General features: G+C 38.1%; 3 protein-coding genes across 6 annotated transcripts in view; 2 read left to right on the top strand and 1 right to left on the bottom strand.

The window, feature by feature from the left end:
• LOC132160708 (toll-like receptor 13) overlaps positions 1 to 155 on the top strand; it is a 5,312-nt gene extending 5,157 nt beyond the window's left edge. Inside the window, exon 2 of the mRNA XM_059570365.1 lies at positions 1 to 155. This exon is cut by the window's left edge and continues 3,136 nt beyond it. The gene's annotated coding sequence lies outside the window, so the exon portion shown is untranslated.
• LOC132160709 (alpha-1-syntrophin-like) overlaps positions 1 to 4,179 on the bottom strand; it is a 31,379-nt gene extending 27,200 nt beyond the window's left edge. Inside the window, exon 1 of the mRNA XM_059570366.1 lies at positions 3,821 to 4,179. Coding sequence (XP_059426349.1) covers positions 3,821 to 4,088 — 268 coding nt within the window. The 5' untranslated portion in view covers positions 4,089 to 4,179. The remainder of the gene's footprint in view (positions 1 to 3,820) is intronic.
• A 13,164-nt stretch (positions 4,180 to 17,343) lies between these two features.
• On the top strand, positions 17,344 to 58,848 carry LOC132160710 (protein CBFA2T2-like). Of its 4 annotated transcripts, none has more exons than XM_059570367.1 (12): positions 17,344 to 17,450; positions 45,125 to 45,268; positions 46,620 to 46,861; positions 46,938 to 47,027; positions 48,828 to 49,009; positions 51,636 to 51,874; positions 51,951 to 52,036; positions 54,580 to 54,787; positions 55,804 to 55,872; positions 56,052 to 56,242; positions 57,477 to 57,725; positions 57,759 to 58,848. In XM_059570367.1, the coding sequence occupies exons 1-11, from the start codon at positions 17,423 to 17,425 to the stop codon at positions 57,714 to 57,716; spliced, it is 1,719 nt and encodes a 572-aa protein (XP_059426350.1). In that variant the 5' UTR covers positions 17,344 to 17,422; the 3' UTR covers positions 57,717 to 57,725; positions 57,759 to 58,848. The 4 variants fall into 4 exon arrangements, with proteins under 4 accessions (XP_059426350.1, XP_059426351.1, XP_059426353.1 ...); XM_059570368.1 differs by having other exon boundaries at positions 51,639 to 51,874; XM_059570370.1 differs by lacking the exon at positions 17,344 to 17,450 and adding an exon at positions 31,241 to 31,262.
• Positions 58,849 to 63,080: the final 4,232 nt, after the last annotated feature.

The raw sequence follows: 63,080 nt of genomic DNA on the forward strand, positions 1-63,080 counted from the left end.
ATTGCGATATGGCTTAATCAATGCAATAATGAAATTGCGAAGATTTATTTGAATACATGTTTGCACTGCTGGTTTCAGAATGAAGATTGTGCTAACAATACAATGTTTCAGTGTCTCAGAGCGGCTTGGTTAATTTATTGTGAATCAAGGCACTCAGAAACACTGTATGCGTCTAAATGAACACTGTGTCGTGCTTCACTCTGAAAATGGCAGTGCATATATTAATTTGTTGGCAAACTGAGAAAATAAATAACAGCTGATGAATTAACATTTGAAAATTAAGAAATTCAGAACTTTACAGCTGTAGGCCTACTATAAATAAAATATATTTTATTATTTTTATTAATTACTTATTAATTTATTTTATTATATATATAATATTTTACACTAGAAAAGTATTTTTGAATTATATATATAATTTTTTTAATTAATAATAATCACAATAAAATCATTTTATTATTTTATAGTGAAGACAGAGGGGAAAAGTGGTTACTGAAAGAGATTTGTGTTGGTTTGAGTATAGACAATTTTTTAAGTTTCGTTAAAATCTAAGAGGATGGGTCACATAAAAAGTATATTTAGAGTAAAAAGTGGCTTTTTAAATTCATTTTTATTCTCTGCAACAAAAGCAACCCAAATTCAGACGTAAATATTAAAATTTTAATTTTACAACTACACTATAAGATAAAAATTTTACTTGATATTTTTTTATGATTATTTTTATTTTCTATGCGGATGCACTTGCAAAAACAATAACATTGCATTTTCTTTCTTTTCTTTTTTTTTTTTTTTTGAAATACCATTTAAAAAAAAAATTTATAAAATAAAAATGCAATAAAAGACCTGCTATGTTTGCTGTTTTTCTTTTTTGGTAAGCCTGCAGAAATCAGGCCAAAAATTGTACATAATAACAAAAGAAATCCAAACTGTATTTTAAATTATAAAATCAGTTTTTTTTCCATATAAAAATATCAAGTTTTTTTAAAATATCATCCTGTCCAAACACAAAGGATACTAATCACATAAAGCATCAAAAACTTGCTTAAAATGAAACTAGTTGAAAAGTAATGAGTGTTCATTGCTAAATACACAGCAACTGCATTAAAAAAACAGCTCTATATCTTGGCTACCACAGTTCTTTTTGATGTGATTTACGGGCAACGCTGTAATACTAATCAAAATTTCATCGCCTTCATCCTTGAGCTGGGGTGTGCTTTAAATATTACAGACCAACGCACATATATCTTCTTTAGTGAATGATAGTTCGGTCTGTGGCGTTCTCTTGGAGGAGACGAGCATCTGAATGAAATTTCCAATGAGAATGAGACAGCTGGTGTCGCTGGTCTCAAAGTCTCTTAGGCTTTAAACACACATCTAGAAAACCAAGGGCATGTGAAATGACCACCTTGAGTATAAACCATAAAACACTTATAGGTTTTATATCGCTCTAAAGAGACTGTGTGGAGTGGAATATCACCAGCAGCTTCTTCTTCACCATCATCATCCTCAGCATGTATCAGAAGTGGATTTGTTTAATCACCCTCTATTCTAGTGACCTTTTGACCTTTGAAGACACATAGGATACACATGCGGCTGGTATCCTGCCAGATACTGTTGGCAACCTCTGGGCTCTCTCCGCTTGAGATCCAGAAAGTTATCAATCATTTCCCTCTGCGGTCGCTGCCAGGACGTCCTACACAAACACACTAATGCTAAAATGCAATGACCTTCTGCTGATTGCATCATTCTTCTGCAAATACACTGAATCAAAGGTCTGAGTCCACTCGAGGAAATGCTTTTATTTTAGCACAAACATTTTAATTATAAATGACATAATTTTAGTGTCATGTTGAACCAGAATATGTGTAGGCTTTTGGCTCTCAGTGTGCTGAACATCTCTCATTTGAGAAAAGAACGTTATAGCGATTTTTCTGATAAAAATTGTGATTCAAAATCATTTCATTTAAAGAGCTCCAGGTTAGCTGTGCTTTATTGTAGGATTTCACAATCGAGACACTCGTTATATATTATATTTACAACTATTAAACCAAATGAGATATTACATTGTAATAATACTAGTGTAAAATATAAAATGGGATATTTAAGAAAATAACCGCATTTTTACAGTATAACAGTAAAATTACAATACTATGCTGTTATTTTCTTAAATATTCCATTTTATATTTTACTCTAGTATTATTACAATGTAACATTTCATTTGGTTTAATATTTATGTCTTAAATTCTTCATTTTTAATCATTAAACCATTGTTATTTTTGCATGAATGAGATACTATTATGTTTTAATTAATATTTTATTAATATATTTATATTATAAATGTATATTAATATTTATTAATTGTATTCATATATTTTTTTTTTTTTTCATTCAGTTTTTTGGTGATTTCTAGTCTTATATACTTAGTGTATCAAGTAAATATAAATGAAAGTGTTGCATTAGCAACTAGCTATAAAAAATTTTAAGCTTTGATATATTTTATTTTACTTAAGCTAACATAAATTTTATTCAAATTAATGTTTAATTTTTGTGTAGTTAACTTTAATAACCCTGCATTAAACCGTAAAGCTTTTATTTTGGAGGAAAGTTGCAAGGAGCCCTTAAAAAACTTTTTTTTTACTCCTCAAATCTCTAGAAATGGAAAATCTGATCATTTAGGCCAAAGTGCCCCTTGTGGTAATGCCGGGTATACAATGCATACTTAACCATATATCCATAATAAAATTCAACAAGCCACTTCATTTCTGGCTAGCAACAAATGAACGCAATACAAACGCAAGCAAAGTGTTCTTAGTAGAAAAGAGGAGTTGCTAAGTTTTCGTGTGTTTTCAAGGTGTTTCCAAAATCGTTCAGGCCCAAAGACTCGCACCACAGTAAATATAGACGTACAAGTGCACTCCGGACTCAAGGCAAGGTCGTCCCTCTCCGGCTCCCTAAAATAAACAGCACCATATTCTCTTCTCTGCTCTCGTTCCACAGCTTTCATCTGAAGCCAGTGACAGGCTGAGCATGATGGGTAATTCTTCGGTCAGCTGTCGACATTAGGGTGCAAACACCGTCCTCCCCCGAGAACACACACATACTGCGTGAATCACGAACCGTGAAACTCCAACCAAACCAACGACTCACTACATCCATGCCAGTGATGATTAATATAACATCACAACTGATGTGGTCAAATGTAATGATGTTTCTACAAGGCCTTCACTGATATGTCTATGAATTAGAAACTCATGAGACTGTATCTTACTGTAGTGCTATACCATAACCATACAAAACTTTATCATGTTTTTTGGCTTATTGATCACCTTTTGTTTAACCACAGCTTTTCCAAAAATACCACGGTTAAACTATAGTTAGTGTAGCCAAACCAGGGTTAATTTGTGGTTACCATGGTTTAACTATAGTAAACTATAGTTTTTTAATATATATTATTAGTAAAATGGTAAATTTTCATAATAGTTCAGTTAAGTGGCAGATGATAGTTCCATGGTACTGAAATGAATAATACTTTAATGGTACACCAATGGTATGAGATTGCAAAAAATATCAGTATAGATAGATAGATAGATAGATAGATAGATAGATAGATAGATAGATAGATAGATAGATAGATAGATAGATAGATAGATAGATAGATAGATAGTGATTTCTTCAAGAATTGTTCATTAGTTATTCTCCACCTTCATAACTGAAGCGGCGGATCAAAGCGTTACTCAGTTTCAAAGTAACTGTTTCTCGAGGAATAAGTTTAAGTGATCCAAGAACACTTTAATGACCGAATATAAACGAGTTCTCGTACCTTTAATACTTATTCCGAGTCCTCCAACATCTTGTTTGGTGACTCTGACGGTTCGTTTGACGTTCGTGATGGTGTCCGGTACCGGCGAGGCGCTGAGGTTCGCCGGATCGCCGTTAAGAGCCCCACCGGGCGCGGGCTCATCGACGGTGTCTCCGGGGCTCACGGTGAACGAGTCCTCGCTGAGAGTGGCGAGCACGCGGATCCAGTGGTGCACGGTAACGCGGAGCTCCAGCAGTCCGCTCTTCACGGGCTTCACTGCGGCCGCCATGATCAACACATTCCTGGGATACCAGCCGAGGAGCGGAGTCCCAACTCAACTTACCCCCTCCTCCTCACCAATCAGACCCCTCTACTCTCTCTCTCTCTCTCTCTCTCTCTCTCTCTCTCTCTCTCTCTCTCTCTCTATGCCTCTCTCAACCACTCTCTCTCTCTCTGTCTCTCTCCCTCTCTCTCTCTCTCTATGCCTCTCTCAACCACTCTCTCTCTCTCTGTCTCTCTCCCTCTCTCTCTCTCTCTATACCTCTCTCTACCACTCTCTCTCTCTCTCTCTCTCTCTCTCTCTCTGTACCTCTCTCTCTCTCTCTCTCTCTCTCTATACCTCTCTCTACCACTCTCTCTCTCTCTCTCTCTCCCTCTCTCTCTCTCTCTGTCTCTTTCTGTCTCTCTCTCTCTCTCTCTCTCTACCACTCTCTCTCTCTGTCTCTCTCTCTATACCTCTCTCTCTCTATACCTCTCTCTACCACACTCTCTCTCTCTCTCCCTCTCTCTCTGTCTTCTCCCTCTCTCTCTCTCTATACCTCTCTCTACCACTCTCTCTCTCTCTGTCTCTCTCTCTCTCTCTCCCTCTCTCTCTCTCTGTCTCTCTCTCTCTCTCTCTCTCTCTCTCTCTCTCTCTCTCTCTCTCTCTCTATACCTCTCTCTACCACTCTCTCTCTCTCTCTCTCTCTCTCTCTCTCTGTACCTCTCTCTACCACTCTCTCTCTCTGTCTCTTTCTGTCTCTCTCTCTATACCTCTCTCTCTCTATACCTCTCTCTACCACACTCTCTCTCCCTCTCTCTCTGGCTTCTCCCTCTCTCTCTCTCTATACCTCTCTCTACCACTCTCTCTCTCTCTCTCTCTGTACCTCTCTCTACCACTCTCTCTCTCTCTGTCTCTCTCTCTCTGTACCTCTCCCTACCACTCTCTCTCTCTCTGTCTCTCTCTCTCTCTCTATACCTCTCTCTACCACACTCTCTCTCTCTCCCTCTCTCTCTGTCTTCTCCCTCTCTCTCTCTCTATACCTCTCTCTACCACTCTCTCTCTCTCTGTCTCTCTCTCTCTCTCTCTCTGTACCTCTCTCTACCACTCTCTCTCTGTCTCTCTCTCTATACCTCTCTCTCTCTATACCTCTCTCTACCACACACTCTCTCTCTCTCTCTGACTTCTCTCTCTCTCTATATATACCTCTCTCTACCACTCTCTCTCTCTCTCTCTATACCTCTCTCTACCACTCTCTCTCTCTCTCCCTCTCTCTCTCTCCCTCTCTCTCTCTCTCTCTCTCTCTCTCTCAGTTCAGCTTTAGTTCTCAGATTCAAAGTAGCCTACTTCTATTGTTATGCTTGTTGCAATACTGCCAAGGCATATATATATATATATATATATAATAATTATTATTATAAATAATAATAATGAACATTCAGCAAGACAGAAATGTAATCTTTGTATAATGTTGGTTACATTCTGTTACAAAAATTATTTTCTTTTTTTTTTACTAGGCGTTCCTTGCATCTTAAATACATGGAATACATCTTAATCAACAGTAATCATAATCATCATCATCATCATCATCATAAACTTCTGTTGTCATGAATGGCAGGTTTCTCAGTGTTACTCTATAAAAAGATCAAAGTACTTTATTAATAATGAAAAAGACTTGATCAAGTCATGAGGGTCTAGAGAGGGTCTGCATGACATCACATGACACCAACATGACTTCATGCATGTATGCACTGACTGTTATTCAAAGAGAAATCATAATAAAAGATTATTCCACAACTATGGCAACATTTCTTTCCTTCCTTTGCTTTTAATGAACTAAGAATAATACAATAATTTTTACATTTTCCAAACGTGATACTTTTCATTTTAAAATCCATAAAAATATTAAAATTACTTTTAATTATTGAAATTACATTGTACATTTACAATGTAATTTTTAAGTGTAAGTATTTGATGCCATAAATTTTTGACATAATATTTATTTATAGTAGATTTCTATCATTTTGTAAAGGTATTATTTTTATCTCCAGAGCTCAAGCGGACAGCTGAAGCTGATGTAATAAAAGAATCTCATGCTTGCTCTGACAGCACAGTGTGAAGCCATTCAACCTAATTACCAAATAGACTCTAATTAGTCTCTTTATATGTGGAAAGGTTTGGATGTTCCCGAGCAAACGCAGATACAGACATCATGCATCAGACACCATTTAATAAAAAAATTAAATAAATAAAAAAGATTAATTTATCAGATCATTCACTCCTGCGCTGCAGTGTTTTGAATGTGATAATGTCTACTTCAAATTCCCAGAATTTATCATCATGCATTGACAACACTTACTGATATTTGTGCTGCTGACTCCATCCAATAAATGATGTCACTTCCAGAATGATGATGTCATGAGGGAGCTGGCTTTTGTTAATTCAAAATGATTTTACAAAAGTATATATATAAGTATATATAAATGCATCATTCATTCATTCATTAAAAAGACCAACGCAATAGAAAGTAATGAGGGCACAGGAAAAACCTGAATTATAATTCCTATAATTCCATGAATCCAATTTTGTTGTTGTTGGTTTGTTCATCTATCTTTTTTAAAAGACTGTTTCCATCTGATACCATGTTTTCCGTAAGAGTGGATGAGATGTAATGAAGAAACTCAGTGTTTGTTTACTCCCCTCAATAGCTTTGACTTTGTCTCCCTCTAGTGGTGGAATTACTCTTTAACTACTCTGATACAAGAGAACACATAATAATCATAATCAGTCATGTTTATTGAACATTCTAAACATAGTTTCCTCTTTTAACCTCATGCCTAATACTAGCGAGAAAAAAAATAATGGTAGATATTTGACATGTTACTGTAGACAAAATAAAAGAGTTAAATATTCAACAATGAACTGATTTCTGTTGTCCTCTTTTTAAAGCAGCAGAATTTTGTTTGCATTTTAAAAACATTATTTTCCCGTTTAACTCTGTAAAGCTGCTTTGACAATCTGTATGCTGTTCAAAGTGACTGGACAAAGTTCACCAATTTATTCTTTAAATATCTAAAGTTTTGTTTTCTTCTTGAATCTTTAAAAATAATAATAATAATGGAAACAGTAACAGATGGGAAATATTATTTATACTGTTTTTATCACTCTGTGATTGTCGCAGAGTATTACTGTATTAGAAGAGATTTTACAGTGATTCTTTCTGCAGTTACATAATTGCACCAGTAGATGGCAACAAGTGTCAGTATAATAAGTGAATATTGACTCATTTATTCAATCGATTCGTTCCACAACACTGAAACATAAATTAACAAAACAATTAGCGATGGGCTTTTACAGTGACTCTTTCTACAGTTACATCAGATGGCGACAAGTATAATACCTGAATTTTGAATCATTCATTTAATCGATTCATCGACAACACTGAATCATTGAGGAACGAGACGAGTCTTTATGAGCGAGTCAGTTTCGTTTAAAAACGCTTATTCATTTAGAAGTAAAATGCATGCAGACGCACAATGGCTCTGTTTTCGTAAATTGCCTTATCATCTTAGACCAGGGTTAGGGTTTGCCTCATTTTTATTTAGAAGTATATATCTCTTTTATATATTCTCTTTTTTTGTGTTTCTTCTTTCATTTACAAAATCAGAGGACGAGAAACAAACACTTCCGTCAGATTCACTTACATCAGATTAAAAACAACGGATCTGCCTGTTGTTCTTTCCAAAGTCACCAAAGCCATTAATAAACAATAGGCCTATGTATAAGTCATCTGACTTCATTAAAATATAGTGAGTTTAAAGGCAAATTTTCTGCATTGGTTCCAGTTGGTTAAACAATTTTCCAGTTAATTTTAGTGCTCTTTATTATTTTTTTTATTTTTTTTGTGATATATTATATTATATTATATTATATTATATTATATTATATTATATTATATTATATTATATTATATTATATTATATTATATTATCTAAACAAAGAGACCCACATGAAAGTGTTGTTCTGGTATTTTGATATATGCTGTACTATAGTATGCCATAATTATTATTTGCCATATTTACTTGATTTTCTAATATATTTTTTAGACATTCAGTTTGTTTTTGTTGGCGTATACATCTTTTCCCTAAACTGCTACAGTATGTGTGTGTGTGTGTGTGTGTGTGTGTGTGTGTGTGTGCGTGCGTTTGGGCGTGTTTTATGAATATTTGCATATTTTGGTTTGGGTGTTTTTTTACCATTATACCATCTGCTCTCCTAATCCTTATGTCTGTCTGGGGTCTCAAACCTGCGTATGTCTGTCTCTGTACCTTGGCTTTGTCTTTGTCTGTGTTTGTGTGTGTGTGTGTGTGTGTGTGTGTGTGTAGATGTGTTTTTATGATGCTGTGTCTATATGTATGTTTGTATATACACACAGTACAGGCACAGCTTCGGCATTTTTCTGCAGTTCAATGCTTAAATCAGTTGTTTGTTCATGTTAGTTCAATACTTTTAATTTTGTGCTAAAATGTATTAGTAAATTTAATTGACTAGTAAAAATCCTGTAAAAGCAAATATAATAAAAAAAAAATATTAAATACAAATATTAGATACAAAATTATAAATATTAGATGAAAACTTAATGTAAACAAAATTTAGCAATGTTCCCTTGGGAACTAACTGTAATAATTTTAAATGAAAGCATTAATTAAAAAAAAAAAAAATAGAAAAAAAATGAAAAAAATTTAAAAATTGAAATAAATATAATCCAAAATTAATGCTGAAATGAAAATTTATTTCATTAAATAACAATAAACTTAAATAACAATAAAAACTATTAAAAATTAAAAAGCACGTAATAGCAAATATATACTAGTATATAAATAATGCTTGTGTTTGTTTACCCACAACTTTATTTTCTATTTTCATAGAGTACAAGCAGCCCACCACAAACAGCCTGTGTGTGTTTCCCTGACAAAAGAAAAAATCATTTTTTTTTTTTTTGAATTTATGTGTATGTGCTGTATGTCTGCATTTGATAAACCATTGCTGGTGTCCATCTGCTCACATATAATCTTAGTGTCCTTAAGTGGTGTGTCAGTGTGTGTGTGTGTGTGTGTGTGTGTGTGTGTGTGTGTGTGTGGAGATGTCTTTACCCTGGAGGGTTAACCAGGCGTCTGCCTGCTGACCTTTCTGACCTGGGCCTTTTGCGTGGACCTCAGGAGAACAGCAGGTACACAATCACATGCACAGGAGCAGAACAGCAGGAGAACAAGAGCTGAGGGGCAGACGTGTGTGTGTGTGTGTGTGTGTGTCACTCGGTCATTCTCAAGCTGTTGCATTGTGAAAGACCTGCTAATGCACTTAATAGACCAGTGACAAAGACACACATGCTCAGAGACACAAGCCCAGCTGTCAAACACACACACACGCACACACACGCTGGCACCAGTCACATCCACAGGGTGACTTCTGCCATTTGGACCAACGTATTTCTGTCTTTGTTGACGTAACACACGCTGTTTCATTTGCTCGTTACAAATTATCATCACAAAGGCCTGCTGTGTGACACATACTGTATGATGTATTCATAGGCTGCACACTTATTACTTCATCTGTCTGCAGCAACGTTTCCGTTTGAGTCTTCTCTTAACTGACATCACTTACCTGCTAGTGTTTTAGTGATTTTTGGTGGTCAGTTCTTCTTGATTTTAACACAGGTTTAAAGAATCACATTAACACGATCCACAAACAAACTCAGTACTGACTGTCTTCGAGATCAGCATCTTTTATTCTAGCATTTCAAATCATACAAATAAAATCATTAAATCATTAAATAAAATAAAAAATAAAATATATTAACAAACATACAATAACAAACAAACAATTAAAAAATATTTATTTTATATAAAAATATATTAAATAAAAAACACAAATAAAAAATAATAAAATAATGCAATTAAGTTAATAAAAAAGTAAATATGTTATACATACTATGTATGTATATATAACTATATAATATACCATTGAATTTGTTTTTGTTGTTTGCTGTGTTTATAAAAAATAAACTCTTTATTCTTTCAACTTGAGTCAAACATAGAATAGTTTTTCCTTTTAGCTTTAAAACAACTGTAATACTAAAATATTTTATGCTTAATACTAATAATACTTAAAATTTTGTTAACAAATAGAAATTCTGCAAAATATCTAAATAACAAAAAAAGCTAAAGAAAAGTTAGATAATACATTTCAGTTTGGCAAGATGTTCAGGAAAAGCCCAACTAATAAAATCCATACAGCCTAATGTAAAAATAACACGTTAACTGATCTAGGTAAGAATAAATTACAGAAATTATCTCCTCCGTGTCAGAACCGCGCTGACTTATTCCTCATAGCAGGTCTTCTTTCAAAAACGATGAAAATCAGATGAATCTTGGTTAATTATTATTATTATTATTATTTTGTATCTAGGAGAGGCTGTTTATGCGCATGTGGCTGCATATATGAGCTCAGATACGTGAAAGACTGTACCTCACTTTAGATTCATATTACATAATCAGACAATATTAATTTTCAATTTAAATGAGTTCATTTAAATGTAAACACTTCATGTTCCCCTTCGAGGGAACATCGAACTGCGTCGAACGACACTTTGGGGGAAGCCCCTCAGCGTAGCGCCTCTGAAGTATGAATGAAACTGAGCCAATCTTGATTGATGTTGCGTCATGACGTAATGTGTGACGGCATATGCGGAAGCTATAAAAAGGACGCCGGCACACAACAGAGACAGCTTTCTGTTCTTCAGCAAGCGCTCTCTGTCTTGTTTGTCTTATTTGGTGTTGTATTATCTAACAGTCACAAGCATTATTATGGCGAGCACAAGCAGTTTCACGAGGCGTGTGCATCCCTGCCCACGTTATATCATGGGTGGGGACACACACCGTATGTGTGTGCATTGTTTGGGAGTGCAGCATGCGCGGGCAGCTCTCGAGGGGGCTGCTTGCGAGGATTGTGAGAGATTGCCAATCCGTGTGCTGCGCTCCCGTCTGGCCGTTTTCAGTGGGGATGGCCAGGCTCGCGAGCCCCGTGGTGCGGGACCCGCGTCCGCTGAGGTGGCGCGGCAAGGCTCTTCATGGGGCTCACAGATGGGTCTGGCGGGGGATCTCGAGACTGCCGAGGCACGCTCTCGCGATTCATCCGCCAGTTCTGATGCTCTCTCGCCTTGCGCGGAAGCCCGCCCCGCGGCTTCTTCCACACGAGTGGAGAGCCCGGTGCTTGAGCTGTCAGCTTCCGAGGAAGTAGACATGCTCAGCATCGAAGGCGGGGATTTTGGGGATGACTCGCCGCCCCGGGTCCCCGCATATGAGGAGCTGGTGGAGGTTGTCTCTCACGCAGTGGCCTGTCTTAATATCAGTTGGCCACATGAGAGGCAGGAAACGCTTATTAAAAGCAAGTTGGACGAGCGTTACCTGCAGCACAGAGAGCAACCTCGTCATCGGGGTTTACCGTTCTTTCCAGATTTAAACAACAAGTTGTGTAAATCGTGGAACAAACCACATTCATCTCGCGTGTCCAACCCCCCTGTGTTAAACTATAGTAATATCTTGGGGGGGCGAGAGTTATTGCGGAAATTATTGCAGAGTTGAGGAAGGCTGCAGATTTGTCTCTCCGAGTCACCAAGGAAATGGCCCGTGCTATCGGCCGCTCCATGGCGGCAATGGTGGTCTCGGAGAGACACTTATGGTTAAATCTGTCAGGCATCAAGGAGAAGGACAGGGCTTTCCTCCTTGATGCCCAGATTTTGCCTTCTGGCCTGTTCGGGCGACTCAATTAATGTCGTCGTCGACAGGTTTCAGGAGGCAAAGAAACAGTCTGCAGCCTTCAAACAATACCTCCCTCGCCGCTCGAGGCCTAAGAAGCCTGCCCCAAGCGGGCAGCCGCAGCCATCCGCCAGCTCCTCCACCTACAGACAGGCGCAAAAAGAGAAGCCTCAGCCTAAGCCGGGCGACCTGAGGGCCGTCCTGCAGGCAAAGAAGGCTTCAACGGAGAGGTCCTAGCCAGCCTAGACCCTCTGCGGGCAGCCCCACCCGTGGGGGAGCGATCAAGGTCGCCTCATCCGTGGAGCCCGCAGGAAATCAATGTCGACTTCTCGCCGTTAAGTGCGCTTCGGGACGCATCGGTCTCCAGCGAACGCGCCCTGCACTGACTGCCCCACAGGCTTGCGGCCAGGCAGCATTCGCATCCGCACATCGAGAATCGTTTTCGGTCGAACCCTGCCGGAGATCCGCTTCAGGGGGCCAAGAACGAATCCCCCCGAGTTCCTCCTCCAGACAGGGAGTACAGTTTCTACAGCCGCTACTTCTTAGTTCCCAAGAAGGATGGGGGGATGTGTCCGATAAAAGATCTCAGGCACTTGAATCGGTCTCTGAGGAGATTCAGGTTCAAGATGCTCACTATTCCCATCATCGTGAACCAAATTCAATCCGAAGGATTGGTTTGTCACGATAGATCTGAAGGACGCATACTTCCACATTTCCATCCTTCCATCTCACAGGAAGTTCCTGAGGTTCGCCTTCCGGGGCGAGGCGTACCAATATCGGGTTGTTCCGTTTGGCCTAGCTCTCTCCCCTCGCACATTTACAAAATGCATGTATGCAGCTCTATCACCGCTGAGGCTTCAGGGTCTCAGGGTTCTCAATTATATCGACGACTGGCTGATTCTAGCCCAGTCACAAGAGCTGGCAGTTCGGCATCGAGATGTTGTACTTGCCAACATCCAGAGCCTGGGATTGAGACTCAACACGAAAAAGAGCATGTTGGCACCAGCCCAGAGAACCACGTTCCTGGGAGTGGTGTGGGATTCTATGCAGACTGGCACATCAGATCCTCTTGTGGTCCCAAGGGAAATTGTTGTCTCTCAGAGCAACATACATCCCAGGGAATCAGAATCAGGGAGCAGACATACTGTCGAGGCAGGGGCTGAGGCCCGGGGAGACTCCATCCCGAGGTGGTGGAGTCAATATGTCAGAGGTTCGGCCCAGTGGAAGTGGATCTATACGCATCTCGAGAGATGACTCACTGTCCACTGTGGTTCTCCCTCACACATCCAGCCCCACTGGGGTTGGATGCCATGGTACAGACGTGGCCGAGGCTGCGTCTGTATGCCTTTCCCCCGATCGATCTGCTCCCGGGAGTTCTAGAGAGGGTTCGTCGCAACGGCATCAGTCTATTATTGGTAGCCTCATTGTGGCCGGCCCGAGTATGGTTCTCAGACATATTATTACTTCTGGACGGCCCTCCATGGGAGCTTCCCATCAGGAGGGACCTGCTGACACAGGCAGAGGGCTCAATACTTCACCCTCGGCCCGAACTATGGAAACTGTGGATCTGGCCCCTAAGGGGGCCCTGAGGGGGCCTCCTGTCTGCAGGAGTAGTGGAGGCCATACTCAGCTCTAGAGCTCCCTCCACGAGGAAATTGTACGGCCTAAAATGGAATGTTTTCACCTTTTTGTGCAGAGAGCGTGAGGTGGACCCAGTTAACTGCCCAGTGGCTTCAGTGCTGGAGTTCCTCCAAGATCGCTTCTCAGCTGGTCTTACCCCGTCCACTCTCAAGGTGTATGTGGCTGCCATTTCGGCTTTCCACGCTCCTCTGAGTGATGGGCCTCTGGGGAGACAGCCGTTGGTCGTACGTTTCCTCCGTGGGGCTTGGAGGATGAGACCTGTGGCTCGTACCAGGGTTCCCACTTGGGACCTGGCGGTGGTTCTCGGAGGGTTGGTTGAGGCCCCCTTCGAACCGCTGGAGTCGGCTGAGGCCAAGAACCTTTCCCTTAAGGTGGCTTTCGTGTTGGCTATTACTTCTCTGAGGAGGGTAGGAGATCTCCAGGCACTCTCTATATCTGATGGGTGCCTGGAGTTTGCTCCAGGCGACATCAAAGCCATCCTACTTCCTAGGCCAGGCTATTTGCCCAAGGTGCCGTCTAATGTGGCACGGCCTATGGTTCTGCAGGCTTTTCATCCTCCACCTCACGTGACGGCAGATGAGGAGAGACTTCACCAGCTCTGCCCTGTCAGAGCTCTCAAAATATATATCCAGAGGTCCTCCTCATGGCGGAAGTCAGACCAGTTGTTAGTTTGTTTCGGGTCACCCGAAAAGGGGCTCCCTGCTTACAAACAGACCCTTAACAACTGGATTGTCCAAGCTATATCTATGGCCTACCAGGTGCGCAATTTGCCTTCACCTCGTGCAGTGAGGGCTCATTCTACCAGAGGCATGGCGTCCTCTAGAGCCCTCCTCTCAGGGGCCCCCATCCAGGAGGTCTGCGATGCAGCAGGATGGGCCACCCTTCACACTTTTATTAGATTTTACAGCCTGGACATTCCATCGACACCTGGCACCCTTGTGTCCTTGTCCTAAGTGTGCCTGTGCGCAGCTTCACACTAGGACAGGCAGGGCTCGTTGTGGCATAGTGGGTACTCGTTCCCCCAAAGTGTCGTTCGACGCAGTTCGATGTTCCCTCGAAGGGGAACGTCTCGGGTTACGACTGTAACCGTTGTTCCCCGAGAAGGGGAACGAGAACTGCGTCCCTTCGCCACACCTCCCCCTGCCTGGGAGTGCTTGCTTCATCACAGAAGCTGTCTCTGTTGTGTGCCGGCGTCCTTTTTATAGCTTCCGCATATGCCGTCACACATTACTTCATGACGCAACACCAATCAAGATTGGCTCAGTTTCATTCATACTTCAGAGGTGCTACGCTGAGGGGCTTCCCCCAAAGTGCCGTTCGACGCAGTTCTCATTCCCCTTCTCGGGAAACAAGGGTTACAGTCGTAACCCGGGACGTTTTCTATAGACATATTTCTCTGTGTCAGCTTTTCGCTGAGTTTTGATTGATATTTGTGATGCATAGAAAGACAGACGGCAGAAAGTGCACCGTGTTTGTTTTGTTTATTTTACAAAAGCACAATGTTTGGTTGTTATTGTCAGTGTAGACAAATAAAAGCAGGACCTTTTTAGATTCGACTGATTTTAGTCTTATCTGTACCTGAGTATTTAAGGTTTCTCTGTGAATCAGGATAAACTGAACGTGAACGCACTGGCGTGCTGAAGGTTAAAGATGCTACATTAATTAATTACATTGTGGGAAGTCGTGGCCTAATGGTTAGAGAGTCGGACTCCCAATCGAAAGGTTGTGAGTTCGAGTCCCGGGCCGGCAGGAATTGTGGGTGGGGGGAGTGCATGTACAGTTCTCTCTCCACCCTCAATACCACGACTTAGGTTCCCTTGAGCAAGGCATCGAACCCCCAACTGCTCCCCGGGCGCCGCAGCATAAATGGCTGCCCACTGCTCCGGGTGTGTGCTCACAGTGTGTGTGTGTGTTCACTGCTCTGTGTGTGTGCATTTCGGATGGGTTAAATGCAGAGCACAAATTCTGAGTATGGGTCACCATACTTGGCTGAATGTCACTTCACTTTCATAATTTTTTTCTTTAGACTGTAAATTTAGATTTCAAATTCAATATTGATTTTAGAACTATTGAAATTATTTACAGTATGTAACGCAACTACTTCATAAGTAGGTGTAATTAAATTACCTAAAAATTAACAGTAGTCCCTATACTTTAATTTTTCAGTGGATAAGTAATTTAATTACAGTAACGCGTTACTTAGTATATGTACATACATGCAAGGCATCATTTATAATTTTCTTTTAGTTTAACATGAAATACTAAAACTATATAGACATCTATAAAAAATTAAGCAAATAAAATAAAAAATAAAAACAGCTAAATTCTTAAAACTTTGACTGAAGTTAAAATAAAATGCTCAAAAAAGATCAAATATTCATCAAAACTACTTGATGAACTAAATTTAAGTGTATTTGTCCATATTTATGTTCTATACATGACTCTTGCTTTTATATTCTGCATCTATTGCGATGACACTAAGTGTGACTCTAAGGTACGAGGAAGAGCATCTTTTCCACATGCATCAGTAAGGAGGATGTGCAGGACGGAAGGTGTGTGTTTTTGGTCAGTTGTCATTTGTTGTTGTTGATCAGCAGCTGTTCCACAGGCTTTGAAGCAGGTGGCGACTCGTGAGGGGACTGAGAAAGAATGAGCGGCATGTGTTCATGTGGGAGGCAGCAGGAGGAGGGAGAGACTCTCATGATCCCAGCAACATATGAGGACACAACATCAACACAGACCATCAAGACTTTACTCAGATTAATTCTTTGTCAACGTTTTCCAAATCCAACGATTCCGTCCAATAGATTCTCAGCCACTTCAGGAACCCTGTGATTTTTTACACTCTATAGCAACCAAAACAAACAACAAAAACATTAATATAAGAGGTTGTTTCTTTAAAAAGAAAAAAAAATCTATTAATTCACACATACATGGATATACATTTAAAAAAAAATACTACATTTTAAACATCTGCACTCAGATTACTCATTTATATCGTGAGATGCTAATTATGTAATTTACATCAGGTTTTTTTTATAAAATTAAAAATAAAATCAAAACTATTAAAATAGTTTTCATTAAATAAAGCTGAAATAAAATAAAATAAAATATAAATATTTAGAATGTGTATAATAAAAAAATGACAGAATTCATTTAGATGACAAATGAAAATATAAAAAACCTAATTCAAAATGTTAAGAAATACATATAAATATATGAAACAAACTATAATAATATATACATAATATTAAAATATTAATTGAAAGTCTGTATGGAATATTGATATTTTTATACATTCATTTGTGAAGTGAACTCCAACTGAAGGTACTTTGTAAATGCCATGATCCTGAAATTCATACTATGGTTCGTGATGAATTAACCAAAAGTAGCTACAAAGTATTATCATCCCAGCTGAAAAAAAACAACAACAGAAAATTATAATGTTTCTACTACGAATACCATTACAAATATTATACACCATCAACTTTTAACCATTAAAAATAATGTTTCTTTAGTGTGTTTTGGGACATATTCCTTTAGGATTTATTGGTTTTAACAAGCCACCATTAAAACCATTACAAGTCCCATTATAACCAGTAAACCATAGCAAATTTTGTAATTGTATTTCTTTTTTTTTCAGCAGGGGTGGTACAATTATTTATTTTTTTAAATATCCTTTGGGACATTATACTATTAGGACATGTGTGGTGTATGACACTGCAGCATGATAAACATCTGGTATCATGACTGTACCATGATATATCAGCACGGTGCTTTTGATTTATTTTTCAGAAGAGTCTCTGTAGCTCCGCCTCCAGTAATGAAAATATCGGAGATGCTGTCAGAGAGTTCAGACCCCCATCATTAGTGAAGAAGCACAAACACACAGCGTGGAGGATCACGATGGTCGGAATCCCGAGCGCGTTTCAATGTAAGTGCACTAATGTGATAGCCTGGTTAAAACCAGACCCTTTTCAGTTGAAACTGAGTTATTCTGTAGAGAGAATTGAAATTCGCCGGAAGTAGTCTGGGTTTTCCCGGGCTACTAATGTGACGTCATTGTGCTTGTTTGCAGTTTTTATTTTACAGTAACACATATCGCGGCATGCCACACTGAAAAGATCAACAGTGCAGCGAAAATAACGCGTTTTGTGGTAAATACCGCTGTTACTGTTTTTACTGTAAGGTATGATGTACGCGTTCTTGCTTTGCAAGTGTATTGAATCGACTGTAGGTTGTTAAGAGTCCGTCTGCGCATGCGGAACAGCGTCTTCTATAGACAATCTGTCTTCTGTTACTCTGAGAGCCATGTGTTTCCTGCTTCCTTATGACAATTCAACAAAATACATTTAAAATGACAATGTATTTAACATAACGCATTAATATGGAACCTTCCTCATACAATTTATGAAGTAATTTGTGAGGTGTTAACTATGGTAACTACCATCACCATGCATGGTCAATTGTTGTTTACTGTATCTTTAAAGAGCCCTGTGCATTTGCCAACTGCTCTAAGATATGAAATGCACTGATTTGATTTAATCTTAATATTTCAAAGTAAAAGGGGGTGCTAAAATCTGTTTTTGTGGTGGCTGTGTTTTAAAAGGACATTTTTATAATCCTAATTCAAGTAATGGAGGATTTTGAGAAGGTTAACCCGGCCTGGTTTAAATGTCTGAAAATGCTTAACAGTCGAGTTAGACTTATGTCATCTAAATAAGTTAATTTGTAACCTATTACATTTCCAAAATAAACTTACCAACACTACTTGGCACCATTACAAGAGTACAGATCAAGCAAAGGACCATGGTATCACCATACTATCATTCAAAGTGCTTTGAAGTATCACCATGGATTATTGATAACATAACCAAAGGTCTTTTTTGTAAGGGTGAAATTACTTTATTTATTTTTTTTGGACCATGTTACTCCTATGTTTTGTTGTTTGTTTGGACATTATAATGATGATCATGTGATTCTTTGAAGTGCACTGAGGCATCGTGTAAAAAAGTGCCAGTGGTTGGTTCCCATAAAGTATCAAAGTATATTTTCATGCTAATACCATGGTAGTACAGGCAAGCTGTCTGTATAGCATGGTAAACCGGCTCTAATCTGTTCTGAGGGTCGGAGACAGACCCTCTCTCGCGTCTCACTAGAGGATTTGGTGTTAATCCCTTTAGAAAAGTTTCACACCATCTGGACTTTAGTGCTGCTCGGTGGACTGATCTACAGGAGGCCTGTGTGTGTGTGTGTGTGTGTGTGTTTACAATGAATCGTCCCGGTGCCAAAGCAGCGCTGTCGGGGTCCCTCGTGCTCAAGAGTAATGCAGGGAATTGTTTGGTCCCTTGGGGTTTGTTTCCTTGGCCTGAATAACTTAAGCGTTGATCTAGTAGCTGATGATGCTGAAGATCATGTGATGATTGTTTTGACCACATGATGGCGAGATGAGCTGTAGATCAATGAGGTTTTGGGTTTTGACTAGTCATGACAGTGACATTTTTTTTTTTGGACATATACAATGATAAGTACTCTTGTGCACCATGGCAGATAACGTTTATTGCCAAGGTAGGCTTATATCTCAAAGTGCCACTGTATTATTACTGTAGATCACTGTTATTTTTGTAGTTTGTGTAGCCTACTATTATAGTATTATAGTGTTTTGAATAAGCGTTTTTATATTTTATTTTAATTTTACTTTAAGTATTAGCAATTTTATTATGAGCTTTTGTCATTTATTTATTTTTTATATAGAAAATAAATTCTATTTAGCTTTAATAGATTTTTTATTTAGTTTTAGTCAATTTTATTTTAAATTTTCTCGGTCAATTGCCAATGCAATATTTCTAACTTTGGTTTAAGCCGTTACGTGTTTTTTTTTTTTTTTTTTTTTACTAATATTTACATTTAAAATGATTCATGCTTTATTTCAGTCAACAAAAAAAATATATTTTTTAAATTGTTTTTGTCTTCGTTTACACAAACAACATTGGTAGGTATTGCCATGGTACATTTATGGTACATTTACATTTAAATAGTAAAACCATGTTTCTGAAACTAATGTTGCATGCTATTTAATTGGTTTTTCAATGTATTTTCCAATGTGCCATGGTAGTATTATGGTATCTGTCTGGGGAAAAAAACATGCTGATGCTAAATTGTACAAAAAAAACTCTTAATTATGAACTACCATGGAACTTTTATGTGTTGTTTAAAAAACACAGTATTATCATGATAACAACACATTTAGCATTTTCTCCAGCATCCTGGAGTCTTAAACGCTCATGTACATCCCTCTTTAGTGAGCCAGTGTTTGGTTCATATTCAGTTGGAAATATGAAGCTTTAGGACTTTGGTGTAATTTTCCTCTTCAGCTTAAACCAGGGCTCTTGAAAGACTGGAAGATCGTGTGTGTGTGTGTGTTGGGGGTGGTTAGATTCCGGTCCTCTGACTTGAAGAAAGGAAACACAGGACAAAAGGGCCCTTCAGGTTTGAATTAGTGCTTTAATTGCTCTTGGCTCTTGCTGCTGGGGTCTCCAGCGCTGGCTTCAAGATGCTCGGGTCGCGTGGGAGAGTTTGTGCACGTCAGAAAGAGAGAGTATAAGAAGAGCGGGGAATGAAGTACGGGTCTCCACTTCGGTTTTAGCAGCTGTTAGTGTTTAAAGAGGCAATCTTGGCCTGAATCGGCTCCATGGCTCTCCTCTCAAACTGCTGAGAGCTGCGTCCAATTAGCAATTAACCAAACCCTTTAAATCCCAACCGTAATAAAACAGACTCTCGATGCACTCTAGATAGGTTCTGTGGTTTGCAAATGCTAGTTTATCAGACCTTCCATGCACGAACCTGTATTTTATTCATCGGTTTGGTGCTGACAGTGTTAAAACCAGTGTCAAAAATGCTCAAATATGGCTCTTGGTGAGTGGATGTCATTGACCCCATTCTAGTGTGTATGAGCTTGTGTGTGTTGGATGGATTATCTCGGAAGGGAAACACAAGGCAGTAATTGACATCAGCTCCAGCAGATGTTTTCTGTCGCCCACCGCTGCGCAGAAAGGCTGTGCAAGATTGAATCCAGATGTTGAGGCTCCACAGCGAATAGTTCTCTCACCACCAACGAACGACTGTTGCCCGGAACATCAGTTTTTGCTGGAGATATGGATTACTGCGCCTGGAGTCGGGCCTCTGACCCCGTTTAGAAGAATCCAGATTTCTTTATATGCTTCCATCACCAATATTAACCTGATGTGCTGACAACTGTCTTTGTCTTGATTTACTTCAGTTCGCCTAAAGATGGAAAGACTCATTATTTACTCGACCACATGTTGCTCATTTTGCACAGAACTTGCCCTCTTGCTCTCGAATCTCTTTTAAACTTGGGTTATTATTTAGAAAATAAGCTCTGTGGCCAACAAAAGTAGATTTTTAGTCAGTCTTTGTTGATTTTCACATTTTGTTTGTCAAAACGTACTCGGTTACTAACGTAACCTCGGTTCCCTGAGATGAGGGAACGAGTACTGCGTAAGCTAGCTTACGCTATGGGAAAAGGTCCCCTTTTCTCGAGAATATGAAGCCAAAAATTATCCTTAATTTTTAAATAATGTAAAACGCAGTGCTGCAGCACAGCAGACCCAAGCGAAGCGGCTCGCGCGCTTATTGGCTGTGCTGCGGCAACTGCAGCAACCTATGGTGAGGCGGCGGAGAGTAACGAACCAATGGGGGCGCTTCGCGCCCATTGGACGTCAGAGCGCGCCAAAATAGGCGTGGCTGGAACTATATAAGCCACCGCTTCACCATAGGGATCAGGTTTTAAATCGACTGAAGCGATCACCCGGTCCGAGCACATAGCACGGCAGGTTACGCAGTACTCGTTCCCTCATCTCAGGGAACCGAGGTTACGTTAGTAACCGAGTACGTTCCCTTTCGAGAGTACTCTCGTACTGCGTAAGCTAGCTTACGCTATGGGAACACAATGTAAAACGCCGTGCGTGCTCGGGAACTTCGACCTGTCACAGCCCGAGGCGAGAGCTCGGGGCTTTATAGCAGGAGAAATCCCAGTCCCAACAGCCAACCTTAGTGAGCTTTATATAGGGAACGAAAAAAGGGGGACGTGATAAGGCTTAGCACGTCTATATAGAAAGTACCCTGGCGTGCAGGGCAGGGACTTGCAGATTATAGAATCTAATAAATGTGGACGGAGAGGCCCAGCCTGCCGCCGCACAGACATCCAGTGGTATCCCGCAGGACCACGCCCATGACGAGGCCATACCTCGGGTGGAATGGGCTCTGATGCCGAACGGGCAGTGAAGGCCCTTAGATTTGTAAGCCAGCGAGATAGTGTCTACTATCCATCGCGATAGGCTTTGCTTCGTGGTGGCGAGACCTCGGGTGCGCCCACCAAAGCATATGAAGAGCTGGTCCGACCTCCTGAATAAGGCGGAGCGCGCAATATAGGTTTTAAGAGCCCTGACGGGGCAGATGAAGCTCGCGTTGCTTTCGTCGCTTTGCGAGGAAAGGGCTGACAGCGAGATGACCTGCGCTCTGAACGGTGTTGAGAGCACCTTGGGGACATAGCCGTGTCTTGGTCTGAGAATGACTCTGGAGTCATTAGGCCCAAACTCGAGACAGTCAGCGCTTACAGATAGCGCATGTAAATCCCCCACTCGCTTGACTGAGGCCAGAGCCAGTAGAAAAGCGGTTTTGAACGAAAGAAGCTTCATATCGACAGACTGAAGCGGTTCAAAAGGGGGGCCCTTTAAGGCCTCTAGGACCGTAGACAGGTCCCAGGAAGGGATTGAAGGGGGTCGGGGAGGGTTCATCCGACGAGCTCCCTTAAGGAAACGAATGACCAGTTCGTTTTTTCCCAGTGATAGGCCGGCCACCGGAGCATGAGAAGCTGCAATGGCTGCCACATACACTTTGAGCATAGACGGGGATCTGCCCGCATCTAAACGCTCCTGTAGGAAGGAGAGTATCTCCATCACGTCACATAAGTGAGGGTCTAGGTTCCGTGTCCCGCACCAGGTGGAGAACACTGACCATTTCTGCGCGTATAGGCGCCTGGTTGAGGGCGCTCTGGCTTCCGTAATGGTCTTTAACACTCCCTCAGGGAGGTTCCCGGGTACCCGTTGAGGGGCCATACATGAAGGGCCCAAAGTTCGGGGTGGGGATGCCAGAGCGCGCCCTTCAGCTGCGTGAGGAGATCTTTCCGCAGCGGTATTGGCCATGGGGCTGTACTGGACCGCTGCATCAGCTCGGAGAACCAAGGTTGGGTCGTCCAGAGTGGGGCTACTAGCAGCATAGCACATCTGCTCTTCCTGACCCGATCGATGACCTGCGGTAGCATCGCGACCGGTGGGAAGGCATAAAGCGGGCGTCTGGGCCAATCGAGGGCCAGCGCGTCCCTGCTCTTTGAAAAATATATTGGGCAATGAGCGTTGTCTTCTGAGGCGAAGAGGTCGACCTCTGCCCTGCCGAAGATGCTCCACATCAACTGAACCGTCTGTGGGTGAAGAGACCACTCCCCAGGGGGAACATTCGCCCTGGAAAGCATGTCCGGGCCCCGGTTCAGGATGCCAGGTACATGCGCTGCCTTTAGCGAGCGCAGATTGTAATGTGCCCATGTCAGAAGACGCTCGGTCAGGGTGTGCAAGGTTTCTGACCTGACACCACCCTGGCGATTTATGTAGGCCACCACTGACATGCTGTCTGATCTGACCAGAACGTGGTGGCCCTTTAAAAATGGGAGGAAAGCTTTCAGGGATAGTTCGACCGCTATCATCTCCAGACAGTTTATGTGTAACAGTCGCTCCGGGCTCGACCAGAGGCCGGAGGCAGACCTGCCCTCGTACAGGGCGCCCCAACCGAGGTTGGATGCATCTGTCGAGACTACTTTCCATTTCGAGACAGCGCCCGTGCTTACGCCTAACTGATACCAGTTGGCTATTTTCCAAGGGGCCAGAGCTGTGATGCAGCCGTGGGTCACCCTGATGCGCGCGCGGCCGGAAATCCAGGCGCGCGCTGGAACACGGTCTCTCAGCCAGCGCTGTAGTGGGCGCATGCGCAGCAGGCCCAGTTTGGGATCCGCAGAGGCTGATGCCATCAGACCTAGCATTTCCTGAAATCGTTTGAGCGGGTAAAGAGACCCGGCTTTGAACGACACGGCTAAATGCTGAATAGTGAGAGCGCGCTGTGACGTCAGACGCGCTGTACATGTCACAGAGTCTATGTCTATCCCCAAAAAGGAAATCCTCTGGCTGGGAGACAGAGCGCTCTTGACAGTGTTGATCGTGAGACCCAGGCATTCTAAATGGCTGAGGATCCAGGATCTGTGTGTCGTCAGTAGTTCCTCGGAATGGGCTAAAACTAGCCAGTCGTCGAGGTAGTTCAATACTCGCACTCCCCGCATTCTCAGGGGTGCGAGAGCGGCATCCATGCACCGTGTAAACGTACGGGGCGCTACGGAGAGGCCGAATGGAAGAACCATGTACTGATAAGTCTGCCCCTCGAAGGCGAATCTCAAGAATGGCCTGTGATGGGGTGCTATTTGAATGTGAAAGTAAGCGTCTTTCAGATCCACTGAGAAAAACCAATCCCTCGGGCGAATTTGCGCGAGTGTTTGTTTGGTAGTTAACATTTTGAACGATCGCGTCATAAGCGCTTTGTTCAAACGTCTGAGATCTAGGATGGGTCTGAGACCGCCATCCTTTTTTGGTACGAGGAAGTAGCGGCTGTAAAAGCCTGACTCGCGCTGCGCAGGGGGGACAGTTTCTATCGCCCCTTTTGCAAGAAGGTTTATCAGTTCGGCGCGAAGGACGTGTGTCATTTCGCTTTTCACTTTCGTTTCGACCACGGCGCGAAAGCGCGGCGGTCTGCGAGCGAACTGGAGCGAGTAACCTCGTTTTATTATATTCAAAACCCAATTTGATATGCCGGGGATGGCCTGCCATGCAGCGGCTCGTGCGGCTATGGGTTGAATGTGCTTCGGGCACTGGCCGCCTGTTATGAGGGGACCAGTAGCTCGAGTATGCTGTGCTTGTGACACTGTGGTGACAGCGCTTATTTGTAGGGTTGCGCACTGAGAAGTGGGCACGCGCGCTACATTTAGAGCACCTCCGGCGCGAGCGGGAAGGTGGGCATGAAAGGAGACCCGAGTGAGTCTTTGTGACACTTGGGGGAGTGTGTATACATGTAGGGGTGCGTACTGTGTAGTGGGCACACTGCCTACATAGAAAAAGCTCTTTTTGAGCTTTATTGAGGTCGCCGTGAAAACGGCGTTTGTGTGAAGGCGTGCGTGCATTGTAACAGGCTCGTTTACTGCAGTATAGACATCTCCAACCGCCTTTAGTGAGGGGATTGGAGGAAGCATGTGAGGTTTCTTGTGTGGTGGTCCGGCCGCAGCGGGACTTAACCACGGTCTTTTCAGCCCGAAGGTCAGGAGGGCTTCGGAGGCTCGGGGTTCAGCACAATCCTGGGCCGAGGTCCCCGTCTCTCTGGCGGTTTGCGGCTCGTAGAGCGAGAGCGGTGCTGGGTTTTGGTCGCTGGGCGAGACTGTAAGTCTGGCTGCGATGGCTTCGAGGTCTGAGGGGGCGGCGCATTTCTACGGCGTCCCGCAGCAGAGCTAGAGCGTTTCGGCAGGAAGTGTCTCATTGCCTGTGACGTTTTCTGAGCCTCAGTGAAGCGTTCAGCGAAACCCTTAACCGACTGGCCAAAGAGGCTGGAAGGCGAGATAGGAGAGTCGAGAAAGGCGGATTTGTCGGCGTCTTTCATCTCCGTGAGCGTGAGCCAGAGGTGTCGCTCTAAAACAGCGAGGCTTGCCATGCTTCGGCCGATCGCTTGTGCTGTGGTCTTTGTCGCACGCAGGGCTAGATCAGTAGCGCTGCGGAGATCTTTAAAGTCATAGGTATCTGGGGCAGACTCGTCCAGGTTACGGAGAAGTCTGGCCTGAAAAACCTGCAGCACAGCCATGGTGTGTAGAGCCGAAGCAGCTTGACCAGCGGAGGTGTAAGCTCGGCCAGCGAGAGCTGAGGTGGTGCGGCACGGCTTGGATGGATGCACAGGCTTCGACCGCCATCCAGCGGCTGAGGGCGGGCAGAGGTGTGCAGCAATAGCCTCCTCGAGAGGGGGGAGGCTCTCGTAACCGTGGTCTCGGGCGCCGTCGACAGAGGAGAGTGCTGACGAGACAGAAGTCTTCAAGCGTGCGGAGAATGGGGCTTTCCACGACTTTGTGAGTTCATTGTGAACTTCCGGGAAGAAGGGGGCGTTTCTTTGCGGAGGGGCCGAAGGGCGCCCCTGCAGGAACCATTCATCCAGCCTGCTTTTAGCGGGCTCGTCTGGAGGAGACCAGTCGAGCTGAAGGTCGCTGACAGCCCTTGTAAGCATGCGAGTAAGCTCTGCGTCGATATCGGCGCGTTGTCCGGTGCAGCTGGGTGCTGTAGAGGGGGGGGGGTCCGCAATGGAGCCCGACCATTCCTCACTACTGGACGCGGCGAGAGAAAGGCTGTCGTGTCTGTCCTCTTCCGCCTCAGGCGCTCCGAAGGAGAAGGGGGCGCTGGTGAGCAGGGACTGGCGCTGCTCATCCACTGCAGTATGCTCAGGCATTCTCTGATTGCGGCGTTTCTTACGCGGCACTTGAGAGAGAAGAGGCGGAGCGGGTGGAGCATCGTGGCTGGTTTGAGCTAATCGAGCCCGCAGGGTCGATATAGCCATGTCGTCGCACTCAGGGCAGCCGCCCTTGAAGAGTGCGCTCTCAGCATGCTCGCGGCCCAGGCAGGAGACACAGATGATGTGGCGGTCCTCGCTGGGCAGAGGGCCTCGGCAGGAAGCGCAGGCCCGAGGCATTTGAAACAACGCCTCGAATTCTGGAGGAAAAAAGTGTGATGCAGCGGCAAACACACTAGCTTTGAAAAGGATATAGTCACGCCGGATGGCGCAGCAGGAAGCGAGTGCTGAAGGCGGCGTCGAGATGAAGCACGAGCCGGCGTCCTCAGATCTGCGTTGCAGTGCTATCCCGCTGAGAGGCTTTTCGACGGCGTGTAGAGGCTTCTCCGGAGAAGACAGCGAAGTGCAGGTGAGATCGCTGAAGGAGATGAAATCTGATCCCTATGGTGAAGCGGTGGCTTATATAGTTCCAGCCACGCCTATTTTGGCGCGCTCTGACGTCCAATGGGCGCGAAGCGCCCCCATTGGTTCGTTACTCTCCGCCGCCTCACCATAGGTTGCTGCAGTTGCCGCAGCACAGCCAATAAGCGCGCGAGCCGCTTCGCTTGGGTCTGCTGTGCTGCAGCACTGCGTTTTACATTATTTAAAAATTAAGGATAATTTTTGGCTTCATATTCTCGAGAAAAGGGGACCTTTTCCCATAGCGTAAGCTAGCTTACGCAGTACGAGAGTACTCTCGAAAGGGAACTAAAGACTCTTCACAAATGAACACAACGTCAAAGAAGTCTAAATGCAATCAGCAGAAGTAAGAAGTTAAAAATAGACTATAAACAAACTACGGTTGCATGATTTCTGACAACTTTATTGCATGGTTTTTTTTTTTTTGCAAGAGATCAATTGTGATTCTTAAGTCTCTGGGGTATATTTGTAGCAATAGCCAAACATACATTGTAGGCTATTTGTCAAAATTATAGATTTTTCTTTTATGCCAAAAATCATTAGGATATTAAGTAACAATCATGTTCCATGAAGATATTTTGTAAATTTCTTACCGTAAATATATCAAATTCGAATTCATATAAGAATTCATTTGGAAAACTTTAAAGATGATTTTCTCTATTTAGATTTTTTTGCACCCTCAGATTCCAGATTTTCAAATAGTTGTATCTCGGTCAGATATTGTCCGATCCTAACAATATCCTTATTTATTCAGCTTTCAGATGACATATAAATCTCAATTTCGAAAAATTGTCCCTTATGGATGGTTTTGTCGTCCAAGGTCAAAATTATAGACATGATGAGGCTTTAAAAGCAGTGAGTAGATGAGTTTAGCTGTTTGAATTGATGAGGTTTAATGTCTGCGATTACCTCTATATTCCCATTTAGTTAGAAACCAGCTTTTTAAAGACTAGTTAAACTTCAAAAACACACATTACTGATGTATACTGTACGTGGTAGAATAAAACATGAAGATATCTTGATCTTGTGTTCACCACAGACCTTATTTCAAGCACAAATCATTCAAAATTCTCTTTGATTTTGAACCAATGGAAGCTAAAAATTTTAACTCGTTTCTAGGTTTTGGTCTATAAAAATACATCATCCATTCAACACTGGATGTCACTGAATTTAAAACTAAATGCATCTCAAAGCAGCCGTGTTTGAATATGAGAGTTTTGAGACCTCTAGTGCATGCAAGATTTGTTCTAACAAATTACATTTTAGATTCCTCAAACAAAACTATCGCATGACTTCCGAAGACTCGAAAGATTGCATATGGACTTTTGTTGTTGTTGTTGTTGTTGTTTCTGGAGCTTGACATCTCTCCATCACCAACTAGCCTGAAGAAAATTGACGTAGCATTTACTTTGAAACTATTTTCACTTAGAAATTGCTAGTCAGTTTCACAAATAATTACATAGCTTTACATAAAAAAAAGAAAAAATGACAAAGATAATTTTAGGCTGAAACGTCTCTTTAAAGGTCCACTGTAAAAAAACAAAAAAAAACAAAAAAAAACGTAAAACTAAAGTAAAATATCGTAATAAATAAAGTGCAAAAAGGCAATTAAAGGTTTTACAGAAAAAAAATTATTTTACAGACTTTTGCTTGTTTAAATTATCATCTTTTACTTTAATTATACATTTTTTTGTTTGTTTCAGTCATTTATTTTATTTTACATTAATTTTACAGTTTCAGTCATTTATCATTTTTTACAGATTTTTTTTACAGTGTACAGTTTTTTCCTCATCTCTGGAGCAGCGATGGGTGTTGTTGTCTTTTGGAGCTGATCTGTGATTGTTGGCAGGCTGATGGTTATCAGCTGATCTGGCTGTTGTGAAACAAAGCAATAGGAGTTCAGCAGGATTATTTCAGGACGGCTGATCGCGCTCGGGACTTTCTGCAGCAGAGGGAGTTTAAAGAGAGACAAAGACGGCAGTCATTGAGGGTCTATCAGAGGGAGGAGCGTTTAAGAGCTTGTGAAAGGGGCTTATCGTGCCATTAAAGCTTTTTAGGACCCCCACCATCCACACAGCTTGAGAACGAGCCCTCCACCTCCTCAGGAGTTCAGGAGATTCTCTTCAACTTTCTGTATAGTCTGAGAATCATATTCAAGCAGCTGGATGTTAGAGACATAGCTGTATGGTAAAGGAATGTCTTGATCAGTATCCAGGTGTTATTTTAACCCCAAAATAAACAGCAACAAACAAGAGATTATAGTTTGTATACAGAAAATAGAGCCTATCATTGAGATGGTTTTCTTGACAACTGAACACATTTATCTTTCATGCAATAAACAACAATAAAACAATCTCAATTGTCAAATGATAATGGAAATCATCTTTTCTGGACACAATGATTCTTACAAATTAAAATAAACATAAATTCAGTTTAATAAAACATAGTACCATGATGCATACTTTCGAATGTATTTTATTTTATTTTATGTATGCATCACAATCATGTTTAACATAATATGCTAAAACTGAAATTAAAATTAAAACCATAAAAACAATTTCATTGCTTAAAATAAAATAAACATAAAATATAGATTTTTTTCTTTATTATTTCAGCTAGTTGCCAAAGCAAAATCTCTCATTTTAATGTAGCTCAACTTGATATAATAAAATATCTTGATATAACGAAATAAACCTGAATAAAAATGATAAATATAAAAAAATACTAATTCACTTTAAATAAATGAATAAAATAAATTTAAAATGAAAATTTTTAATATAAAAACAGATTACAATTTTTAATAAAAAACTATAATAGTGGCTGAGTATAAAAACCAATGTATAAATACTTCACAGTAGGTTTTGAAAATATGATATATAAAATGTGAGATTCCCTCATGTGTGCAATTTCAGAATAAAATAAAATGAAAATAAATCCAGTGGTTACATTAGACTACTTGTTTTCTTTTCCTGTCTCTCTGTCCGATCTTTTATTTCTCTCATGGGCTGATGGGAAATCCAGCTGTTTTGTGGTCATCGGTGGCCAATCGACTATAAAAAAAAGAGGGGATAAAAATCGACTTCAGTCCAGTCTGTGAGAACTCACCAGAGCGTTGACATTGAGACCCGATGTGTGTGTGTGTGTGTGTGTGTGTGTTTCTCATGCTTCAGGCCATACTGCCACATTGAACAGGATGTCTGTGTCACATTTCAATGATCCATTATATTTCTCCTTTGGTACTGGCAGAAGTGCTTCTGAATGAACGGGACAGTGAATGAGACGCTTTATTTTTGTCTGCTTTTGGGAGTCCAGAGGGCTGTAATGATAACTTTCCCATGAAATACACTAAATATGAGAGTAATCGCATGCATGTGAACACAGTATTTATGTCTCGTGTGAGGGATGCCTGATTTGGGATCAGTTTTGTGAATCGGGTCTTTTCATTGAAATGGTTCACAAACAACTTTGAAAAATTGATTCGGTCTGATTTTGTGGGTAAATATCATAAAATTAAAACTAAAAATTAAATTAAAATAAAATAAAATAAATTAAATTAATAGATCAAATGTTTACTTATTTTTTATTATAATAATAAAATCTAGCTAGCTAGCTAGTCGCTGAGATGTCATTTCTCTTTTCCTTTAAGTTTAACTTAAAAATAACTAAAATTAAACCTGAAAATAAACTAATAAAAATATTTTATTTAGAAAAATATTAAATTCATAAAAATCACAAAAACACACAACAACAGTATTAAAAAACCTTAACAAAAAATTAAATAAAAACAAAAAAATATAATAATAAAAAGATTTGTGTATATATATATATATATATATATATATATATATATATATATATATATACAATTAAATATCACTGCTGCTTTTTGCCTACAAAGGCAGGATCCTGACTTCTATTGAAACCTAATATGTGATCTGATAAAATAAAATAGTATGCTATTATTGTATTATGTAACATATAAGCAACATAATTATGATAAATCATCAGGGCACACGTATTCACAATACATCCTAAAAGTAAAAGTAGCTTATAACTCGCTAATTTAGGAGAAAATCTTAAAAATAATGGAAAATATAATGGTAAGTTTTAGCGCTAAAACGATAGACCCCTATCAGCCAATCACTGTGTGCATAGTTAATAAGCATCACCCATAGCATCGAGGTCAACCCCGCCCCCTTACTCTTAGCTTAACACTTCCCTCTATTCCTTACTTCAAGTTTGTCTTACCAGCTTTTAAAAGAAAACTTCGCTAAAAAGGTTTAGTGCTATTTAGGAGAACTCTTAGTGGTAAGATGTAAAATGTAAAGTAGCTAATGAATCACATTTTGAACTGGTTCATTGTAACGAACAGTTTGAAAGAACCGATTCCTCAAAATGAGTCAGGCATTCCAGCACTTGAAGACATTCCAAGGGGATTGTGGGAAACGGTGGTCTTGACAAGCCAGAACAGATCCTGCAATCCAACCTCAGGAAAGATATGACACAAGATCCCCTTTCTCTTCTTATCGCCGCAGCTATAATTAAGTCCTTGGTTTACCGTCTCGCTCTCTCGCTCTCTTTCTCCAGGTGTTCTCTACACATACTCCAGCTGAACCACCTGCAAACACAGGTGTGTGTGTGTGTGCCAATAACACAGCTGCTCTAGTCTCTTGCCTTGAGGCCAAAAATGGACTGAGATTTCAGAATAAACACAGGTGTGATGTAGAACAAGAGATATAGACCAGCTCCAAACGACCACTAAAACAAGCTTGTTTCTACTGCTCATATAATATATGCTTTACTATTAACATGTACAGTATAAAAGCTTGCATTAACATTTGCGATTATACATGCATGCACATAGTGAATATTGCATTAAATGGTGCACTGTACAGTTTCACAGTTTCACAGCTTTCATCCCACTCGGATGCATTTTATTCCAATAGCAAAAGTTGGATGTGATGTATATACACCTCCAAATCATGCTTGAGGTCACTGCCTATGTCCTTCGTTCATTAAGCAACGCCCCAGAAAGTGTTTAGAGGTATTAATCACTTACAAATGTGTGAATGTCACTGCTCTAGAAAAACAAAATATCAAGTATTTTTCAAATTTATTAAGGAAGACGCAAAGGTTTCTAATGCATTTAACCTGCAATGTTGATAGACAGCATCAGTAGTCATTATTTTATGATTTAAAATCCAAATGGAAATCCTTTTGTGAAATGTTTTGCGAGAATGTGCTTCGACATTTTGTATTTAATGCGGTGACATTCACACGGCATGCCATGTATTTATCAGTGATTATATCAGAAGTCTTAAATATAGTCCGGAGGTTGTTTACACCAGAGCTGGTTTGGGATTTGACCTCTTCGGTATGAAGCGGTGTGTGTTTCTCTGTCCGTCCACACACACATGGACTTCACATCAGTTCTTCTCTTGTAAAACCAGGCAGTAAATTCCTCCTCGTCATTGTCTTGTCACACGATTCTCAGAAAAACTTTCGCTAGGATGGTTAATCCAGTTCTCTGACATTTGTAGGGAAATAATAAAAGATTGATGTGTTATGAAGATCTTTATTTCTAAGATTTCCAAGGCTTTGGGAGGTCAGGTGACAGTGTTACATTGCACACTTTCACATAATATTTTTTACACATTATTTAATTCTATTTGGGCATCTGATTGAGCATCAAACCACATGTTTGTTAAATGGTTCTGAGGGACAGACTTAATGAAATCAATGCATGCAAGCGTGAGGATGATTCAGATAATGAGAATGGATCAGGGTTGCTGGTAAGTAATCATGTCTGTCTAACAGTAAACTGTGTGTGTGGACTCTTTTCTTGGCTTTCAAAGTGGAAACTTTAGGGTGATGTGGCCAAGAGAGCGTGTGACCCACCTCTCATAAATTGCGCTGTTGCACGCGCTCAGACCGACACTGAAGTTTCGGGGAGTAACTAACTACTAACTCAGCTGCTCTTGTCAGTAGTGTGATGGTTTTCAGACTGCTGTGTTTCACTGCTTCAGAATCAAACACTAGCAGACTAACTGAATACCACTCACATGCGTGCATACCTACCTTTTTTTTTTATCATAATCGTAGCTAAAACGCTACATAGTTTGCTGTAATATATTTGAATTATTTGCATGTTATATTGTTGTGATTTTTTTATTATATGTGGCATTTTAGGCTATAATAATTAATATTGTTTTATATAATCATATATCATTTGGCACACTAATGGTGCAGAAATTATATAATACACACACACACACACACACACACACACACTTGGGCTGCACGATAAGGACAATAATCATTATTGTTGATTATTCCCTTCAAACTGAACTTGCAATTATTAATTACGCTTATCACAATTTACATTGAATTATATTTATATCTTTATCTATTTATATATTTAGAAAAAAAATATAAGCTAAAAACTTTTAGTACTTTTCTATAGTAGGCTATTAAGCCTCAAATGTCAACTATACATCTGATTGATTTCTTCTTTAAAATATAAAAAAGTAAATATATGAATGGTATTATTGTTGTATTAAAACAGTTGGAAATTTCTTAATTATAAACTTTTTTAAATGCATTTTTTTTTTCATCCCAAGACTTTTTTGGATGATCCCAAAGGGAGGTTTAGTGATTTAACTCGCTTCTGGGGACAATTTGGTCACACACACCTTTTTCACACACGTCTCCTGACTTACATACAGACATACTCAGTCTGTACGTGTTCTAAGAGCAGTTGAGTGTGTGTGTGTGTGTGTGTGTGTGTGTGTGTGTCAGGCTTTACTTAAACTAATGGCTCCCAGGCGTGCAGCGGGGCCAGACACACTGGAGCCGAGAGCCGAGCAGGAATGCCACTACAAACACAGAGAGAGAGACTGACGGACGCAGAGAAGTGCTTGGAAAGAGATTTTGCTGTGGAGGAGATTGGATGTGGATTTGGAACAGAAGTCCATGCAGTGTGTGTGTGTGCGTGTGAGAGAGTTCAGGACGAGTGTGTTCACATCTGTTGCCCTGCTGCGTTACGTCCACAGATGGAGGAAACGTCTTGCAGATGGAAGTGAAGGATTGTAACGATTTAGATAGAAACAGGCTCCTGTGCCCTGTGCCCTTCATTGTGTTAAAAAAAACAATTTTCACCAAAATAAAATGATGAAACTCATCAATCCATGCTGTCTTGGAGCCAAAGATGGTCACATTTTGATATTAGTTTGGCATGTTAACACCAAGCTCTTAATAATCACAAAAATTCACAGTGCATAGAAATATTGGGTAAATTAACCCATTTTTAATTAGAACTGTTTTGTGTTAATCTAACTAATACAATTTGCTCTAAGAATGTTTCCCATTAAACATTATTTCGGAATGTTCTCGAAAGTTACAAAATGTCCAGTGTCTAAATGTTTCAAAAGTGTTAAATGAACATTCCGTTTGATCATTTTGAATACATTATGCAAACGCTATTTTTATAATTTATCGTATATAATTATGCATATTATAATATAATATACACACAAGCATGATCACAATTATTTAAAAATGATAATATTTAGTTTTGAATATATTATATACAATTTTGTATTATTTAAATATATTATTATTATTATATTGTATTTTTTACACAATATATACAATATAGCCTATATTTACTTTTTTAAAAATCTCAAAATTCATCAATTATCGTTTGATTTTGGAGCTGATGCTAAGCTGAATGATGAGCTCTTATAACTGTGTGATAATCTCAGTATTGACTGATTAATCAGGCTGGGTTATAAATCGCTGTTTCACTATACTTGATGAATTCTTATTATTTCTGCTCATATCAGGTTTCGTTCTCTCTCTGTGTGACGCCAAAGGCTTGAGAAGTCTCTGAACGTGAGGTCATGCGTTTTTGACTTTCTCTTTGGACGGGATGAGAGATTGGGCTCTGTTTATTTGTCTAGATGAAGATGGAGAGTTAAATAGCGTACATGTGCCACATGACACCATATTGCAGATAATGTTTCTTATTATATGTCAGATTTTGTTGAACTTCCACTCCCTCGCCCCCCATGAAAAGAAAATGATCTGGCTTGTGGATGAAGTGTTGTTTATTAATAATGTTTGGAATAATTTGGAAGATTTTTTTCAACAAAAAAAATTATCTCCTTTGAATGTGGAAAGCACCATTTAATTCCAAACTTATTTCAATATTTAAATAAATTAATAAATAAATAAATGAAATGTATATATATATGTATATGTAATTGTTTTATTTAACAATTGTGAGTCAGGGTCACTATTATAATAATAAGTGATAAATGAAACAATAAAATAAACTGCTTAAAATAAAATATAAAAACCCTGACTTGATGCACTAAAATAACTAAAACTCAAATAAAAATGTATTAAATATAAATAGGCATGGGAAAAAAACATAATTTGAACAAAACATAAAATGAAATATATATATATATATATTAATAAAAACTATAACAGTATCTCAATAATATTAAAATGACACCGTTATGAGTACAAATAAAAATATACAGTAAAATGTCTAATACATTAGTAATTCTAATGTCTTAGTCGACATCAACAATTGACTGTTTGCATGCATTTTATTTCTTCTAAGCAATTTTACGAGAAACTTCTGGAACAAAGTTAATTGACACATCAATTAGGGCTCATTAGAGCAATGCTGAGCAATAAAATTGTACGTTCTTGGATGCAAACAGTGCAAGAAGTTGAATAGTTCATCCTAAAGTAACGGCACACACAGCATGAGGTGTTATGGGTAACTTCCCCTCCCTTCGGTTGGCATGCACTTTGTTTAGCTTTTGAGAGCCAGAGCAGTTAGTTATGTTAATGAGTCTCCTCTAGTTTAATGTATTGAATAGAGCAGCGGCTGATTGGCCAGGAGCCACACAGTGGGCGTGGCCTGGGTGATGACATCAGCAGAGAGAGAAGGGAGGCGTGGAAGACCATCTGGAGTCCATCTGTGCCTCGCTGGCGGTGGGAAGGACTCGGACTGCAGTGCTCACATATGTGAGAGAGTTTGAGACACATGCATCACATATGAAGAGAGAGAACATTTCTTACATTGTTTGGAATAAGACACAAGCAGAGCAGACCATCATAGAGAGGAGGTGAGCACCATCTCTGTGTATTCATGCCTTCAGCTGCTTTATGTTTACATTTATTAATTTAGCTGATGCTTAGCGACTTACAATTGCTATATATATGTCAGAGGTCACACGTCTCTGGAGCAACTAGGGGTTAAGTGTCTTGCTCAGGTGTCTCACAGTGGATTTGAACCCGGTCTCTCACACCAAAGGCGTGCATCTTATCCACTGCGCCAACACCACCCCATGTTTGCATCCAAAGCTGGATTTGTTCTCTTTTCCAGAGCTGTAGATATAAGGCTTTGGTGTGTGTGTACTCATCTTTTATAATATTTTTTTATCAAATGGATTACATTATTGAGAGCATCATGCCCAAATAAAACAGTTTATTGGTTTTAAAATATACAAATGCGCTGCTGTCATGAGCCATCTGGATAGTGCATTTAAATGATACATTCATTAATAAATATATATAATATATGTTGTATATATTAATTATAAAGTGCATCTAAATATAATAAATAAAAATTAATTTATTCAGTTTTTCTATTAGTTGAAATGAAAACTTAAATTTTAATAATAATAAAAAAGTAACAATGTGGTTATTTTTGAATGCAAATTCACTTAATTGCATTTGTTATGTTGTTTTTGTATTCATATAATAGAGGCGATTCATGCTTTTAATGTCATGGAAATTCTGAAATAATCAGGGGATTTTAAAATCGTGATTTGGGAATCTGAAGAAGGTCAGTCGTGGAAATGAGTGATAACATCACGGAAAGTTTTTATACTCCGCTCTAAAATATTTCATCGGCTGGAATCTGCTCTTTGAGAGTGTCATCTCTATAAAAATATATATATATAAAAACCAATCCTTGATGACTTCACTGTTGAAGTGTTTCCACGTGGCAGGATCTTGAGGAGAGAGATGGAGTTTGACTTCAGCATCCGAGCTGCTTTAACTCTCGTGTGTAGAGTTCGTTTTCTGCATGAATGAATAGATCAATGGATGGATTCAGTATGTTTGCTGTTTAGGAGATTTAATGGAGCTTATACAGTAGATAACAGAGCTCTAAAAGGAATGTGTGATCATGTCAGAGTTTCTTGCTTTTCATTGGAGACTTTTGGCAAATCTGAGGCCTGATTTAGCTCAATCAAAGATGTGAGAATCGAAGAGACGGTCTCGCTGCATCTCATTACTGACGTGTTTCTGCAGGTCTGCTGTATGTCACCTTAACACAATCTACAGCCGCTTTCTGACAGACACACAGCAGACTGTTTCACACTGACAGAACAACGTGTGTGTGTGTGTGTGTGTGTGTGTTCTTTTCCCCTCTAGACATGCTGTCTGCTTTGCAAACTCACAGATTTGGACTGGAATATAACTAGTGTCTTGTAGTCCTCCGTATTTAAGGATAAAACACATTTAAGCACTGTTTCTAGTGTTTTCTGTCTTTTTTATGCTTTAGACCTTTCAAAGTGATGGTATCAGATGATAACATAATAATTTTTTGAGTAATTTTTAATTATTTATTACACTACTATTCAAAAGTTGGCAGGATTATGTAATGTTAAAGAAGTCCACAAGGCTGGTCACCAATGCTGCATTTATTTAACCAAAATTGTGATTATAGCATTGCAAATCAAAATAACTGTTTTCTGTCTGAAAATTATTTAAATGTAATTTATTCCTGTGATGCAATGCTACTTTTTTCAGCATTATTACTCCAGTCTTCTGAATTTCAGGATTATTTGAATCTTGAAAAAAATTAAAACATTTATTTGAAATAGTGTCTTTTGTAACATTATAAATAACTTTAATTTCACTTTTAATCAATTTCATGCATCCTTGCTGAATAAAAATATTAATTTCTATTTACTCACCCAAAACGTTAGAATGTTTGTCCAAACGTTTGGGGCGTGTGAGATTATGTAATGTTTTTGAAAGCTTCGAAAGTCTCTTCTGCTCACCAAGGCTGAAATTATTTGACTGGAAATACATAAAAAATGTGTAAAATATTATTCAAATTCAGAATAACTCTTTTCTATCGTAATGCATTTTAAAATGTAATTTATTTATGTGATGCAAAGCTAAATTTTCAGCATCATTACTCCAGTCTTGTTTTCATTATCTTTTAGTTTTTTTTTGTTTTTTTTTTGGAAACCATTAAACATTTTTATTTTTTAAATTCTTTAATGTATAGGAAGGTCAAAGGAACAGCATATATTTGAAATAGAAATCTTTTGTTACATTTTAAATGTCTTTGCTGAACTTTTTATCAATTTAACGTGTCCTTGTTGATTAGAAGTACTGGATAATGTTTATAGTACATCTACAAAAACAGACAAGTCCTGTTGCATATGAATGTCACACACACACACACGCACGCACACACGCATCCCTAGATCATCCTGAAAGCAGTAAGTTCCACATTAGCTCAGCTAAATCAATGCTAACTTGTCATCAAGACGGCTGCTGATCCGGCCGGTTAGCGTTAAATCAACGGTTAGTCTTCTGGAGGTGTGTGTGCAGCCGTTGACCTGCTGTGTGGTCTGAAGGTCTGCTGGACATCACAACAGTCACTATAGCTCTAGTGAAGATGAAGCGCTGGGCGGCTTGTGCTCAATGACCCGAACAGTCTTTGTGGAGGCCCTCGGGGGGCCCTGGAGGAGTCTGGCGAGAGACGTTTAGTCTTTAAGAGCCCCATGATTAGCAAAGATCTAAGAGAGCTTGACAGAACACTTGTTGTGCGAGTGACGATTGTATCAAAAGCATGATACTTTCAATATTTCCTGTAGTACTGAATGATTAGTGCATCAAGGATGTTACCTCATACTGCCAAAAGAGTGCCATTGTAAATTAATTAATAATAATAAAGCATGGAAGATTTTTGATAAAGAAATGAAAGAATTTTGCATCAAACCTTTCTTGAGTCAAAATTAGTATTTAACCTTATTGTTATTCTTAGTTTCAGTTTTAGTAATTTTATTGTGTGATTTTGTCCTTTTTATTAACATTTTATTAGAAAGATTAGTTATTTTGTTGTGCTTTCGTCATTTTTATTAATTTTTTTTAATATTTCTATCAAACTTGGTTTATTTCAGTTTTTATTTTAAGTTTAAGTTTTAGAAATGTTGTGCTTTTGTCATTTTATTGGTTTTTCTTTAATACTTCTATTGAACTTTATTTTTATTTCAGTTTTTTTGTTGACTTTTTAAAAAATGTGCTTTTGTTATTTTTTGTTTATTTATATAACTTTTTCTTTTAAGTTTAGTTTAAACATTATTTACCCTGACAAGTATCAGCTGATAGCACTTGAGTATTTATATTACCGTGGTACTGTTAAATTTTACCGTGGTATTCAAATGCTACATATTACTGCCCATATGTGTCAAATATTTGACCCTGGAGCACAAAACCAGTCTTAAGTGTCAATTTTTCGAAATGGTGATTCATGCATCATCTGAAAGCTGAATAAATCATCTCTGCATTGATGTCTGGTTTGTTCGGAGGACAATATTTGTCTGAGATACAACTATTTGAAAATCTGGAACCTGAGGGAGCAAAAAAAATCGAAATATTGAGAAAATCATCTTTAAAGTTTAAAAGTCTTAAATCAGACCAGATGTGTGTGTGCCAGAGAAACACATTTCAACAGGCTCATATCATTTCTAAGGAGCCAATCAGAGCAGCTGCTGAGTGATTGATTGATCAGCCGGCCAATCAGTAAGTCCCACAGAGGTCAGAAGGGCAAGGAGATGCTTCCGATGAGATGAAGGACAGCGACTGCGACTCACACACACAAGCGGTTTCTAATTTGACTGTTATCAGGATGTCAATAAAGGATCCTTCACGTCATCATGTAAATGTGCAAGTGTGTGTGTGAATGTGTGAAGTCTGCATTCATGAAACTACATTCACATCAGGCTGCAGCGATGAAGACGTGGAAATACGTAAACGAATTGAGATTCATACTGAAAACAAATAGAATTATCTGCCAACAGCAGTGAAAATGCATTTATTTTTGACACAAATTCCCTGAAAACGTCTTCGTATTTAAAGCAATTTGAAATGCATTTAGTTTAGGTATCTTGAGATTGTATTATTTTAAATAAGAGAAAAAATAGTGATTCATAAAATTATTTCTGTGCACAATAACCTTGAATCAAAATCTTTTCAGACAGCAATGACAGTTTAAGAAGTTTATTTTAATTATTTATTTTTTAAAAATACCATGTTATTTTTTTTCAAGGTACTATTTTTTAAAAGTTTTTTTTTCATTCTAATATTAAAACTATTCAAGAAAATTTTAATCACTAAATCCCTTTCTATAACTGTGTTCTATGTCAGAAGTTAATTTGTAAAAGAATTATCCACATAATAATATCTTGATGGTATTTTGTGTTCATCATGATAAAATGCCATAGTATTTTTATGCTACTGTAAGTTTAAAAAAACAATTAAGTCCATCTCAAATGTACTTTTATAATCCAATCGTCTTCAAATGCTAATTCATCACTTTGACTTTAAGCTCATTCCGTTAGTATTCACAAAAAAAAACTGTTGTAAGATTTACTTCTCAAAAAATATTTTCATTTAGAAATGGTTGTTCTTACAGTATAACCTTCTCAAGATCTAAATGCTGCAGTAAATCCATGCTCAGTGCATGCACTTAAGAGATGATGAGTGAATGATCTGAAAGAGTTTGGCAGGTCGGTGAATCGATGACTAGCTCAGGGTCAGATGTGATGATTTCACTCAAGAGATGAGAGGACTGAACATGAACAGCATGCGTGAGGCTTCGACCTGTTGCTGAGGAGAGAGAAAGAGCAGATGTGTGTGTGTGTGTGTGCACCAGGCACCAGGTGCAGCTTTTGTTTTGCCTTCTTTTCTTTAACTCTCCTTCCCTCCCTCCTCCCTCTCCTCCTGTCAAACTCCTATTTTCCTCTTTCCCTCCCCACAGGATAATTGTATTGCTCTTTAAGAGCTCAGGGGACTTCATGGAGTTACATCAGTTATGTTTCTTCAACTTAAATTCTATAAATCAGACAATAGTTGGAAAATAGAGCAGCTCGGGTCGTTTGAGTTTTGAGTGGCAAATCTGAGCTTTTTGAGACGCCACTGAGATCTTTTTATACGTGCATTTTGATGTTCGCTTTTTGCATTATTTTTGCTTTTTGTGACCTAATTGTCTGTTAAGCTGCATTGCAGCAATTTGTATCATGAAAAGCATAAACTTGAATTTTGAAGAAAAAAGATTGCAGATCTTGATTGCAATCCACAATTGTCTTTTTAATATTTTTACTCCGTGGAAGACATGAGCTTTGATAGACAAGGAGCCTTGAGATGAGAGCAGTTTTCGCTTCTGAGGAAGTGTGTTCTGCGGTGGATGGGATCTGGACACAGGTGACTGTTGGAGACTCCAGCTGTCCTTCACACCCCCAGCAGCTCCATATGGAGGAGGAACAGAAGGAGACGAGGGGGAGGGAAGCTCTTTCTCTTTCTCTCTCAGTCTCACACACACACACATAAGAATGATCCGATATCTTAACCCTTTTGTGTCTGTGGCTGTGAGCAGCTCTGTGTGGGTTTGTTTTGCTGATGTGTGGCTGGAGGCGGTGCTCTTTAAATGATTTCTAAACACTCGGTTTGGCTGCACTGAAGCGAAATTCATGGAAATTCATAGATCATTTTAAACAAAGACGGGCAGGGCTTTTAAATCGACTCTTTGTGCCTCAATGTTTAACGTTTTTGGGGGGAGTAAAGATCTTTCAGATGGGTTTGGGTATATTCTCAGAGTCAGCACATGTATTCACAACCAATTCAACATCGTTTAGGCTTTCATATGTTTTAGGAGAATTCACTAAGTGATATATGCATATCCATGCTCTTGTCAGAAACGTTCTTAAGAACATCTCTCATCATTTCTGACTTGGTTGAGTTGCATTTCTTGATGATTCATGATAGGTTCAGAATTGAACTTATTTTGAGATTGCTTTTTTTTTATTGAGATACATTTGCAATTGCAAGAAAAAAAAAGTCTTGAGTTCTGAGATGTAAACTCACAATTTAGAGAAAAAACGATGAATTGTTAGAAATAAACTCAACATTCTTAGACAAATTAAAAAGAGAAAAAGAAGAAAAATTCATTTAAAAATGCCAGAATTTTTGTCAAATTTTAATTAGAATTTGCAGAATTGCAATTTAATTATGCAATATCTGACCCGGAATGCATCGTATTGACCAATCAGAGTTTGAAAGTGGACAAGAACTTATTTCAGTTGTTTTGCATAATGAGCTTTGTGACGATTATGTATTCATTTCAAATATACCTAAATATGCATAAACATAAATCAAACTGTAATATGCATTGATGCATATTGTGCATACTTTATGCATTTATACATAAACAAATAAACATAGTTGATTAAATGTTATATGTGGGATGCAGCTCAAAGTTTTCAGCATCATGAGTTGTGTCAGAAGTCCAGCTAATATTGACAGTGATGTTCAATAACAGCAGGAATAAATTTTTCCTCTTTATTGGAGGCGGTGTGTAACAGGTGGCAGTCGCTGCGCATTTGCTGTTAGCAGATCAATATTGATCCGCACAGATATCCTGGAGCTGTGCTAACAGACCTGTGTGTGTGTGTGTGTGTGTGTGTGTGCAAGGATGCTTCTGCCTCCTAGATTTCGAGCAGTTCAGTGACTGATAACTAAAGACTCCACACCTGCCTTGTGTCCCTCAAACCACTAAAAAGGACTCATTTAAGAGCTGGAAGTATCTACAGAATACACTTGATTTTTATAAACCTTCATTCATTCATTTCAGATATGCATAAATATAAATGCATGAAATATGCATAATATGCAGGTTATTATATTCAAATTAAAAGTTTTGTTAAAAGCTGAAATAAAATATGTTTTATTATTCCAGGACTGTTTCCTGCAATTAAGTCAAAGCAGTAAATGTACTGTAAATACATAAAAACTATACTAAACATGAATGAAACCAATAGTAATATAAAAAAAACAATAATAATGACAAAAGCACATAAAATTACAAAATTAATTTTCAAATGTAAACTGAAAATATAAAATTTAAATATTAACAAAAAGTATAATAGCATATCAATAATAATAAAATAACATTGATGCATAAATGTTACTAAGGTTTTTTGAGAGTCATACAATGCATTACAATTTATGCAATTTATAGTATTTATATTCAATACAATTTAACGACATATTTTATACAGTGTTTACACCAAAAAAAACTAAATAAAAACAGGAGTGAATGATTTAATTTAGTTCATAATCTCAAATCGACCAGATATTGGCTGCCTGATCAGTCTAGTCAATCAGTCCAGTTAACTTTAGAGATTTTAGAGTCATAAATGATTATAAAAACAAATATTTTTCAAACGTAGTTTAACTCTTGTATCTTGTGTTAAGTCGCTAGTGTTGTTTAAGCTGTAGTTCTCCGCTGGTGTGATGCTAATCTCTGCTAACAGACGGTGGATACGGGAGGCTTTGTGTACATCTTGTGGTGTGGCACAAACCCAAATGGCTGGGCTTCCTGTTTCTCCCAGTCCTTCCCGCATTCTACTTCCTGCCTCCTAGGAAGAAATGTACATAGAAAAAAGCTGGAATGAAATTTTTTTTCAGTCAGGCATTAATAGGGGCAGCTCGAAAGACCCAGAGCAGGGCTCAGGTGCGCTCGAAAACCAGAAGATCTGTGTCTGTGTGTCCAAGTGTGTGTGTAAAAGTGTGTCACACTTGGTTGGACGATGGTTGGAGTCTCACAATAAAAACCCAAGAATGAGATTCATTGCAATACATGAAATGAGCTTAAATTGCAAAATGCAGTCCTTCAGCATTTGATTTGTTCTTCAAACCTTGATTTGAAACATATGGAGGACCAAACTTGCAATAAATGTATAATAAATCATAATAATAACTATAAAGAACACAACAAATAATTTATTGTAATAATACTTTTTTTTACATCTTTATTTTATCATTTTATATATTATTCAGCAGGTTTTGTCTTCCATAGAAACGTGATTTGTTTTATATTTCTGAAATTTCTTTTATTTAAGTGTTATTTTAGTATCAATTATTTACTTTTATAGTTTTAGATTTTATGTTTTCACAGTAATTGTAGTTAAAGTGTTAGTAAGTTTATTACGAGTTATCATTTTTATTAGTTTTTGGTCTTTTAAAAAAATGTAATTCACTTTTTTACAAATTTCGTATTAGTTTTGGTCATTTTAGTACTTCAACTTAATCTAATGAAAAAATTTGAAATGTATATGATATGATATAGTTTATTTTATTTTAAGTAACAGAAATTTTTTTTAGGGTTTAGTTATATAGTTAAAACAAATAGAGACATGAAAACAGAACGAAATAAACAGCATATTAACTTGCAAAATGCTCTTCTGGTTTTCACGACTGCAGTGGAACGTAGAAATGAAGCGCTATAACAATCCCATTAAAAGCCGCCTTACTCTTCATTGTTAAGTGGAGAGAGCCATTTAAAATCTATACTGCGAGAAACACATTCACTGCATTAGTTTCCCATGAATAAACGTTAAACAAAACACACTTTTCATCGAGAAAAGCCCTGTGCATCTATGAAAAGTCGTCTGGTTAGAAGCGTTTCATGACCTTTGACAACTCGATCTGTGTGGGTCTATTAGCCCTCTGTGTTAAAGCATTTCCAGCGGTCTGATATACTCCAAATGAGGCCGATGGCTTCTCTCACGGCTCTTGTAGAACAATAGCACCTCTGATCTACGACTTTTGGGCCTGGTGGTCCATTCACAGGAAGAAAGTATGCGTTTAGCTCTTGACGGCTTTTGTGAAGCGTAGTTAGAAAGCGTGAAATGGCCCGATTCTCCATTCTTAAGCAGACTCAATGATCACCCTTTCTTTCCAGAGGACAAAACCTGGTTCATTTGCACTTCAGCTGTCGGGACTCACGGCTCTTAAACAGGCGCAGAAAACATCTGGTGTGCAGAAGGCTGTTCCCTCACAGCTCAAGATTAGACGAGGATTGGGCTCAATTGGATTTTCGAGGCACCTTTAAACATGAATTGCATATCAATGCATCGATTGCATATCAATGCACGGAACACAATGACCCCATTTGCGTTTGCATCGTTTGCTCTAGTGCTTCTGGGAATGTTTCGGGTTGCAGATGCAAGAGGAATCTAGTTAAGAAATGCTTCTATGCAGGACGAATGAGATCAGAGATGCTCTGCAGCCACGAATCCGCCGCACTTTATTGGGTTTTAATGGAAATCTCACAGAAATGTTCATGATTAGGAACATAATAAGTGATCTGGTCTCTCTGGTTTTCAGACAGTGCAGAGAAGAACGTTCCTGCCATGCCCGGTTCCCCAGTGGATGGAAAGACTCATTGCAGACCAACCGTCTCCGTCATGCCTCCTCTACCCTCCGTCAACCCCAGTGGACCTCGACCAGCAGCCTTCTCCTCCACAGCATGTGAGACCCACAATCAAACATGCATGGCATGCTATCTGTACTGTGCAGTATGTTGCATTGGCACTAGTGCGTCCCATAGGATGACATACTACCATTTATTCAATATGCATACTGTGCACAGGGTTTACATTTTTCTGCATGTTTGGAATCCCTGAATAACCCTTTGCATTTGCAGTATGTAGTGTGCAGCTTGCAGTGTGCAATGCACAAAAGCGATTTCAGACATGTTTTCATGTGACAACAATGTAGCATATTAGTTACATGCAATCATGCAATCCATTCCACATACAATTTTTTTTTATATTAGGCAGTATATACTGAAAAATATTCAGTAAAATCCACTCCCAACTTACGTTCTAATTAAAGTTATTGGTTCAAATAAAATCGGTTCAGTTTAGCTAAAGCTTACACAAACAGTAAATAGCCTAATGCGTTTGTCAACATTTGTAGTATGTAGTATGTAGTGTACTTGACTTCCATTTCCACTGTGATTGATAAACCTTAAGTGATTAGAGATAGATTTAATGAGGTCATGTGACAACGATGTAGCACTAGTTGTATAATCAGTTATTCCTACTCCTAATGATGAGGTTTTGATGCTTCTTCTTAGATTTGTTGTGTAAATGCTGATGAATCAGAGAAAAACAAATCTAAAAAGTTAGTTAACATGTACACAAACAGAAAATTTCTTTATGTATAGAATACCCGGAAAGCCTATTTGTCAAAATTGCAGTATTTAGCATGCAATTTACAGTATGCAATGTGTCATCCATTTCCAGCTTAACACAAACACAGATGCCCTAAAACTGGCATATAATCTCTGACCAGAGAAGTACAGTGCTTTAAATGCATGGTAGTGCATTTACATTTAATTATTTAGCATGCATTTGTGTGCAAAACAACTTAGCATGAAAAAAAAGAGAAAAATAAAAAAGTTATCTACCCTACAGTAGCAACTAACCACAGTACAAAAATACAAAGGAAAATCAGAGTAATTATTTAAAATTAAAAGAGAGTTTTTGCTGAAACAGAGTTTTTATATATAATAACCATAAAAATAACACATCACTATTTTTTTGAGCTTGCAGGAAAATGTTTGTAGTGAAAAAACAGGGGTATTAACATGAACTAAAATTTCAATTAAAAAAAATGTTCAATTTAAATAAAGCTGAAATAGAATATAAACACTTTAAAAAATAACTAGATAGAAAATAACATGAAATTGAGCATAAATAGTAACATTAAAAAAAAAGACAAAGGCACAAAAGGAAAATAATATAAAAAGTGGACAAAATTCTTGATTAATTGTGTGTCTGCAGATCATTGATAAGCAGATATACTCTTTCTGCAGTGACTAATGGGATCAATCATTCTCCGCCGATGCTCAACGCCATTCCCTCGCCGCCTCAGCGCTACAGCAACGGCCCTTCATCATCATCTTCCTCTTCTCTGGCCAATCAGCAGCTTCCAGCCACCTGCGGCGCTCGACAGCTGAGCAAACTCAAGCGCTTCCTCACAACCCTGCAGCAGTTCGGCAACGACATCTCGCCCGAGATCGGAGAGAGCGTCCGAAACCTGGTGCTGGCGCTGGTGGTGCGTCTCTCTCACACACTCGCACCGATCGCTCAAATGTGAAGCAGAGGTAACTAGCCATGTGTTTCTCCCACAGAACAACACCGTCACCATCGAAGAGTTTCACTCCAGACTGCAAGAAGCTACAAACTTCCCCTTGAGGCCCTTCGTCATTCCCTTCCTGAAGGTAAACGGTCAATAACACAATAGTTGAGCATATGGTTAACCAAAACAAAAAATATTCAGACGTTTTTATTGAATTGCAACTAAATAAACATAAATAGAATAGAAAATTAGAGTATAAAATATAAATATGAGATGGAAACAATTCAAGTTCTAAACCTAGAACTGAACTAAACATGAACTGTAGTCTACTAGATTCTAAACATAAATTGAACATTACATTTTTTTTTATAATAATAACTTTTAAATAATAAAACAGGAATATTGATTTGGGGATTTTAGCAAATTCAGATTATATATTTAGGATGAAATTGATCTGAAGCTGCTCAAATTAGACAATTTTAACTTTTAAACTATTAAAACAATTTTGTCGAATAAAGCTGAATTAAAGTTTAAAATGTACTGTATATGAGATGCAAACACTAAATGTTAAGCTTACACTTAAAATCTGAAATCGATCTGAAAAACTATTTTTTGTTCCCCAAAATACTAACTTGAAATAAATAAAAGCTAAAAAGACATGAAACCTAAAAAGTAATGTTTAAAAAGAAAATAAAGCTATTTTACAAATACTGAAAACAGTAAGTATATTGAAAATATTTAAAAATAATTAAATCGATAGCTGCACAGTTTGGTGATTTTATGACAGCAGTTTAGACGTGTTCGGAAAGCTTCCCAGATCATATTCTTTGGATATCATGTTTAATATATTCCATGACAACTGAATTGTTTTGAATATAATCAGTACTAAAAGTGTTTAGTGATGAAGACTGCTCACAAACAAATCATTCTTTTGATGTGTTTTTTTTAATGATTCAGTCAAAACCAGTTTGTGAATCAAGAACAGTGTAAAACTGATATATTGGAACCATAAATGCTAAATTCATTCTTTTTTTTTTTACTTTTGGAATATTTATGTGGTGAAAAACAGGCTTATTGTGATTAAAACATTTATTAAAAACATTGAGATAAAGTTGAAATTAAGTTAAAATATAAATATGGGATAAAAACAAAACAAAAACCGCTTCCCATCAATAAAGCAACTTAAATAAGTCTAAGTAGAAGAACTAAAAATACAGTCATATTTAAAATAATAATAATTATAATAATAAAGAAAAATAGCACATTTCAAAATAACTAAAACTTAATCTAAAACTGGAAAACTAAACAAAATGTAGTCTAAATAAATAAAAAATGATAAATATTAAAATAACACTTAAAGTGGCTTGCATTGTGATCAGTGTGTGACTAGTACAACTAATTAAAAGCCATTTATATCATTTGATTCATAGCACAGTGATCCCAGCAGCATTTATCCACGTTTCGTTTAATAAAAATGCATAAAATGCTGGACTTGGAATGAATCACTAAATCATCAGTGTTCAAATGCATTGAGTTTTCCAACAGAAACTTAAGTGTGCTTTACAGAGAGACGTGTAAGTTATTTTCCCCTTCAGTCTGATATATGATTCATAAGTTCACATTAGTAATCAAACTCCTCACATGCTCGTCATGTAAGGACCGCTGGCTCTGGTTAGTTTCTGTTTCCTTCTCCGTGTTTCCATATGAAAGATTTATTGAGTATTTTGACGAGATGTTGGTGGAAGGAGCGAGCAGAACGTGCAGACGCTGAACAGACGCCGCGGCTCCTCCAAGTCTGACAAGGTCCCTCTGACCTTTATCTCCACTCTTATCAGGAAAAATGCTAAAAATGTGCTGGTCGGACTTTAGGAAAAGCCCTGCGAAGTGGGTTTGATGGCTAACAGTGTGGCGTGAGTTCAGCTGATGTTTTGTTCTCCTGCAGGCGAACCTGCCCTTACTGCAGAGAGAGCTTTTGCACTGCGCTCGAGCCGCCAAACAGACTCCAGCGCAGTATCTGTCCCAACACGAACACCTCCTGCTCAGCACCAGCGTCCCATCACCAGCCGACTCCACCGAACTCCTGCTGGAGCCCAGCGAGAGCAGCAAACGCCACAGTCCTAACCGGTACGAGCACACACACACACACACACACATGCAAGAGAAGTTAAAGCTCTCAAATAAAGTACAACAGCGGTACTATAGTAAAGTTATGCTATCAGATACCATTACTTTATACAACCCGAATTCCGGAAAAGTTGGGACGTTTTTTAAATTTTAATAAAATGAAAACTAAAGGAATTTCAAATCACATGAGCCAATATTTTATTCACAATAGAACATAGATAACGTAGCAAATGTTTAAACTGAGAAATTTTACACTTTTATCCACTTAATTAGCTCATTTAAAATTTAATGCCTGCTACAGGTCTCAAAAAAGTTGGCACAAGGGCAACAAATGGCTAAAAAAACAAGCAGTTTTGAAAAGATTCAGCTGGGAGAACATCTAGTGATTAATTAAGTTAATTGATATCAGGTCTGTAACATGATTAGCTATAAAAGCTTTGTCTTAGAGAAGCAGAGTCTCTCAGAAGTAAAGATGGGCAGAGGCTCTCCAATCTGTGAAAGACTGCGTAAAAAAATTGTGGAAAACTTTAAAAACAATGTTCCAGGAATACTTTCAGAAACCACTGTCGGTAAACACAATCCGCCGTGCCATCAGCAGATGCCAACTAAAGCTCTATCATGCAAAAAGGAAGCCATATGTGAACATGGTCCAGAAGCGCCGTCGTGTCCTGTGGGCCAAGGCTCATTTAAAATGGACTATTTCAAAGTGGAATAGTGTTTTATGGTCAGACGAGTCCAAATTTGACATTCTTGTTGGAAATCACGGACGCCATGTCCTCCGGGCTAAAGAGGAGGGAGACCTTCCAGCATGTTATCAGCGTTCAGTTCAAAAGCCAGCATCTCTGATGGTATGGGGGTGCATAAGTGCGTACGGTATGGGCAGCTTGCATGTTTTGGAAGGCTCTGTGAATGCTGAAAGGTATATAAAGGTTTTAGAGCAACATATGCTTCCCTCCAAACAACGTCTATTTCAGGGAAGGCCTTGTTTATTTCAGCAGGACAATGCAAAACCACATACTGCAGCTATAACAACAGCATGGCTTCGTCGTAGAAGAGTCCGGGTGCTAACCTGGCCTGCCTGCAGTCCAGATCTTTCACCTATAGAGAACATTTGGCGCATCATTAAACGAAAAATACGTCAAAGACGACCACGAACTCTTCAGCAGCTGGAAATCTATATAAGGCAAGAATGGGACCAAATTCCAACAGCAAAACTCCAGCAACTCATAGCCTCAATGCCCAGACGTCTTCAAACTGTTTTGAAAAGAAAAGGAGATGCTACACCATGGTAAACATGCCCCGTCCCAACTATTTTGAGACCTGTAGCAGAAATCAAAATTGAAATGAGCTCATTTTGTGCATAAAATTGTAAACTTTCTCAGTTTAAACATTTGCTATGTTATCTATGTTCTATTGTGAATAAAATATTGGCTCATGTGATTTGAAAGTCTTTTAGTTTTCATTTTATTAAAATTTAAAAAACGTCCCAACTTTTCCGGAATTCGGGTTGTATAAACGGTTATTCATATGTCATACAATGCACATTTTTTGTAACTTAAAATAAAGCTGCAATAAAAAAATAAATTATAAACATTAAATAAATTAACAACCTCTGCAACTAACTGAATGAAGATAAAACAGCAGAATTAATAACTGATTTACTTCGCAAAAACTACGAAGGTTTATCGCTGAAAAGGCATGCACACAGTTATGTTTGTGCTTGATTTTATGGAATATGCATTTCTTTTTCAGAATTAAACTGAATCATGCAACTAGATTTACTAACGTATTGCAGCCTAATTAGACCAAAAGCTTAAACCAGCCACTAATTTGTGCTGCTCTTAATAGATTGCTCCGGTCAATTTGGAAATAATCTGTGTTCTTAAATGTGTGCATTGTCTGTAAATCACATGCACAATTTTCTCCCATCGATGCTTTTATGGAATTGCACTCTACGCAAACTTGCCCTGTTTAGTAAATCTGGTCCTAAATCTAAAACTGACATAAATAGTAATATACAAACAAAAAAACTAATAAAACTGGCAACAGAACATAACTAAATTACTAACAATTAAACCAAAAACTGAAAACATAAAAATAAACTCTTAATTCAAAATATCAATATAACTTTAATAGTATATCAATTGAACTAAAATAAGTATAGCAAAACCTTAATAATAATAATAATAATAAAACAATGTAAAATAAAATCAAATTTTATACATTTTTAAAGCTTTCAGCCCTCAAGTTTTTCGGTCCAAAAACATGGTATTTTCATGACCAAACAAATAATAATAAATAAATAAATAAATAAATAAGTTATTCCATGGTAAAACATGATATCACCACAGTTTTAAGTGCAAACCTGGTATATATTGTACTCGTCTAAAAAACATTGCATAAAAATTAGGCTTTACCATAGCACTTTTGAACAAGTGTTATTAGGGATTTTATTTTGCATTGCATTTTAATATATAACATGGGACTAAATGGTTGCCATTCTTAAATATACCATGGTATTTAATGCAAGGTACTTTATAAAATACCATTTTATTGTCATTGTGCAGGTCCAGAAGTGTTATAAGGGGTCTGTTGTTTCCTAACTGTTTTTCATGATTTACTCCAGAAGTAAAGAGAATGGTTTTCACGAGCGTCCTCCCGCCTCCCTGGAGCCTCCTGCCAAACGAATTTGCACCATTAGCCCCGCCCCCCGACACAGCCCCGCCCACCCGCTGCAGCTCCCCGCCCAGATCCACCCGACTCCGCCCCCTCTGCAGCACTATGCGCTGGATGACATCAGCACACCTCACCTGTACAGAGAGCCGCAGCGGATCCTGGAGCTGAAGGAGCGTCCGCGGCTGATAGGTAACACACGCCAGCACACCTTTAACATTCATTACACACACTGGGGCTTTTCTCAGGCTTTTGCTGACGTTTTCAGGCAGTAACGGAGGCTATCGTGAGGAACCTGTGGACCACAGACTGACGGAAAGAGAGTGGGCTGAAGAATGGAGACATCTGGATAATGTAAGACTGAGTTCATTAAAAATTAACAGTATTAAACGGTGAATATCACAAATCAACTATCAAGAATAAAATTAAAACTTTAAAAAAAAAAAGTTTTTAAATATTAATAAATACCATAATAGTACACTATTTATGTACTATTTTTAGGTTCAAATCTTATTTAATTTTTACTAATTTTAATTTTAAGTAAGTAGTTTTGCCAATTTTATTATTATATTTTGTTTGTTTTACTATTTCTTTCTGGGTGTAATTTATTTATATTTCTGTATTAGGAATTTTAGTTTATTTATAGATTTTTTTAGCTTAATTGTAATCAAAGACAAAATATTTGTAATTATTTTATTTAGCAACAACACAAACAGCACTGATTAAGCTGTTTTTTAGTATTTCTGCATTTTAGAATTATATGATTTTAGAAGAAATAAGTACATTCTCTGATTAAAAACTCATTATCTTTTTATTTCGAAAAATCTCATCCTTACTATTTTAATGCAAAACAAACATTATTTAAACTGAAGTATTTATTCATCATAAAAATAATATTTGATACAATGCCTTTAATTTATGCTGATTTGAATAATTTTATGGAGCCTGTCCTCCAACAAAAAACGACCATATAGGTCGTTTGTGCAAGCATTTATTACGACCTATATTTACGTTTTAAAGTTAAGCACCCTCTAGCGGGGGTAAAAATAATGACAGTATCGCGTTGCGTCTGTCATCATGAAATGACGTATCACGTCATTACCAATCAAAACGCACGTTTATTTAAATGAAATGCGTGGGCTTTTTACACCGATCTCACAGTATTTCCTACATATTTTACTAGGTGGCTTATTCGTTCGAATGACCACACCTAACCCCACCCCTAAACCTAACCCTCACAGAATTCATGCTAAATTATGATTTATTGAGCATATACATTTTCATGCAGGTCCGTTCCCTGGGATCGAACCCATGATAGCATGATTACCTATCAATGTATAGCGCAATAATCTACCAACTGAGCTACACGACACACAAACCAGAGGGCAAATAAAAGAGTACAAAACATTAATATGAAAACCTTTTGCCGATAGGGGCGCAATTGTAGTATACGCTCTGATGGGTCGTATTTCAGGGATTTGGACAAACGACCTATACGGGCGTATTGGTTGGAGGACAGGTTGATTTTATGTCAGTTCTGAGAATTTAATCAGAATCATCACTGACAATACGAATTAGAAACATGAGAGTTTAGGAGGAAAATGTGTTTAATTATCCTAAAAAATAATGATAAATAAAAATCATAGTCATAAAATAAAACTTCATTTGTGAGATTCACCCTGTAACATCACAGTAAACATTTAGGACCAAAAAACAAACAAATTAACATTTAGATCAAATAAAACCTTTGTGTAATTCACATAAAATATTACATTAAATAATATAAAATATTTTATTGACTAAATAATATATATAAATGTATAAGTTAGATTATACTGTATGTAAATGGGTCAAAGACGTTAAGATGTCCGCATCAAAAGACATTTACAATGTGTTTTTTTATGTCGACAGAAAATATCGTATTTTTCAAACTATATAAGTCGCACCTGAGTATAAGTCGCATCAGTCCAAAAGTACGTCATGACGAGGAAAAAAAACATATATAAGTCGCACCGGACTATAAGTCGCATTTGGAACCCAGAACCAAGAGAAAACATTACCGTCTACAGCCACGAGAGGGCGCTATATTCTGCTCAGTGGTAGGCTACAGGAGCAGTGAGCAGCATAGAGCGCCCTCTCGCGGCTGGAGACGGTAATGTTTTCTCTTGGTTCATGTCAAATTAATTTTGATAAATAAGTCGCACCTGACTATAAGTCGCAGGACCAGCCAAACTATGAAAAAAGTGCGACGTATAGTCCGGAAAATACGGTACATTAAATGTAAGTGAAGTGTCTACTTTTAAAGTTTCAAATACGTTTTTAGAGAATTAAATATCAAAATTTGGTTTAAACAATATATTAATAATAAAATATTTATGTAAAAATTCAAACAACATACCTATTCTAACTTGTACATATTAAAATATAAAAAAATATATAAAATTTTACTGTGTTTTATATGAGTACAAAATTCTTATTGACAAATGATCAAAACCTAGGATAGTGGCAAATTAATTTTTAAATTACAACTAATTCGTATTTGGGGTGAAATTAATTATTCTTTTAATATGTCATAAATGCATTTTTTGTTTTGCTGATACGATTATTACACTGAATGACATTTTAGCGGGTGTCTTCTTTAAATCAGGGAAAAATGTATGATATTTATTTTTTGCTCAGAAAATCAAACAAAATTAAACAGAAAACTTTTTACAATTTAAAAAAAAAAAGTTTAAAGCAAGCAGCCATATTTAGTTGGCATTTTCTCTTAAATGGAGAGGATTCGGACTCTATTAAGACCCCTAATGTCATCACGACATAACGTCTCCGTTCTTTCCGTCAGAAAACGAGGGCTATGCACATAACCGGGTTGTTTTCTGTCGTGTCTCTGGTTGTAGGTGCTGAACTGTATTGTGGACATGGTGGAGAAGACACGGCGTTCGGTAAGCGTTCTGCGGCGCTGTCAGGAGTCCGACCGAGACGAGCTCAATTACTGGAGACGACGCTCCAACCCACACGATGAGGGACGCAAGAACGGATCGACCGCAGGGAACGTCCCGTTCTCCAAGACACTCAGCCCTCTGTCAGCCGAGGGAGTCAACACAGGTGAGTCATTTGGGAGTTCAGAATCATTTCAAGTTTGATTCAATGCAATGCAGACTGTTTCAAAGCAGCTTCACAGTATTAAACAGCTAAGAATCAGTGATGCAAATTCTGCTGTAAAGACAATAGTGTCATTATTCAGTTCAGTGTTGATTCAGTTCAGTTCAATAACCGTGCATTCCATTCATTATTAAACAAGTTAATTCAGTGTTAACTGAAGACAGTTTTAATTCAGTTCAACAACAGAACAATAATAAATCATGAATGAATCAATTTAGCTGTAGACAGCTCTAAAGAAGACAATCATGTCATAATTCAGTTGATTTCTGTCTAATGTTGATTCAGTTCAGTTCAATAATTGCGTTAACTTCATTCATTATGAAACAAGTTCAGTTCAGCCAGGTTCACTAAAGACACTAATGTTGTTAATCATCTCAAGTCAATTTAATAGAAAATGAATCGATTATGAATCAATTCGAGTCAAGTTTTGTTTTCATCCCATAGTTTCAGTGCAGTCACATTAAGAATTTTACTGTATACTGAAGAGACAATTCACCCAGTTGACGGTAGCCATTGACTTCCATGTTAAGGAGAGAAATACTGGGGGTCAATGGCTAATGTAGCTGTTTGGTCACAGACATTCTTTTAAATATCATCTTTTGTGCTTAAAATAAGAAGGGAACTCATACAGGTTTGGAACAGCTTGAGGATAATAAATGGCAGAATTTTCATTTTTGTGTGAACCGTCCCTTTAAGTGTCTTTTAAGACCCAACTAGCAGACTGTGTGTGTGTGTGTGTGTGTGTGTGTGTGTGTGTGAAAGAGCCTGCTGATGGAGCAGGTGTTGTGTATTTGAGTCCAAGCTGAGAGAATATCATCTCAAGTGCTGGTCTCACCACCATCTGTGACCAAACGCTGCCCAAAACTCTCCAAGCGGCTCACGTGCCTCCATATCCGTCCTTCCTGCCTGCTTCTGATGCGCTTCGTTGCTCATGATGTATTTGTTTTTGTGTCCCGCAGACTCTCAGAGGGATCTTCCCTTGCGCTCCGGCTCTGGATATGTGCCTGATGAGATATGGAGGAAAGCCGGTAAGAGCGGCGACCCAGATGCACCCTGGGAAACCTGTTTTCTCCCCTACCACCTGTTCATCAGTCTTGTGTCTCATTCATCACATTTTCAGACTCAATGCTCTTTGCTGGATGCTGATGCTATAGGAAATAGCGTGCATGAAACCAAACGTTGATGCATGTGTGTTGTGATTGTGCAGAGGAAGCGGTGAACGAGGTGAAGCGTCAGGCGATGGACGAGGTGCAGAAGGCCGTCGCCGAGGCCGAGCAGAAAGCCTTCGAGATGATCACCGCAGAGAGAGCCAAGATGGAGAAAACCCTCGCCGATGCCAAGAGGAAAGCCACTGAAGACGCCATACAGGTCATCAACGAGCAGGAAGACTCCAGCGAGGTGAGCGTCACGCTAACCGCAGATGCTGCATGCACTGATATACCAATGCGTCATGAATATTTAAATCGGGTCATTGCTTTTTGGCTTCCTTTTTATGCAAATGAGGCTCATTATAATGCAAAGATTCGCCTGATTGAATCAACATTTGGTTATTTAAAACATTTTTTAACAGAAATGCTCAGAAAGTGCATGCACATAACAAATATCACTATTAGAAAACACAATATTAAATAGATGTACAACATTACACATCAGAATTCCAAGGTTTGGGTTTTTATGTTAAGAATTTTTTTGCTCACCAAGGCTGCATTTATTTGATCACAAATACAGTAAAACTGTAAAATTGTAAAACATTATTAGAATTTAAAATAACTGTTTTCTGTGTGAATCTCTATTAAAGTGTAATTTATTTCTGTGATGCTCCGCTGTATTTTCAGCATCATTTCTCCAGTCTTCAGTGTCACATGATCTTCAGAAATCATGAAAATATGATGATTTACTGCTCAAGAAACATATCTGATTATCATCAGTGTTGAAAACAGTTGTGCTGCACAATATTTTTGATGAAACTGTGATATATTTATTTTTTCAGGATTCACAGATGAATAGAAAGTTCAAAAGAACAGCATTTATTTGAAATAGAAATCTTGTATAACATTATAAATACCTTCACAGTCACACAGTCACTTTTAATCAATTTAATGCATCCTTAATGAATAAAAGTATTATTTTTCTTCCTTAAAAAATCTTTCTGACCCCAAACTTTTGAATGATGGTGTATACAGTAGTCAACATTTAAAGTGGATCAAAAAGTTGTCCCATTATTACTATTACTATTATATACCATGGTATTTAACAATTTCCCATGGTCCTACTAAACATAATTACTGACATAGGTTTTACTTTCACCTTTAATCAATTTAATACATCCTTGTTGAATAAAAGATGTAAATAAGACAAAAAGACAAAGACAAAAATGTTGCCCAGCACTAATATAGCACTAATACTTTATATGTGTGTGTGTGTGTGTGTCTGTCCGTGTGTGTGTGTGTGTGTGTGTGTGTATGTGTGTGTTTGTGTGTGTCAGTTTTTATCAGTTTAATGTTTAATGTGTTTATTTGTTCTTGCTTCATAAGTACAGTATATATAAAAGTATGAGTTAAGTATTATATTTAAAAGTGTAATGTTTCTATATTAATCTAGTGATGTTTATTTGTCTGTCTCTGGGTCTCAGTGCTGCTGGAACTGCGGTCGGAAGGCGAGCGAGACGTGCAGCGGCTGTAATGCGGCGCGATACTGCGGCTCCTTCTGTCAACACAAGGACTGGGAGCGACACCATCTCATCTGCAGCCCGGGACTCCAGACGCAGCCCAAATCCATGCCACGCATCCCGGCCAAAGCTCCGGAGAGTCCAGGCCTGGAGAAGACCTCCAGAGTGTCCACCCCAGCCTCGTCAGACGCCAGCGGACACTGAGAGCCATCAGTGAAAGAGGAGTCTAACGGCTGGATGCGACAGAAGCAGGACAGTCCCACACACTTTTACAGCTTAAGGACAGGAGGACGTGTTTCGGCATCGCTTGGCATGACTCAACCAGTCATAAGGGTCATTTAAATAAACAAGCTTTCCATTGATGTATGGTTTGTTATGATCGGACAATATTTGGCTGAGATACAACTATTTGAAAATCTAGAATCTTAGGGTGCCAAAAAAATATAAATATTGAGAAAATCATCTTTAAAGTTGTTCAGATGAATTCTTAGAAATGCAAATTACAAATCAAAAATAAAGTTTTGGTATATATATATATATATATATATATGATAAGAAATTTCCAAAATATCTTCATGGAACATGATCTTTGCTTAATATCCTAATGATTTTTGGCATAAATGAAAAATCGATATTTTTGACTCATACAATGTATTTTTGGCTATTTTCTACATCAGTGACTTAAGACTGCTTTTTTGCTCCAGTGTCACACATATGGTGCAAATGTGATCTGTTTTACCCAAACAAACTGTTGTCAGTGTTTCGTGAGCATTTATTTGTGCGTGTGTGTGTGTGTGTGTGTGTGTGATTGTTTCTGTAAATAATATATCAGAGCAATATAAAAGTGATGGATTCACCAAAGCTGTCAATGCTGTGACATGTTCATGTTTCGTTCCCGTTCAAGACAGTTTAAGGTTATTATCTGACGATATTATCAATGGAGAATGTGTGTGTGTGTGTGTGTTAACCCTGATCTGAAGGGATCCAGATGTACAATCATCAGCTCCCAGTACAGAAGAAGTGAATTATAATCATCTGTTTGTGTCCACATGCAAAACTCTGCAATCTCAGGAGGATGTTTTATGTCTATACTTTTTTATTTTTGCTGCACATGTAGAGTCGAGGTGAATCTTAGACTGTTTCTTCTCTTCGATTTCCACGTTGAGCTACCTTCGTTCTGTACAGTATTATTTCTTCATTATAAGAATGTGTAAAATACATCGGTGCAAGAGAATCTTTATTTTGTGAGCTACTCGGTGAATTCGAGAATTCTTAAATATTGGTATGAAGTAGATGTAAAAATAAATAAATAAAGACAATAACGTGAAATCAAAAACTACGATATGACTGATATATGATATAGGTGTGTATGTGTGTGTTACATTTATTGCCAAATAAATGAATCACTGTCCACAAATCCTCCATTAATGAACAAATACAGTGTAACATCCAATCTAAAATTAATTCACACATCACTATAATGATCAAATTCAACATTAAACCTCACAACAGAGGGGAATGAATCACAAATGTTGATTTTCAGATCAGATCTGATTAGAGCATAACCAAAATGCTTTGAGATGAGATCTAGTGACCTCTATGGACAAGAAATGAAAATAACAAACACATAGGGACATTTTAACCCATAGTTTTCCAGCTTCCATCACTAGATGGCAGAAACAGACTGGTTTTTACCAGATTCAGTCTTATAGATCGAGTCAAACTACTCTTCTGCACTATCAAGAGTCTTTAATAATAGTATTTTGGCGATTTTTTTTGCCCTATTACCATTCTTCCACTAAATCAACAGTTATTGGAAAAACGAATTATTAAGTAATAAAGTATCTTGACTCGAAATGTGTTAAAATTTCAGAGGTTTCCAACATGCATTCACTGGTTAAATCATATGCTTCAACGGTTTTACCATCACATTGCATTTTGTGTTCTTGACAGACTATAAATCGCGACCCATACTAAGTTTGTTTTGTAGTTTAAGAATGATGTTTTCTGAGTGAACAGATTCCTCATATTTGGATGCTTTGGAGGTTTAAACATTAACGTTAATGAAGACAGACAGCCTGAGTTAGTGTGTGTGTGTGTGTGTGTGTGTGTGTGTGTGGACTATCATCTTCACCCACGCGCTCATCTTCACAAACATCTCTTCTTCATGATACTATAATAAAGCTGCTTGACATTTAAGAGTGTTTTGGAACCACGCGACGTGATTAAACGATAGTCACGAACGCACACACACACACACACACACACACACACACAAAATAAAAAAACAGTCCAGAAATTAAATCTAAATAGAAATCATAATATCATCGCTTCAGTGCAGCAAACACTTCTGACATTTCTGCCTCTGATTTGTCCGTCACTGTCAGATTACACTGAGGCCAAAATCTGACTGCACACAGGACTGCGTGTTAAAAACGTCACATTTCGCGTGAATGTGCTTGAGTTCACTAAATGCAATTCAATGCAACATTATGTAATGGGTGTTGTTTTCCTCGTGCACTTGATTTTGTGGTTCAATACGAGCTGATGCTGAAGTCTGCAGGATCAGCTCGAGCTCTCTCTGGTTTCCCGACAGACACTGCGCTCAGCTGCATGAAGTGATTTCATCTTCTCTAATCGTATCTAACTAACTCTAATCATTTAATGAGATCAGGGTGGAGCTGAGATTGTGCTTCCCATCCCTCAGGTGCTCCAGACACACTCTTTCACTCGTGGCTTTGCACAGATAAATCAAGAAGTCAGATATTCTGGGGTATCAGACTCAGCTGCATGCATTTGACCCCATTGTTTTTTTTGTATTGCCTCCTTTTATATAATCATATAATTGCCTCCTCAATAATCACACACTTTTCTTCAATCACACACACACACACACACACACACACACATTTATCTTTCAGTCACAACCGGAGAGTTTTTCAGGTTTATTGTGATGTTTTTATCAGACTCTCATTCTGACGGCACCCATTCACTGCAGAGCATCCATTGATGATACACCGATGCAATGCTACATTTCTCCAAACCTGATGAAGAAACAAACTCATCCTGATCTCAGATGAACTGAGGATGAACACATTTACAGCAAATCATTTTTGTGCAAACTACTCCTTACTGCATCAGCTATTATGAAATTGTTTGTTATTGTTAACACCATTAATGTTTAGTTCTTATAAAGTGTTACAAATATATTCCTATCATAAATAAGGAAGCAGATGTTGGAATTTGTCAAGACTTGACTTGAATTTAATTTATTCGAGTGCATGTGAGATTTTCACACACTTTTTAATTACTGTCTAATTACAATTGTTGACAAGAACTTAATAGTCCCAATTACTGTCTGAACACTGAATATTTCTGCATCTTTTCAGAAATGCAATGTACTGAGTCAAAAGGAGGACAAAACTCAGATCCGTGTCATTATGAGAGAGCAAAAAGATCTTAACTTATTACTTGGAAAAATGTAGCTATAATACATCTGACTATCTAACATGCTGCTTTATATTCATAGATTCACAAACACAATCATACAAAGTATAGAGAGAAGTTGTGCAGGAACAAAAATAAGCAAAAAATAACTGTGTGACTATTATTTTCATTCAATGGACTAAACCACAAAAACAAAAAAAAAACAAAAAAACTAAAGCATAAAGGTCAAGTTTCTGTTTTTCAGTTAAGATGCATAAATAGTACAACAACTAGCAGGTTTCCATGTTCAGTAAAACCAGGATCTTATAGTGTCTATGAAGTATACTAAAGGAATAGTTCACTCCAAAATCAGCATTTACTCACATAAACGTTGTTCCAATCAGAAAAATATATTATGTTGTATACAGAGAAAATTAATTATTAAAATTATTTTTCAAATTACCAAAATATATTTCGTTTAAAAAAAAAAATCACATACCAAAATATATTTTGAAATGTATTTTAGGCGCAAGAAAATATTTAGGCTTTATTCATTATTTATTTTTGTTTAAATGTGTAATATTTTTATGTTCACATGTTATAGACAACAAATATAGTTTTATCTTAAAATGGGTTATATTATGTGGGTATGTTAAGGTATTTTCTTGGATTGTATTGAACGGAGGGCTTGCTTAAATAATAAAAATAAATAAATAAATAAATAAATAAATAATTATATATATATATATATATATATATATATATATGAAATTAATTATCAAACAATATTTGGTCAGAAAATATATTATATTTTAGCAAATATATTTTTTTGCAGTTGTACTTTAAATAAATATTTTAAAAAAATTCAGAGTAGCTAAACGTGTTTAGTGTACAGGTTTGAAACAACATGATTGTGAGTAAATGATGGCATGATTAGTTTGGGTGAACTAGTCCTTTAAACACCTTCAGGAAGGTTTACAGAGAAATAAAAAAGCTGTACATCTTCATTAAATGTCTATTCTATTCACACTCGACTTCTGTTGAGAAATAATCGGTGATCAACAAGTTCATTCTTCCTTCTATCGGCGTTCTCCTATCCAGAGAAGTAAAAGTGACTTTAAAGGTGTTTAGACTCAATTAGCAGATCATTTTGTTAATGTTATCTTAATTATTTACAAGAAGACATGAATTCTTGACAAGTTTTTCTTCATGTTGTTTTGCTCTGAGATTCGCTGTATCTGCATCAAAGCTACTGGCTTTAAAAGCTTCATAACGGAAAGGAGCAAAATACACATTGGTTTTCTGTACATGCGAGGAATATTAGACCCATGCCTGTTAGCATCGAGTTGAGCACGATTTAGAGCTGAAGAGTCAGATCCTTTCCCTTCATGAGTGTGAATCTGAACTGAATCCAATGCTGAATTGAGAATCTACTGCATTTCAAATTCCCAAGAAACTGAAGACAGAGGAATTTAATTAAAGCTCGAAAAAACATAAGCTCTAAAACATAAATATTTACAACAATACTTGTGGCTAATTATGTCTATTTACATTTATTTTTTCTTTTAACTGATCAGACATATTTTGCTAAACTGAGTTACAATTTTCTAAATAATTAATAGATTTATCACAAAATTGTCCATCAGACAAACTAAAAATAATTCTTTCAAAATAAACATTAGCATCAAAAAATAATCTTCAGATATCATAATTCCTGTGAAGTTAAGTGTGCATCCACTATAGCCCAGAAAAGGAAAAGTATTGAATGAATTTAATTTTAATAAAATACATTTTATTTTAATACAATTTAAACTTACTCAATAATAAAATAACGAAATAAATGATCATACTTTTACAACACTTTATGGATTCCTTTCAAAAGTTCAAAATGTAATCAACTCAAGAATTAAATAATAATGAAATAAATTATTTAAAACACTTCTACTGCATCTATAGCAATTTCTTTGAATGTTCTCTGAATTGAAACATTTCTGCTGCCAATTGCAAATTCAATTCAAATTCAGAAAAACTGAACTGGAAATGTAAAAGCATTTGAATTCAGTTCTGAATGATGCACAACCCTGTGTAACGAGTTTTATTTCCAGTGAGCTATCGGATGATTCACCAGATTTTTTTAGGTTT

The sequence above is a fragment of the Carassius carassius genome, chromosome 17 (assembly GCF_963082965.1).
Source record: "Carassius carassius chromosome 17, fCarCar2.1, whole genome shotgun sequence".
Lineage (NCBI taxonomy): Eukaryota > Metazoa > Chordata > Actinopteri > Cypriniformes > Cyprinidae > Carassius > Carassius carassius.

Excerpts from the sequence above, each read along its gene's own strand:
- LOC132160710 (XM_059570367.1), top strand. The coding sequence starts at position 17,423 with ATGGTCGGAATCCCGAGCGCGTTTCAAT. Across the intron at positions 17,451-45,124 it reads AATCCCGAGCGCGTTTCAAT|ACAGTGCAGAGAAGAACGTT; the intron begins GTAAGTGCACTA and ends TCTGGTTTTCAG. Across the intron at positions 45,269-46,619 it reads AGCCTTCTCCTCCACAGCAT|TGACTAATGGGATCAATCAT; the intron begins GTGAGACCCACA and ends CTCTTTCTGCAG.